Source organism: Caloenas nicobarica, chromosome 6, assembly GCF_036013445.1.
Source record: "Caloenas nicobarica isolate bCalNic1 chromosome 6, bCalNic1.hap1, whole genome shotgun sequence".
NCBI lineage: Eukaryota > Metazoa > Chordata > Aves > Columbiformes > Columbidae > Caloenas > Caloenas nicobarica.
Genome location: NC_088250.1, coordinates 6,857,860 through 6,929,760, shown reverse-complemented (window position 1 = coordinate 6,929,760; position 71,901 = coordinate 6,857,860). Strand labels below are relative to the sequence as shown.

The 71,901-nt window shown below is 46.1% G+C and overlaps 2 protein-coding genes across 2 annotated transcripts in view; both read left to right on the top strand.

Moving 5' to 3' along the window:
- The window catches only part of LOC135990574 (helix-loop-helix protein 13-like), a 1,966-nt gene extending 1,743 nt beyond the window's left edge, over positions 1-223 (top strand). The window contains exon 2 of the mRNA XM_065638357.1: positions 186-223. Coding sequence (XP_065494429.1) covers positions 186-223 — 38 coding nt within the window. The remainder of the gene's footprint in view (positions 1-185) is intronic.
- A 34,194-nt stretch (positions 224-34,417) lies between these two features.
- On the top strand, positions 34,418-71,278 carry TWIST2 (twist family bHLH transcription factor 2). The gene is made up of 2 exons (XM_065638043.1): positions 34,418-35,016; positions 70,571-71,278. The coding sequence occupies exon 1, from the start codon at positions 34,505-34,507 to the stop codon at positions 34,985-34,987; it is 483 nt and encodes a 160-aa protein (XP_065494115.1). The 5' UTR covers positions 34,418-34,504; the 3' UTR covers positions 34,988-35,016; positions 70,571-71,278.
- The last annotated feature ends 623 nt before the right edge of the window (positions 71,279-71,901 follow it).

Genomic DNA, 71,901 nt, shown 5'->3' with positions numbered 1-71,901 from the left:
CCTCTTTTGTCAGGCTTCTAGTTAACTAATATTTCTGAAGAGCTCCACTTGGAAAGATCTAAACAAATGAGGCTGATTTTCTGGAGAGGCTGAATAGTTGACTTGTTAAATGCTAATTTAAATGTTTTTAAATGAATGTGGTATGTCTTTACTCTGTTCTCCTTTCTCTCTTCTGTTCTGCACAGATCTGACAGCCCGCCTGTCTTGGGTAAAATGGGATTAAGCGGTACCCAAAAGAAAGATCTTGAAAGGCAGCGTGTTGCAAAACCTGATGACCTCACTGCTGGGTACCAGCTGTTAAATTCTCAGTACTGCAAGCAAAAGCATGGCACTCACTATTTTACTTATTGTCATAGATCGCTTTCTCACTGCATGTCCAATATCCAGCCCCTTTTGGTGTTAATTCATTGCTGCATAGGGCCTTCTGTTTCTCTTTCTTCTACTTTCTCACACACTCACAGACTGCTCTTGCATGAAACCAACAAAACAGATTAAAAATAAGTGTCATTACAAGCACTGCAACAACATTTTGTCTTTCATTGGATGAGAGCTACGTCCAAATCACATTTCCAGCATGTAGGAAAACCTACCCCAGATCACAAGAAAAAAATAAGCACCACCTGTTGCAACCTATTGCTTGGCTTCAGATGTCCAGGGCCATAACTGTTAAAGTCACCAGTAATTTACAGCACAGAGACCACAAAAGGCCCAGCTTTCAGGAGATGAGACACCAAGTCTTTGCGTTTCTCAAAAACTTTTCATGCTTTCTTCCCAATGTGACAACTTTGGGAGGCTGGAGTCCCAGGCGTTTCGGTACAAAAAAGTCACCGACTGCTAGCACTGGGGCACCATCTCCCCCTCGCATGTGAATGCTCATGCAAAGACAGCAGCTGGCTTTTGACATTTTTACAATAATGTTTCTCATTTGTTATTTTTTTGACCAAATGTTAGTGACCTGACGCTGCTCCAGCAACCATCGGGAAGGCTCTGATTAACTTCTCCGACATGAAACGTCACCCACATTCCCCCTGCAACAAAACAGAGGGGCAAAGCAGTATACTCACACTTGGCAAATGATTCTAAAGAAGAGTTTCCACAGAATAGTCGTCCTGTTCTACAGCCCATGGTATCAATGATTGTTTTAATATTAGCAAAAATGAAATCATGAAGAAAAGCCTACAGCTGTTTCTGGTATAATTATCTCATACTACCTGAGTGTACCCTAAGGCTAACATTGTGTTTGTCTGTTGAATGCATTATTTTTCCCTGTCAGACCTATACTCTAAAGGCTCTGAATCAGTTGTTTGGTAAAGAAGAGCCATCGTACATCTTTCACACCTCTGTAACACCTCGTGCAGTTGGAGATCTGAAACCCTTCTGCCTTAATGTACTTTATTATGGTATTTCTTAGCGGGTAGGATGCTAGATTTAGATAAAAGAGAATGCATTTATTTTAACATACTGGTTAGTTCTCCTCTAAGCAAAACCACGTTAGTATTTGTTGTTTTGCTCTGGTTGAATTCTGATCGTTTTGGGGGGAATTAAAAATGAAGAGAAGCCCTTGAGGAGAAAAATGAAAAGAACCTTTTACCCTTTTCATTTTTTCTGTCGAAACAAAAGAAGGAATTTCATCTCAGATGCAACAATGTATTTCAGTTGACTTAGAATAAAATGTTTCATTGCAAACTTTTGACTCTCTTTGCTTTTTCACCCACTCAAGACATTTGGATAAATTTTTTACAGTAAACAGTGCCTGAAAGGGTAAAACCTTAAAAAAATGCTTGGAAATGCAATTTTCCACTTTTACCTTCTTGTCTACTCATTTTGATTTAAAAAAACCCCAAACAAAACCAACAAAACAAACAAAAAACCCCCCACAAACAAAAAACCTAAACAAAACAAAAATACAACCCAAACCAACCAAACCAAACTACACCACAAAAGTACCTATTGGATTTTAGTTGAATAATAATACAAATCTGCACAATCTCTAAAATATGAAATAATTGATTTTTCCAAATCTGTCACTCTCCTTTGCTAGAAACACAGCAGGTCCTGTAGACAGAGACCTGGCTGCAAAATCAGGGCATGCAGCTGAGGTTCTTGTTTCTACCTTGTCTGCACAACTTGGAGCACGTCGCTGATATGCTGATCGTCTCCCCTCTGGCTCCTTTGTTCACCCAACAGTCCCTGCAAGCCCCAAACGCTTTGCTGTGTGCTCCTGGGCAATGCCTCGCACACAGGAACCCAGCTGGGACCTCCACTTGGGCTGCAACGTTAGTAATACTGAAGCCACCTCTATTTTTCCTGCAATCGTAAGGCACTCCAGATGGGGCCACACAACACGTGCAGCAAATCAATGCAGCAGTCCTGATGCTTTAAATCCCTAGTGACTCCCTGCTTATACAAAAGCAGTATGAGGAGATGAACAGGACCCAGAAGCCTTGAGAGGCCCCTGTGCAAGACCAGCAGGACAAGCGTGATGGGCATGGAGGTTCTCCACACTATCCTCCTCCTGACTCACAACTACTCACCAGTGGCCTCTGTAATCATGAAAGGGTGGGAAAATAATATGATCCAGGTTTGCCTAGCAGGGAGACAGAAGCAGGAGGCTGGGTTTGGTTTGGTGTTTTTTTCTAGGAACACATGTGTGATGACACCCAGAAGAGGACTGCTCTGAGGGAGATGCACTTTAACCTTTACCTCAAAGAGTAGGGCTTATACAACCACCAATTCAAACTCTTCACTCTTAAATAGCAAGACAGAGACAAATAAGAGGAGAATATCTCCACTTCTTTCCAGAGGGACTACTTGACCCTTTATAAAAGAGGACAGCACACTAACCAAGAAAAAGCCACCTTGGCACAACTGGGAGGTGTGATGACATTACCACCTTCCTGCCTAGATTAAGGCAGGATCAGTCTCCTCAATGGGACCACAGCCATCCTCCCAGGGCTGAGAGACCTCCACACTTACCTCAGAGTTACACTCAGTAACCCAGGACCCATGCTCTCACCGAGGAACCCAAGGACAGGAAGAGCCATGTGCCCTTTTTCTGAAGACGGACAAGTCTTTCCACAGCACGCCAAGGGTAGCACGCTGTCCCAGCTCCACAGCTCCCAGCACATTTGGCCAGAGAAAGCCCTTTCAGCAGCCTAAGGTGTGATGCTCAGCCACCTATTTCTGTTTCTTCATCAGTTTGGTTGCCATCCTGCATCTCTGCACCAAGGAGAAATACAAAGGTCTGTATCTCCCCATCTTCTGAGTTAACACTACGATCCCATGACTGCAAAAATGGCACCATCTCTGTCAACACCGGAAGGGGAGGGCTGAATCAAGCTGGCTATTTAGGAAGTGCCCAAACAGACCCAACAGGGCTTTCTACAAGTTTTCATCAGGTTGTATTTCTTCAAGAGCTTTAGTTATCGCAACAGGAACCTGTGACTCACCCCTCCAAGATGCTCTCAGACAGATCCCACACGTCACGCACCATAGTCATGATGAAGCAATAATGCCTCTGTAGTGCTGTCATGGCTAATTTTGGATGTCCAGAATCTCTGGCTCCAGATATTCCCTGTTTCAACAGTATCAGAGACTGGACAATCTGCCTTGATTTACTTTGCACTGCAGCACTCGGAGGTCTGTGCTGGATACAAGACAATAATGCCACACTATGAAACAAATAAACACCTGCTGCAGGTACCTGGTAGCAAGCAGAAATCTCTTTGCCCTTTGGTCCAGCCTAGAAATCCTACGTAATGTCTTCTGAAGCAGGCTGGGTATGTGCAGTAGCAGCAGGAAAGCACACTCTCATAAACGTAATATTGGGCAATCTCTCAGGTTCATGAATTACTTGCAGTGGACCATCCACTAATCTGGAGATGACATTAGGACCAAAAGCATCCTAATGACAAAAGCAGGAAGAATTGCCCTGGAACAAAAGAGATGTTCTTCAACATGGTGACTCCAGCTAAGGAAGGAAGCTAACGCTGCAGTTCTCCTCTGAGATGCAGACACCCACCACTGATACTCCGTGCTCAAACAGTGATGCTAGGAAAGACACAAATATCTGCTGAGCCTTCTCCAGCCCAGTTCCACCAACACGACTGTGGAGCTCCTGTGGGACTTGCCAGTTGTTTGAGCACTGCAGGTTGGCGAGCTCTGCAAAATGCCTGGCTGCGGAGGCAATCCCACCTATCCCTGATGCTGTCAAGGAATCATTGCACAAGGCATGACTTTGAGGAACAGGCTGCTGGAATTCGATGATGACTCTAAGCTTGGAAAAAACGTAGCAAATAAATCCTGCAGCAGGATACGTAAGGATTGGGGTTTGGGTTGAAGTCAAAACCAGAAATAAAAATGTTCCTTTCGGGAGTTAAAACTCTAATCCTGGGCTCTTGAGTCAGTAAGTAGGAGTCAATACATTTATTGCCACCATTAAACCTGATGAAGCTGTTTCTCCTCACGCACACTCTGCTTTGACACCAGTATCGTTCCGTCGCCTTCAGTGGAGCCACGTTTGATTTATACTGGCCGGAGGGGACAGTCCACCTCTGCCTGCCCTCCCCAAGCTATCTGGAGTCTGACAGGCTGTTACAGCTGACACACCAGCCAAAGGTGCTGGATCAAAGGATGCTTCTTGGATGATGTCTTGTTAAATCATTTGGATGCAACTGGCTGCTAAAATGGTGAACGTGTCATGCCATCAGATCAGTCTCTGTTTCACCCTCTCTGATGACCCCATTCATTTGGGATGAATAAAAGCAAATGAAGAGGCTATCAGCTCCCTCTGGCCAAAAGACACCAAGCCAGCACTATGGCCCACTTCCTACTGAAAGGTGCAAAGGCAAATTAACTCTTCAAGGATTTTTTTTTTTTTTCCCTGGGATAGCCGTTCCTGAATAGGTCCAGATCTGGGCATATTTGCTGTTAAATAAGCCTGCCTTTTTCTGACTGAACTTCAGCTCCTGGAAGCTGACTATAAGGCAGAAAGACCCTGGGGGGAAATGATTTCTGTGCACTACATTTACACTCCACGTCAGACCAGGGTCACTGCTGCGTGCAGACGTGCTCCATGTCCACCCACCTTCTCTCCTGCCAGTTCTGGCTCATTCCCTGTGTCACGTTTGATAGCTGTTCGCCCAGTTTTCTGGTCTCCTGTCAACAGGCTTGATTGGCAGCACAGTGTGATTCTCTGCCATGGAACTACTTCTAATATTTACCCTCATTTTTCTGTTTCTTCATCTCACCTCCTGAATCCTGAAATTTTATTCCAGGAGCAACAACTACAGAGTTCCCATAAATCATACAGAGTCTGTTATACACACACACACAACCTAATTGTATAGCAGTCCATACACAGTAGATTACACCCTAGCACAGATCAGGATTTTAGATGGAGAAGATGGAGACCCATGCGAGGCTCCTCAGTTGCATCAGAAGGTTCTCAAAGGAGCACACTGACTTTCAAAGCAGGTTTCAATGACCTCCCTGGTTTGAGAGCCAGGCTCCCCCTTCCTGGTCTTTTCATCTCTGTTCCCTTTGCAACACAGCACGGATCACCTCTGCCTTTTCCTTGTCCTCTTACAAAGCAGCAGGATCCTTTCACCAGAAATTCAATGGCCAAACCTCCTCTGGAAGGAAGCCAGGTGCTGAAGAATGGTACCCTCATATTGCAACCTCTGAGGACCAGCTTAGGGGCCCATCAACAGCAAAAGAATTGTTCACTTGAAACACGGTCCTGCTTCCAGCTCGCCACAGTCCTTGCCAAGAAAAGTGAGAATGATTTGTTACACCTTCCTTCTTCCAGAACTAAACTACTGACCCTTTCTGAAACAATGTACCATGGTTCTCCATCAACTTGGAAACTCTGGAACAAAAGAAATCACATCTCCATTGTAAAGAAAGAAGTTGTTCTTTTGAGAAGGCATTAATAGTTTCTTTAAAGGACAGACCTGGGCATGAAGGGACAATTTGCTTTTCCTTTTTTTTGCCGCAGACCCGCAGTAGCAAGGTTCATTTCCAACAGCCCTGCTATGTCAATAAGGAAAAAAGACTGGACAAGTAATCGGACAACTTCATACTGCTTCTTTAGTGTTGCCAGAGCTTGGTCACTGAAGATCTTGTGATGCGCAAGCTACCTGACCTGTGGTGTTCAAGACTTGAAAATTAAAGAGGGGCAAGCCTGCCTTCCAGTAACCCACAGCCCTGATTTAAAGAGAACTCTCTTAGGGTCACTCCCATTCTGCCTGTACAAAAGTTGGACATTTTGCAAGGTGCTCTTCATGTGTCTGTTTGACTGTGCTGAAATTTTCAGAAGAGGGACTTCAGATAGGAGGCGTGAGCAAAGCATTGTAGCACCACGACATTTTATTATGAAGACAGACATGGTCCTAATAGACAGAGATATCTCTGCATGAAGTAATAGCTCAACTGCACAATGATATTTTTAATCACATTTCAGTAGCCAGTCACCGTTTCACGCAGAAGAGACTCCACAGCGTTAGCTGCATCCTGCAAAGTTGTCTGAAGAGCACAGCCGCTATTACAGCCTCATTCCTGGTGGATGAGAGGAGATGGCCTTACACTGGCTTTGTATACAGCCCTGCTGCACTTCACGTCTGTCTTTCCAAATCTCACTCCAGCAAGGCAAGATCAGCCATAGTGGCTGGTTCCAGTTTGCACATGGATAACGATCTCTGAAAGTCAGACATGGCTCCACAACTGTCGTCATGATGATGGATTACCCCAGTCTGTTGCTGTCTCTGCTCACACAACCACACACATCCTGCTAGATGCGTTTAGGAGGAGAAGGCTGAACTGCAGGGAACGGATGTGTTAAAACTCTGCCCTGAGCCAAACACCAAGCACCATGTCTTTACACCCGTACCTTCTTGGATGCTGAGCATCAGTTGGTCAGGAAACACAATGTTTTCCCTCAAATAATGGCAACATCTAGGACCTTGGGAGCAGGAAGTCAAAGGAGGTCTTTTCTTCACTGCCTTCCTGTTGCAGAGAAAAATAAAATTTATCTGTACCTCCCATGCTGAAACCCCTTAGCCTTGAGAGTGCTACCACCATGGTCTGCCCTGGACCTATTTGCAGGTGGGATGGCAGCCAGAGCTGGTGCTGTATGGCAGCTGGTGGCAGTTCCTACATCGTGCTTGTGTATCTTTGCAGGTGTCTGCACATGAATCTCGGGCCATGTAAAACCAGCTGGTGAAGCAGAAGCAGCAGCAGGTCTGTTATTAGCAATTTGTATTTCTTACCTGGCTTTACTGGCCTCTTTCTTGACCCAAGAGCTGATACGTTATTGACAAGACTGGGACTTCATCACAGCCTTCGTTTACCTTCAAAATCAATTATCTTCATTTTGTGCAGGATTTCCTGGGCATTTCTTATAGGTAGTGTTGTCTTGTGGGACCCTGGGATCTGCAGGAGAAGTTGTTTTCTCCTAGGTCAGACTTTGGGAAGGAGACAAGAAGCCTGTTCCCTTTGCATGGTCATAGAACAGCCTGGCCAGGGCCAACTCTTTGGCCAAAGCTGGACCTTGGACTTTCCCTGCAGATACTACTTGGAGCAAGATGGTCGGTTTACACACGTAGGGAGGCAAACAGGCAGTCTGTGTTAGCTTTCAAGAGGAAGTTAAAAATATATAGTAAACATCCTAAATGCCTTGTGGAATTCCCCTTACAACAATCCAACACATTGCCCTCCTTTCCCAACTGGACACACTCAATAAATTAAAAAAACCCATGGAATATTGCCATAGGGGTTACCAGCAAGCCCTGACCTTTGGGAAGAGCTTCTCAAGCCACATCAGCTCCTTTTGTGGGAATAACGTGCAATTACAACCACTGTGCCCAATTTTACATGACTCCCGCTCAGTCCATTTGCCTAAGTCCAAGTGCATTTGAACAGGGAAACACTAGAGCCAAAGCGATTCCAATCTCGAAGGTAATTTCTTGCCAGGAGAGAGGAAAAGGCAGGCGGGGGAGGGAATAAAATCAGATATTTATTTGCACTAACAATCAAAGCCCGCGTACCAGGAGGACGTTTGAGCGGAGGGAAATCCAGCTGCAGGCACTGCCCTCTCGTGGTGCAGGATTAAAATCTCGCCCCGCCAGAAGCACGGGACGACTCCTGCGAGCATCCCTGCTTCAGCTCAGCACCAGCAAAGCAGATCACCTCGGGGAACACAGCAAACAGAAATAGCTGCCAAAAAATGCAGAAAAAATGTATGCATAGCTATCTATCTCTGCAATTAGATAATGTTCGATGCCTCTTCACCTAAAATCCTTATGTTTTATCTTTCTGAAGCCACTTTTATGCATCTTTCTGCTCTCTCTCCAAGTCCTAGTTTGCACACTTTGCATACAGAAAGAGCCTGAAATATTATTTAGCCTGACAATGCTCCCATATGCAGTGTCTGAGTGCTCAGAAATATCAGTATAGTACTTGCGCAGCACCTGTTGGAGCCAAGATGACACGAGCTGGCACACAAAGCCTACAGGCAGAGCATCTGCTGATCTTGGACATCCCCAGGCAGCCGTGCACCATTCCCGGCTCTTGTTCTGGAGGCTGCCAGTGCTGTGGCGAGACACCTCTTTCTCTCATCGCAGTCTTGCAAATGGCTAAGCCATCTCCTCTGAAAGCGCTTTCCAAAAATAACCAAGCTGAGGCAGACACCGGGTGTGGAAAATTTTAGCCTGAGCCGTTCCCATTAGACACTGCTGTACAGAGATGAAAATGGAGCGAAGCAACGGGAAGGGTAGTCACAGGTTTGGCTATTTGGAGTGCACTCAAGCACTGGTGCGTGTGTCCCTTTCTCTGGGAAACGTGAGACAGGACAAGAGGGAATAATAAAACTTCCCATACAGAGATCAGCAATTATTATCAGCCACGAAGTGACACCAGCCCAGAGGACCTTACCTTGCAGCAAGCGTTTCGACAGCATTTAGACGCCCAGCAGGTTTCCCTCTCACCTGCCCCTCCAGCTACGAGCCGCACTCACAGATGAGGCTTATCAAAAACCCATTGATCTGTCACAGGGTGAGATTTAAATTGGGATCCCCAGAGGACACTTTTGCTAAACAGTCACAAAGCTCCTCAGAACTGAACCTGATGCCGATAGCTCCGATGCTGAAGCACGCACAGGCGTGCACACACACACGCATCCTGCTCGAGCGGGCAGGAGAGATTTCCCAAGTTAACATTTACACAGTTCTCCAGAGGACAATAAAGTTATATGAACTGTAGCAACCATTATTGGATGTTATAGCACTAGACCGAGCCAGTGAGCTAATCTGAGACCTGGTTTTCAACAAACATCAAATCCTCTCGTTACTCAGATAACCTGCATTTCAGACCTGCAATTCCCAAGGTTTTCGACTCGCACACCCCCTGCTGCAAGCGCCTCTCTCCTCATGTAGTTTAAATTGCAGCAGATACTTCTATTACTGTACTCGTTTCCCCCAATCCTACATTCTTCTCCTCCTGTGGAGGTACACACCAACACACCCAAAGTCACCACTGCATTTAAGAATGTTGGGAGACGCAGCAAGACAAGTTTGCAAGAGCGAGGCAGACTTTCTCAGCGAGCACAAACCTTTGCACAGATTTTTACCCACCTAACAGGCTGGTTTGCAGCATTTCTGCACTTTAATCCCACTTTAGCAGTCCATGAAAGTGACAAAGCACATTCTTAAATGTGCTTATGCTGAGCTGGCTTCAGTGGGGGTGCAATCAGTACCAAGGGTAGACTCCTATGGTTTGATGGATCAACACCTTACATTAAGCACCTTATCAGTATTGCTTTCTGCTATTGAAATATGTGCTGCATTCTTAAACCCGTTCCAGGAAGATAATTCCATATTATCAGTAAGTTTCCAATAGACACTATCCAACTCTCCTTCTGACACCATGTGCTAGGATTTCTACAGTATCGTGACAATACAAAAACTTCAGGCTTAGAAACATTACACTGCCCCAGCAGAATGAAGGATCTGCTTCCAGAGTGCGAAAAATTCTCAAGCCAAACAAAAAACAGAAAGGGTCTTTCAATAACTTGCTTTTCTTTTTCCACGTTATTTTCTTCTACCAACTCTTACATCCTCATGAACCGATCCCAGGGCAGCTCTTCGACAGCCAAACTATTCTCCGTGGGGTAAAACATCAGCAAAACACACGACTCGGAGCCAGCGCTGAAACTGAATTGCTTCGCAAAACGAAAGTAATACGCAGTTGGTATCTTCCCAGTGAATGAAATTAATAATGTTAAAAATCAATAGTAATTTAACAATCCCATAAAACTGCAAAATTAAATCAGAGAAAGAAGGTGGCAAACCCTTTAAAGTCTTGCTGATTAAAAAAAAATATATATTAGAAATTACCAACTTTCAAGGTATCTTAAATGCCGGGAGGAAGAATTGCACCCTATCAAAATAACTTGTTCTTGGAACATTCAAGTGAAATCTGTAGCAATCTTAACCTTGGTTATTTCCATGTTAAAATGTGCTGCTCTTATCTTTTGAAAGAGTTCATAAAACTAAACATTATCTAAGGAAGAGCAAAGCACCCTCTCTTCTGAAGGTGTTTAGCACAAACAGTTAGGAGCGATACCAAATTCCTAGCTAATATAAAGACTGATCTTTTCAAAGCAATAAAAAATAGTTAGAAAACTGCATTGAATAAGTATTCATGGAATTTAATTCTTCACTAACATGTGAACGCAAAACAAGTACTCTTTAAAAAACCCTCTCACTGCTTAAATAAATTTGAGACCCTGAATAAACAGCAATGGAAGTGATTTTTGGCTTACTCCTCTACATATATATATATTTTTTTTTTAACCTCTCTTCTTTTTCTTTGCAATTTCTGTTACCTTGCTACTTATTGCTAGCTCAATTTCACAGCTGCAGGGAGGGGTTTTTTGGGGGTGTGTGGGGGGGGTTGGTTTTTTGTTTTTTATTTCCCCCCCCCGGCTTTGTGAGCCGATCAGCTTGAATCCGGAAAGGAATTTCACGGTTGTGGCTGTCTTCCTACCTCCAAAATTGAGGAGAAAGCTGTCTAGCCTCCTTTTGATAAAAACGGTGGTGGAGCAAATCAGCACACTTAAAAAAAAATAAATAAAAACAACCAAAAAAAAAAATCCTAAATTTCATAAACTCAACCAGATGCCTTAGAAGGGCAAATATCTTGTTCCTCTTTAATTAAAAGGTATAGCAAATAAAAATCTGGTTTTAATTAAACAGCAGGAATATGTTATCTCCTGTAACCACTCTGCCATGGTGAATTAACTTTTGCTAGTATTTTTTTTTAAGTCTACTCCGTATCAATCTAAACCGAGCACACAGAAGGAGAAGTTAGCTTCTGTGAGAATATTTATGTGCTCCAAGAGAACAAGGCAGCAGCTCCCGAGTGGGTATAATCTGGCAGGGCCAATGGTTTGTACTGGTTTAGGCTGACACCAAAACAGGTCCTTTAGGGTCGGGTTGATGTTGACCACCACACTCAGCACAGATGCTAATGTAAGAACAGACATGCTCGCATATAAGCACGCTTAGCCTTTGCTTTACACACCGAGAGATGCAGCGGATTTAATTGCAGCGTTTAATCAATTTTTTTCAATTTTCAGTCAAGACCAAACAAGCCGCTTACCCCGTTCCCTCCAGGACTGTCCTCGTCCCGCAACCAGCGCTCTCGGGGATCAGCGTGCCCACAAATTTGCGGCTCTGGGATCGCAAGGGAAAAACCGCTTTGGACAGAGGCGTCCGCAAGCAGGGTTAAACCCCGGCTTTTCCCAGCAGCGTGGTATCCCAAGCCAGGACTGAGTCTGCTTGTAAAATAGTGCAGGTGTGTTTGTTGTAATCATCTCTCACTAAAAAGAAACAGGTTCATGGGGTTTCAATATAATTAGCATGAGCTACAGGCCTGCCTTTAATCACTACCTTGCTGGTTAATATAATCAAGAAAGAAAACAAACAAAGATTAACTCCATTAAATTAAAAAAAATATATATTCTACTGAAAAGCTTGCAAAGAAACTTTGTTTTGTTATGCTGCTACAGAGTATCATTTTATTCCCGCTTTACAAATTATTTTTAACATAAAAATACTCTCCTCTCGTAAAAACCAAAATACACCCCCCTTTATTTCTGTTTCACATTCAATATAACCACACTTTGCACTTCCACAACATCTTTCGCTAGAAGACATCCAAGCACTTAAAAATGTTTTATCATACGTCAGCTATAAGATAGCAGTAGATAACACACCTGCTGCTCTTACAATTTATCCAAAATGATATGCCAGACATAAATACAGGTTTCAGTACATTTTAGTGTCCCCAAACGTTTGGGTCAGTATATTGCTGTAATCACTGTGGCTGAACCCGCTCGTTTGGCATAGGAGAAAACACCTGAATCTGGAACGGATTGGACAGGGGATGGTATATTTTGCAAGTGAGCTTTATCATAACATAGAAATCACACCCCTACAAAATAATACTGTATTTCACATGGAAAGCTCAGTTTAAACTGCCTAAATACAGGAAATGCTCTTATCAGCAGAGATAGACGCCGTAACGCTTTAACGCAAGGCTGCTGCGATCCTGAAGTTTCACATTTGCAAGAGGAAGCCCAGATAAATCCAGGCACAGAGATGAGAGCCTGTTTGGATGTGTATATACTATATTATCTCATTGCAGAGACAACAAACAGCTAATATGCTCTCCCTGCTTTCCAGGTCTCGGGATTGTCCGTAGATTTATTTAAAATAACCCTCCAGCTCTCCCTGAGAAGGGAAAGTCAGATCTACAGGCATGTTTATTGATACAGGAACTTAAGTACCTGACTGACCAGCTTTTGCTTATAATAAAGACACTTTTTGTGCAAATTTTATGGAATGCAGTGTGCCAGAGTTGAGAAGAAAATGGACAATTGTCATGCTAACGACACATGGGGGCTGCAGGTCCCTCTGGGTACCACAACACCAGCAGAATTTTAAGGATTTGCGACTTTGTTTTTTTTTAATTACTTCATAGCTGTGCCCAAAAAACATCTAGGGAGAGGTGGGGAAAAAAAAAGAAGAGGAAAATACCACAGTATTCTTGACCTGTTTGCAAATAAACATCTCTCCTTTCCACTTTGAAACAGCCAGGTAGAGAAAAACATTAGAAGAAAATATTCCTCCTGAAATACCGTGTTTTAGAAGCAATGCTGCCAATACCGCAGGAGTTAAAACAGGTTAAAAGATGCTGGGCGGATTGCTGCAGCTGGCTGAGGCCAGGAGCCTGGAAAGGATTAGTGCTTACGACAGTGCTTTACGCACGGCGAGACCGATCCTGCAGAGATTTATTTGATGTGCTCTGTTTTACCCGCCCTGATCTCAGGGAAACTCCTTGCGGTGAGTAGCTGGAGATAAAAACGCCGGCAAGGTCCCTGCCACCCCAGTAACGGGGTCTTAACATGTTCCGTGCCCAGTGCGGGCTTAAGTGGGACGGTAAATAAAGCCAGGCTTAAACGCATCCCTTCGCTAGGTCGAAGATGAAGCAACAGCTTCAAAAATGAGCCAACCCGCTTGAAAATGGCAGTTTTTGCAAGGGAAATGTCAATCAGTTTCCTATTTTAACTGCGGGTGCCAGACAATTCACAGAAAAACAGAATAAAATGGACCTGCCATAAAAATAAATGCAGTGTTTTCCTTCACAATACTTGTATTTACAGAAGCCACTCAGTGATTTTACAGCAAACTGAAAATGTTTAATAAAAACTGAGATTATTCTTGTTTGTGGCAGACTATGTTTTCTGATTTTACATTCCTAATTTTGGGATCAAAACCCAGCCTTTTCCCATGGAAAATTTCATTTTGTTAAAAAAAAATATTTAAAAATTGATCAACCATTTCTAACAGCAACTGGGACAGGATACGAGGTTGAATAATGTAGAAACACAGGTCCCAGATTTCTGCATTTCTTGCATTGCCTGGGGAAGTCACGGCCTCCCGAAGCCCATCTGCTCCAGCAGACAGAAAGGTGACTTTAATAACATCCGTCCAGAGGCAAATTCTACCAGAGGAAATTTTGTTTCACAGCCACGGCCATACGTGCTGTGTATATTTTTCATTGTAAATTTATAGCATCAGGGACAACTTACAGAGACTTAAGTCACGAGATGCAAGCGAAGCTCTGCGTTGCGGACAAATATTCACGCACTGCGTTTTTTATTTTGAAGTGAAAAGACATTCAAAATTCAAATAATGTTCAAATCATAGGCTGATCACTTGAGATAAATTACAGATATCGCTGTGCCACAGTAATGCACCAGGTTACATCTCTGCCCTTTGAAAATGACTTCGGGGTTTATGAGCTGCTTCTGCATTTCGCACGGGTTTTTTTGCTCATTCCTGGGGCGCTTTGGCGAGGAGGCAGCGCTGGCGGGGCCAGGGGGGGTCAGAGCTTCTTGAGTCGCATCCATCCCCACGGCTCATCCCAGCACAGGGCTGGCGGCACCGTGTGCTGAGCCAGAGCCCCGTCCGCCGGGAACCGGCGGCGACCAACGTGCCACCCGCTCGTCGTCTCGCAAAGCAAGCACGAGATGCAACTCGGCTGCAAAAAGGGACCTTTTCTGCTCTTTTTTTTTTTTTTTTTTGAGCGCAACCTGCATTTGTTGAAACTCGAGTGGAAGCCTGGCGATGTTAGCACCGGCGATTTCAACAGGAGCAGAGACAGAGTGAAAAATACTTAGAAACTCCTGTTGTCCTAACACCTGCAAAGTCTCGGGGCTTTTCCACCAAAACCAGCAGGGACTTCAATAGGGGATGGGCATAAAAATAGAAAGCAACTCTATGTTACATTAGATCCTTCTTTCAGCAATGTCCTTGAGTCTCAAGAGCACACAAATCCCCTTCCCACAGCTCCCTGCAACACCCCATCACACAAAAACTGCTGGTGCACTGGAAACCAGGAGATCCCTCCACAACGTGACATGGGTGATGCTAAAGGCACAAAGAACAGCAGCAGAGCCAGAGGTGGCTTGGGGCATAATGCAGCAAGAGAAGAGCAGGGTTGCTTTGGAAATGGGGATCGCAGGGTTGGTGTCACCACTGGACCACAGTGGGGACCAAAACGCCCATTGGTGAGTTTTGGAGCACCTCCAATGCATTTAGCAAGCAGCTAGAGTCGGGTGGAAGAATATGGCAACTAACAGTAATTTCTGGAGCTCTTAAAATTCATGGAAAATGGAATAAATTAAGAGTTAGAGGAGGTGGTATGGTCATGCCACTTACATGCTTACAAGAAAGCATCATCAGCAAAAACATCACTGCAAGGAACTGAAAAAAAACCCCTTTATGTCCATCAAGACCAAGTGAAAGCACATGGATGCATTCTTGTTGAGGCTGAGATAAACAACTGCTATTTTTCCACATCTTTCCCCCTGCTTCCAGAATAAGTTCATTTTCTGAAATATTTTTTTAAATTTTTGAAAGTATCCTTCTACTGTTGCTGATCCATCACCCTCGTCTGTGCTCCAAAGAAAACAAAAAAAAGCGAGTGAAAACATGATAAAAGGCATTTAAATATAGAAAAAAAATTTGATCAAATTAATTAAAATTCTGCTTTCAAAAGCTGTATTGTGAGAAAATAAAACGTATAACCTATTTTGGTAGACTACAAAGCGGGAAATCAACAGGAGCAAAGGCAAATTCCTCTCCTATGCTCTTCTAGGTGCTTCAGCAAGAGCTTCGTAAAGCATCTGGTTTGGAGGTCAGTGGTTGACCCCACCTCTTTCTTCCTCTCTAAGAAAAATCCAAGAAAACATAAATATTGTTTGAGTCAACTCAAACATTTGTTTTGTTTTCTTTTCTTTTATCCCTTAAACCAGAAAACAGTCGGGAAAGAAGTGTTCAGTTCAAACACAACATTTCATTGTATCTGAAACAAAATGCTTCAGTTTTGGCTTGGGGTGAATTTTGCACTATTTAAAACCACAACATTTAACCAAATTTAGTCTCTGTATCTTGCTGAAATAAAACCATTTTCCTTCTAAATTTCAGCAAAAGACTCGTTTTAATTAGGGAAAAAACCCACCCTTTTCAGTTAAGTCTACCTTATATTCAGCACCAACTTACAAATAGTTTTTGCCAAATCAAAAAATGCATATTTTGGACACATCATCTAAACATCTTCTGAGCTTTGGTCTGTGTAGAAGCTGGTACTCTGGGCCCTGACACGCACTTTGGGTACTTGACTATTGCCACAGGTTGAACATCAGTGTCATATCTGCCCTGCAGTCGAGAACAAGGTTGTTTAGTGGTAGGTGCTGTAGGAAGACTGTAAGAAAAATACAAGTATCTGCATTATTATTATTGGTGCTATTATCATTATTATTATTCTAGAAGCCTGGGTGCTGCTGGCTTGGACATTCGACCATCAGAAAATGAGCAGGGCACAAAACGCACCCCATCATTTCTTTTTATCTTTGGATTAAGCTATCATTTCTTTGGCATTCCCATTCCCCGTCATGTTAGCAGCTCTTGCTACACTTGAAAGGTTTGACTTTGCTCAATACGATCAATAGCTAAGAACAGCAGAAAGAGAAGATCATCAACACAAGACTATAATATCTGCTTTGGCTCTTCAGTGGCTCTGAAAACGTGCAAGTATGGTTGGGGAGATGGAAAATAATATGAAACACTCACTAACAGCATGTAGCATAGAAACTTAGAAAACCACTGCAGTCATTGACTCGCAGATGGTCAAATGAACAACATGTTTCTATTCCTGTATTTAATTAAATCTTAATTATGCCACCAACAGGGTTCAAAACAGCATTATGAAACAGCTTGCATGAATACCAAAATATGATTGGCTGACGAGACTTTGAACTCGTGTAATTATCTTCCCCAAAAAGCACACACGTTTGGTCTATAAAGCCTCTTCGCCAAGCAGCCCACTGCACCACAGCACATGATTAAAAATAAGTTCATGTAGGATATACTCAGTTCAAGATATGGAGCTGACAAATGGAGAGGCAGATTTCGAATTACCAATGAGACCAGTTGAAAGATACTGGGAGTCAGGGGGAGCCCTTCCAGTCCTCCAGTATACTCTGGATTGGGCCCCTCCATGGAGGCTTTGCCTCCTACCTTTGTCAGTCTGTAGATAAAATGGACCCATAAAATTATAAAATCAAGCAACTGTAATTTAATTCTTCCACCAGCCAATCACGTGAGCTAATTAAAAACAGCTGCCTAAGATATTCCTTTGAATTGTCTTTTTTTTGTTGCTGAAAGACAGCCCTTTATTCAAAAGAAATATTTTGAAGGATCTTTCTCTTTCATTTTTAATATGGCAGCTAAAAACCAACAACTTGTAAGAGCATTTTCCCAAGGAGTTTAGCTTTTACAGTGCTTCCTAAAGCAGGGTGCTGGGAAGGCCCCTGGATGGGAGCTCCATCCTAAATTCATCTCCCAGGCTCTTCTTCCACCTTTTAAAGCTATTTCAAGCTGCTTTTCAACTTGCTATTCAGAGCAGGGATCACCTGCCCCTTTCCCACTAATAAGCAATACGGGGAAAAGAAGGAAGGCAAATGCCATTGCATCATTGCATTTTTTTCTCCAATTGAGGTAATAAAATTTAAGCCTTTTTGTTGAAAAAACCATTAGGAGAAAAAAAAAATTATGCATTTCATGACTGGGTATACAAACTATATATTTTTTTTTTTTTATAGAGGCAGTCAGCGCAAATAAGTCAGAGGACAAGGTTCTGTGTGAATTCACAATTTAAAATAAAAATAGAAGTGCCCCAGGCAAAATTTTGCACCCAAGATCCATAGTTTGTTGAGGGTTAGATTTTCAGTGAAAATTATAGGTTTGCAATGGCTTTAAATTTTAAAATCTTTACTTCCTCCCTGCTGTGACAGATGCACTCCTTCTAACATATGTATAGTAAGCTTAAGCAATAATCTTTGTACCCCACACTAACTTTAAGTATAGTAAATAGTATTGACAGCCAATCCACCTGTACTTATGAAATGTTTTACACACTTAAATTTACTGATTTGAACATGATAAACTAACTGCTATCTCTGATCTAAGTGATCTCCTGCTCTTCTCCTGTGACACCCCCACCATTGCAGATATTTTTAAAGATGAACTCAAATTTCTGAGGAAGGCAGACCCTTTCCTGTAAAACTTTTGTCAGTGTAAAAAAAGTCAGCTGGGTGGGGGGAAATAACTTCACTAGAACACTTTAACCTATTTGAACCTTTTGGTTGGATTTCTTGCATTCAGGGGAAAAAAAAAAAAAATCTCCATTGAAAATGCAAAGGTTCTTGAGGAAAATGGAGAATGGGAAACCCCCTGGATGGAAGAAATCCTGGTTGGGGACACCTTTAGGCCTGTCTCAGAGAGGAGGCAGGCCACAGGAGGTAGAATATAGAATTCCCCAAAGTGTCCTTGCACCCAGGGATGGAGGCTACCTCTGCCACCACCTTCCTAAGCCAACAAAAGCATGGGGAGAAGCGTGCATGGAAGCTTTTGCTCCCTTGAATTTTCATTTTGAAATGAAATACGACACAGACAGACGCTCCGTAGACGGCTGGCAGCACTCCCGCTTCCTACGAAAGCCCATCAGATCTGCTGAGAGAATGTTTTTTCACACCCATTACTTGCACTTCTTGACTTTGGACCTAATTTGATTACCAATTCATCTTAAAAGGAGAGCAGAGTTTTCCTCGGGCTTTCCTTTTTTTTTCCCCAGTGAGGCCTCACGCTCCCTGAAATACCCAAAATCGCTGACACAGTGCGCTCCTCCAGGAATCCAGAGCCTTTCCCACTGAGTTACAAGCTGCCAAGGAGGCTATATTACAACTAAAGAAGTTTTTATATCCTTCTGTAGGCAGAATAGCGGATACTACCATGAAATGCGCACTATCTGAAGGGTATTTGTTGATGGTTAGAATCAGCTTATTTAGGAAATTTCCAGCTGATGTGTAAACAAGCCACGGAGAAGGACAGAGACAGCAACAGCGATGCAGGCAGGGTCTGAACCCTCTTGGCCTCGGTCCTGAGACTTAAGATCTTAATAGTTTGTCCTTATGAGTCACCGCAGTGAGGGAGCCAGAATTGCCCTTGTCACAATTAGTAAGTGGACTGAAATGCAGTCACGGACCATGCAGTGGCTCAAGATGGGGTTGGGTCAAACATCTCCACCATGGCAGGATTGCCATTGTTTGCTAGGGACCGTGCAGAGGAGTATTCAAAGGATTAAAACGAAAAATAACACAGGGAGCAAGACGGGTAAAGAAGTAAAAGAGAAAGATGGGGAGCGACAAATTTTAGGCAAACGTGTCAGTGGACTCAAGACGGGTGTCAGTGGCCAACATGCTCCAAGCCTGCCATAAACAGGAGCTCAATGTGATCAGACAGTCCCTTTTGGCATCACACTAACCTGTGAAATGAAAAGCAAGCAGTGACAGCAAAGAGGACCAGCAGCAAATGTTGTTACTGACCAGCCCAACCGATCAATCCGGAACCTAAAAATCTGGGAACGTGGATGCCCTTCTCTCTTTCCCTGTGCTGCATCACTGGGAACGCAGGTTTTGCAGACTGAGTTAAAGTCTCATCACTGCTGTCTAAATCCACCGCGAGCACCGCTTCGCACTGATTCCCCTGAGCAGAAGCTGATGAGAAAACAAAACATGCAGGGAGCTAGCAAATCTTCACGTCTCTCGAGAGCGTTAGACTTCGACGACAAGCTAATTCTGCATTTACCGATGGCACCAGAGAAAAGCAAATCTGAATGCAAACAGATTTCTCTTGGGGAAAGGCAGCATGTTACATGCGGGTTTTGCAGGGTAAAACCAAACTCTTGGAGTGACTTTGTACTCAGCAAAGTGTCTGTAAAAACAGCACCTTCTGAGTCATCAGCTGTGATCCTTGCGCACGCATCTGCCAACTCCAGCAGCAAAACCAGATTTCGTGCTCTTGGGCTTGTTGGAGCTGCAGATTCAGGCCGGCTCTGCGAGAAGGAGCTCCATCCCCCTCCGGCTCCCGGCTCCCCAGGACACATTATCCAAAATCCTCCCGCAGAGCCCGATTCCTGGCACGGACGTGGGAACAGGAAGGAGCCCTGCGAGATGTTCAGGTCCCATCCCACGTCCTGCAAAGAATCACCAGGGCTGCCCAGACAAGGGAGCAGATTTTTCCCACCCCCCAAAAAGCCCCTATCGTGGTGTTTTCATTTGAAACTCTCAGTAAATCCAATTTCCTGGCCAGCATTGGGGGGTAAGATGGGAGAGGATCTGCAAGCACGGGTGCTCCCCATTACCTCTCTCACCAATTCCTTCATCCTTCTTGTTCTCAAAAGGAGAAAAAAAACCCCAAAATAAAACCACCACACACACACAAAAGAGAAAGAAACAGAAATTGCTCAAATATAGAATAATAATTTAAAAAAATTATTCTCCGCATTCTTATTTTCTCTGCTCTATCCCCTTTCTGCTGACAGGGAGACCCTTGCAAAGGAAAAGTGAAAAGGAGTAAAGGAGTGAAAAAAAAAAACTTGTCCCCAAAAAATATTTCCCTGGTTTTCTTATAAACTTAGGAGGCTTATGCGAGTATTTCAAAAGTGAGGGTTTGGGTGGGGTTTCCCTATATTTAAGAGGTAAGAAATAAAAATACAGGAAGGTTTCTTCCACATTTAACATTTAATTGTTCCCTGAAAAAAGTGGGGAATCTGAAAGAAAGTGGAAGTTTTACATTAATTTCCAAATTAAAAACATAGACGTATCAACACTTCATTACTTCCTCTTTGCTTTGGAATACTGATGTAAAAATATTGAAAACTTCAGCTTCCAAAAAATTATGATCATGATTTTTGTCTGAGGTGCTTTTTCCAGCAAAAACAAAAAAGAAGGAAAACAAATCTTATCAGTGACATGTTTTGGTCCCTGCTATCTAACAGCCTCTTTATTTTTAACCCAAGAGATTTATATCTGGGTCAAGTGTACAACCAATTGCCCTCCTCCCACAGTGCAAGATTTAGCCTATCATTTCTCAGGTTTGAAATGTGCATTTTGCAAAACTCTCTTTGGGTCAGCGATTAGACTGACTTCAAGGCCAACTCATATTCCATATAAATCGGTTAGTCCAGTCCTAGCAACAACAGCCAGAATATCAAATATACAACAAAACCGGCCTACTTAATGATATTTAAAACATATGGCACAACAATATATGACGCATTTCCATAGCTTCACGTGTGTCTGTTACTGATACACCCTGCATTATAATGAAAATATTAGTACATGTTGGATTGTCCGCCCCCTCCACATGGAAGGATTTCGTCATTTGTCTGCTCCAGTCTGATTTTGTTATTCATCTGCGCTGAGTGCCTGACAGATGTTTGCTTGAAATTTTCCAAATCGGTCTGCACTGGCTTCACGTTGCTCCCCCTGCATTCACCGGGCATTTTACCCCATTGCGCAGGGGAAGCAACGCTGTCTGCCCGCTCCCACCTCCTTCCCATGCGGGGAGATAAACCCGTGCAGCAGCCAAGAGATAAAACGTTGGAAACGTGCACCAAGAGAAGAAAAACCCACCCCATCTCATTCTTCTATGTTCATGGTCTCCTGCCACGCAGCAGAATGAAGATGGCGATGCAGAGAGGCGTCCATGCTGGAACGTTCCTGCATGAAGCCCACGTCTGGGGACCGGGGGCTGGGAGGAAGGGTCTGGGGGCACCGGTGGCCCTTCAGCATCGACAGACTGAGCATATCTGACTTGACTGACCCAAAAGTGCCACCGAAAGAGCCCACTCTGCTGCTAGCAGGCTCCCCTCATCACAATCAAGCACACAAAAGCCATTTCCTCCAGCATCCCATGCATCTCCTCAATTGCATGTTATGTTTCCATGCTCTTTCGCCAAGCAACACCCACCTTGCAAAGATTTCAGGTTAAAACCTCCCTCCATCCTTGTCCACAGAAGTAACTTTGGGCAGAGAAAAAAAGGCTACATTAGAACGGCAGTCACACTTTGGGGCTTTCAGAATTGTTTTATCAGTGAGGTCAGGCTGAAGATTCATCTTTTGTAATACTTGCAATAAGCACTACTGTATATACCTTCTGCTTTCCCTCAAAACTTTTAATGCCTCTGAAAACTTCTGTTAGGACGTTCACAACTTCCTTGAAAACAAGTTATTTTCAACCAACTAATTTTTTTTTTTGCTTTCTGAATCATTTTTTTAACATGTGTTCCCATCAAAAAAATCTGATCCCATCGAAAAGAGCAACTCTAATTACAAAATATCACTGAGCTCTGGTTGCACAACATGCCGTGAGACGCTGACATTTCTAGCATTTAATTTAGGCTTTGCCTCGTAAGCGAGAAGGTATGTGCCCCATCAGCCCCGCCAAAGGTTCAGAAAGCGCTCATTGTGCTTATGTGGAGTTTAACTGGAGATCTTGGCTCTTTCTCAGCCACCCAAATCTCACAGTTCCCAAGGTGAGGCTGACCCATGGCAAATCAAAGTCAATGGAAGTCTGCCCAGGGCTGCTCTTCTCTCGTTTTTGGTGCCACTAAGCTCTTTGTTCTCCTTGGACTTCTTGCCCTACTTAGGCAAAGAGAAGACCTTTCCAATAGAGAATGTAGTTTTACAGAGGTGAGGTCTGAATAAATGGCTGTTCATGTGTCCGCGAGTAGCTCGATGCTTGCAAAGGACTCTGCATGGAAATCAGGTGGCTTTACTGGAATTTATCATAAATGTCCCACCTGCCTCCTGGTGTGACCCCAGAAAATAGAGTGACTTGAAGTTTTTCCCCAGTTTCACTGTGGATCTGTGCTTTCTCCAGGACATCACTCTTGAGCAGAAGCTCTTTTATGTGAGCCGAATGGTAAAAGGACCTCATAACTTGGGGATCCCCTCCCTAGTCCTTCCAACATTTAACAGATCGTTTGTCCTACTGCTTGGATGTGAGAGTGTTTCCATGTTTCTACCCAAAAATGGTTGCATCTCCCACTCTATTCTTTATCATCCTCCAGAAGACATTTGTCGGTTGGTTGGTTTTGGTTGTTGTCTTGTTTGTGGTGGTGGTGTTTGTTTGGTTTTTTGTTGTTTGGGTTTTTTTGTCCTTTGTTTGTTTGGTTTTTTTCTTTTTTTTCCCCCCACTGCTTTACCCTTCCCTTTTAATCAGCTGAGCAATTCTGGGGGCCTTCAATAGCATCCTTATCCCAATCCTGAAATAACTACCTCCCAACAACAGTAGGACTACAGAAGAGCTGCACTAAAATCCCACCAGACACATCTATTGTCAGAGACCATGGCAACTTCTACAGCTAGGTGCCTCCAATCTTAATTCTTTCTAAATGAAGGGCTGCCTAGCGGCATACTGAAAATTGAGCCTTTGAAGCCAGCGTACAGCTCCCCCACCTATTATTGCTTTTTCAGATATACTCCACTATATCAAAATTATACAGATGGTTCTGTCAGGAGTGCAAAAGCAATGGCTTCAGTGTCTTCCCCACATAAAAAATGTAAGCCAGCTTATACAAAGGATCTTCCAGTTATATTTCCTCCATGTGTTATTTTTATGTATCTTCCAGGAAAATGCAACTGGAGAATTTGAATTTAATAAGTGCGGGATATGGAGCACTATTAAGTCTTCAAAGCACAATCAAGCAACAGTGATGGATCAAAGGCCTACAAAAATATTGCAAGAAATTATTGGCCCTTTAGGAGACTGAGACACGACAAATGCCTACTGGATTCGAACTTCGGCCCCCTTGGGAGGACAGAATTATTAAAGGTCGCTGTAAAGCCTGCTGAGAGCAACATAACATTTTCTGCTGACTTTGCAAGTTGAGGATCAGACTCTGGGTCACCTGATAGAGTATATAGTAGAACCGACAGTAAACTTCATCTTTGCCAAAAGCACAAAAGAGAAGGAAATGAAACATCACAGTAGTATTGATGCCAGGAAAAAAAAAAAAAAAAAAGAACGAACATTGCAAAGCTCAACTGATAATGAAAAAGCTGGGGGAGGTTCAGGCTGAGGACAGGTATGCTTTATAGCTCTCCTCCTTCAACAATTAAATGCAAGTTAAAAGATTTCTTAAGCTAAAATACACAGAAAACGTAATACTTTGCAATCCACCACAGGTTGTGGTTTTCGCCCTTGTAGCAAAGCGAGTTATCACTGTTCTAATTCAAGGACTGGATAATATGGAAGCTACATCTTTAGGCTGTCGCTGCTGCCCATGTTATGATACCTCGTGACCTGGGATGCTCATGGGGAGGTTTTGAACACATGCATCACCCCCTTAACTTCAATGCATTGACTTATATGTTTGAAGTTGACTGTACAGGACATCTTTCTCTCCCACAGAGACCAAAACATGCCCTACCATGTACAGCGGCACATCCATCACTTTAACACACTTTATACTTTCACCAAAAGGAATATTTCTCAAATCAACTTCTCATCTGTGATGCTAAAGGTAGGATGTTGGCAGCTGGGACAGACAAGTTAGAGCCCAGGTTCTCGGAGCACTGCTTCTTACCATCCAGTCCCAACACAGCAAGGCTCAGGATAATATCGAGCAAGGCGCCCTTGCCCAGTGAAGAACACCAGGGATGCAATGGAGAAAGGCATCAGTGGAAGGGGGAAGGATACCCTGACTCCTGGATGCAGAGGGTCTGGGAGGTTAAAATACCTGAACATGCATCTTATCTTCCCTGACACTACACGTGCAAATCCACAGATGCTTTGCAGGAATGCTCTTCCCATGCCTTTGAGGGGTGCAGCTGTTTCCCTGAAAATTTCATTTCCAGTGCTTCAGCTACTATACATTCCTTTACACCAGCTTTGGTGTCCATACAGGGGTGTGTTTACAATCAGATCTACGTTTTGGTGTCCATACAGGGGTGTGTTTACAATCAGATCTACGTCAAGAAGACTTGTGCTATGGTCTCTGATGTTCCAACAGACAATATGGGCTACACAAGTAAATGTTGTTACTCTTGAGAAAACAGCCAGTTCACTTAATATTTCTGGAATAACGATTCAAAACCAATGATAGTAATTTAGGAATTTTTATGGTTGCTTCTTTTAAATTCAGCCAACTTAAACTTTTGAGAATTTGTTTTGTTTGCTTGGGGCTTTTTCACCTAATTGTTTTTGAAAGAAATGATGGGCTTTTCCTGCTCTTTCTCCCCAGATCTCACTAAGAATGTCAAGCCTGGTTTCCCCTGGATTTGCTGAGGGTCCCAGAAGTAGAACATGATCTTCCGGGGTCCATTGGAGTCTTTAACAAAGCTATCTTTTCTCCTCAAAGTTTATTCAGGTGCTTGAGTTAAACAGGTGTTGGTAAAGACACAAGAAAATAGCAGAAGTTTCAATCAGTCTAAGAAAAATAATTTCCTCTCTCAGCTGCGCAAATCTGGCTGACTATCCCTTCTGAAGGTCTAAGTGTAGACGCTCAGCAACTTTTATTTTTTTTTTTTAAATGGAAGATTTCAACCTTTCAGCATCAAATTAAATACTAAAGTGAAACCAAACCAGCTGATAACCAAACAATTTGATCAGAAGGTACAGCCCATTCCTGCAGCAGAATTCAAAGGGCTTTCTATGTCCATTCCACTCCTGGCCAGGCAGCCTGGGACATGGTGAACCCGTTTGTGCTCAGCTGCCATGGTCTATGAGGGATGCCCAAAGCAGGGAGCAGGGGCAGCAGGCAGCTAAAATACCTCGACACACAAGTAAACCTAAACTGCAACACACTGAAGTAACGCAGTCAGAGTCAGGGTGCCTGGTTTTCCAAAATAAATCATTTTCCTAGGAGCATTCGCATGTTTCACAAAACATTGTTCTATTTAGAAAACAAATATTTTTCCCCTCAGTATCTAATTCTGGCAGGTCTGTCTTTATCTACGTTGCAAGAATTTCACCAGTCACCCAGGGGGTTCTACAAGGCAATACGCCTTCCCTCTTTTAGGCCATTTAAATACATAAAAGCAAGACACAAAGGACCAAAACCAGCTCACTTCTTGGTTGATATCCAAAGGACCTTCACCAGGTCCCACCCTTCTGCTAAGACACTCAACCACTTAAGGCATTAAACAGCACCATCCACCTTCACAGAGTGTGATCCATAGCTCTCCTGAGGCTTTGGGTTAGTCTCATATTCTCCAAACAAAAAGCAATAAGCAGGCTAGGATACTGTCATTTGTCCTTCTGCTGTGGGAACATCAGTAATGTCTAAAGGTACACAGTATGGAGAAGCACTGTTGGGAAAGAACTTAATAAAAAGTTAAAATGTGGTTTAAAAAGATGGATAAGAAAGGAGGAGCAGCTATGATTTTTGTGCACTGTTTCCAAGGAAGGGAAAACAAATGATAAGCATTTGCTTTTTCCATCAAGGTATGGGAGAACAGCTGCAATTTGGCTCATAACTAGCTCCATAGCCTTTGAGGTAGAAGATTTTGCTCCCTGTTTTACACAGGTGAATATTAAGGAAAGTTTAGCCCAATTGCTTGAGTTGGCTGAACAGCGGCAATGACCCAACCCATAGAGCTCTTCCTTTCTGGTACAGGAAACCAAGGTCCCACCTCCAGGATCCCACCGCCATGCTGATGGGGAGTGGGAACACTTCAAAGGCAGCACTTTTCACCACTGAGAAACATGATGAATGACCTGTCACCCAGCGGCGACCCATTCAGCCCTTCAACAAGTGCTGCTAATGAGCAGTTTCCCTTAACCAGAAGACATATGCAACATGATACATGACCTCAACTACGGCTTAAACCCGGGAAGAACTGATTGGAGAATTATAGTGCTGTGGGATGAGAAAGGAGGACAGATGTTGCCCATTTCTTCTGGGCAAAGGAGGGCTCCAGGGTTTACAAACTAGCTCAGGTATCAGCCAAAGCCAAGGTAAAGTTCAGAGCTGGCCAGCGAGACTGCAAATAGTTTAAATGACCCCATCCTCTTCTCCTTGAAAAAATCAAGTTTTCCTCACTTGAGAAACATTAATAGTTTTCCCCTTGTTTTGCCCTGGCATTCAAAATTGTGTTTTTTCCAAGTTTTGACAATTCTAAAAACCCCAGTGGGCTCTAGCACAGCCATTCCTGGGGTTATGCCGGGGTCACCAGCACATGCACTCAGTTCCTAGGAGGTGTTTGCCTTCCCCTGGCAGAGCTATCTTATTGCTATCTGGGTCCAACTTCATCATTTTGGCTTCCTCTCTACCCATCATCTGAACTGCAAGATGCTGTACCTTGGTGGTTATATTCTAGAGGTAGCCTCAACGGTTAAAACTCAGTTGGCCGAGGTTCAGGGTGATGAATCCCTCCTCTCTGTGTGCACATCTATCGAGCAACACACCCAGGCAAACAAAACTGCTTCTGGATCTGCCTTTGCACACATGATGCAATTTTTCGGGTTGTGTCTGTACAGTTGGGAGGCCCTTCTCTGGCCAGCAACAGGGAGAGATGTCACCAGTGCCATGTGTCCATCTGACAGAGCCTCCAAAGTGATTTGAGGGTAAATGGGGAAAGCTGATTTGTAACATGCTTTGAGAAAGATTATGTGGACCCAAGGGGAAAACCATTGTTTCAATAGCAGTATAACTGCCCAGGGCTTTGCTGTCCAGTACCTCGTTGCTATCTTTTCAGCTGACAAAATAGTTAACTACAAGGCTGATTTAACTCTCTAGGGTCCTGGTTAATCCTCAAAAATACTGAAATGCAGGAATACAAGGCAACAGTACTTTGGACTTCTTCTTGGTGGGCTTTCCAGCCACGTGAATTCAGAGTAACTATGGGCTTCAAGATGTGTAAAAAGAGTATCTGCAATCACAGATTTTCCACTGTCCTTAAGAATACAGCGCCAGAGTCCATGGCTGGATCCAAACGAGGGGGTAGACAAAGGGGCATGGTGTTTGCAAAGGCAACCTGTGCCCAGCAGGAACAGATTTCACCCTGGGATCCTGCTGATCCCTTCAGAAGGCAGCTAAGACAAGTGAGTTACAAGCCCTAAAGCAGATTTATGGATCAGTGCCTTCCTTGCATTGTTTCTGGGGGTTTGCAGATTAAACACAACAGCAAAGCACTGGCTAGATGCGGTCGACTTCTTCAGATCCATTTTGTAATGCACAGGGAGAGGATCCACCGCAGGGACCCAGAAAGGACGGTCCTCTCTCCATGGCCTGCACAGGGAGATGAGGTCTGTCTCCCTACACTGGCGTCAGGCTGGCCAAATCCTGCCCAGACCACAGTCTGCACTTGCACTGCTGAAGTCAACCAAAGTTTCATCACGGGACCAAGTCCTGGCTCCTCACTGGAAGCAGTTGTTCATCTTCTGAAGACAGAGAGGCTGTCAAGCAATGCTCAAAACTGGAAGTCAAACTTGATGTTATTTTGAATTTACCTGCCTTAAAGTGCATACTGCAAACTTAAAAATGAACAGAAGCCTGACCCTTCCCAGCAGTGCCCAAATGCTGTTGGAACAGCCAGGCTGGGTTTGGATTCTCCTTGATGTTGGTGGGAAGTCCTTCCTCCCCAGCTTGATGTGGCTGGAGATGGAGGAGGAAAAGGCAAGGAGAACAAAATACTTCACGTACTTTGATTTTCCAGCTCACGAAACAATATTTTCATTTTTCCTATCCCAGGTTTTAAGCTACATTTACTACTGCTGCAGCCACAATTAATATTGCGCCTTCCAAAAAGAGGCAAAAGATCTGTCTTCCCTGTGGATTCGCAGGGAGACATTCCGCTCCAGTCTGCAATTAGTGGTGGCCTTGGGTAAATGATCTAAAATAGAAATGTTATTTTTGGAATCATGATAGCTGCTACTTTTTACTCCCCCAAATGCCAGTCCTTTTAGCTTTGGACTACCATTAAAAATAGAATCCACAATTGCAATGCCGCTGCCTTTTGGTTTATTCCTACAGCAGGACACACACTATCTTCCCAACGCTACTGACATGAGAAGTTATGTTGACTTCTGATCTTGCCAGCAATCAATAATCATACCTGAAACGCAGCATTTGCACCCAGCATTTGAGGCAGAACTGTGTCTGGTCTGCATTATCTTTGTCCCATGACAAGGGAGCTTGGATGACCAGGAGATGTGAACTGGTCCTCCGACAGCTTCATGCTTGACACCCCAATGCAAAACCTGTCGCAGCCACTGACAATCTCCTTATTTCAGAAGGGGTTCAGGTCAGAAATTCAAGCCCATATTTAGCATATACGTAGCTTTAAACACTTGCCTATATCTCACAGAAGTTGGTGGGACTCAGGTGCATCTCTCTTCTCCAAGGCATCACAGAATCTAGGACTCTGTTAGAGAAACTGTGAATTACACTGCATTTTCATAATCTGACTCACCATAGTATTTTTTGAAAACTAATTATGATTCACATTTATCATGATTACACTGCAGATCACTCGTCCTGATGTTATACACAGCAAACAAAGCAAACTCTGGAAAAATGGCCCTTGCAAATCACACCTTGCTTGGTCAAAGCTGGGACGGAGCTGACGTGTTCTTAAAGGAGGTGAACAAAGGGCCTGTGTGGCTTTCCCAGGAGAAAGAGATGTCCACTGGGAAAACATCTAAGTCTTTCCCTTCTCTCTGTCATTCTCCTCTAAAGTCTTCCCTAAAAGCATCCATATTTCCCACCTCCTCAAACACAAAGCTGAGGAAGCCAGATGGAGCCATTAAACCACACACAGGGAGAAGCTGCCACCTTGCTCCCCATGGGACAGGCACACCAGCCGCCACAGCAACGCCTTTGCAAATCAAAAATCACACCTTCACCTTGACTGCATTTATTGGCAGGGTTAGCAAGCAGTAGGACTCGCTGTCCCCCGGGTCAGCCTCTCTTTTGCTCGTGTCAGCCGCTCTGAGGGTTTATAACTGAGGAAGCAGAAAGGACGAGCGGGCACATCAGCTGGTAACAGTTCAGAAACAGATGTACATTCCTGCACAAAACTCCGATGTTAGCATATCCAATTACTCTGAAACTGTGCTCCGCTCCAACTGTCTTATCCCTAAAGCCTCGCTCCCCTTACCTCCTGCCTCTTATCTGCCCTGCTCACTCGCCGCTCCTTTGCTTTTGATTATGAACTTGTCACTGCAGAGTCGATGCTTTGGGAAACATCCGCCTGCCACGTCTGGCCGCTGCTGCGGTGCAACACAAGGAATAGGGAAACAAAGCCCACAAAGCACAAGTGCAAGGCAAAACATGACTTTGCAGAGACAGCACGTGGAAGATGCACACACCAGAATCACAGAGTTGTACCAGATCGCACTAAGTGGCTGCTGCACAAAAGCATTAAGGAATCAGCCCCTAAATTGCACCAACGGGAAGCAAAAAAAATACACAGTTTAACTAGAGCTGGCTACAGTAGAGGCCATTCGACACTGATGCAATTTGCAACAGGTTAATTTCTGAAAGGAGAGATGATGCTGTTCTCTGTAGCAGTAGGTAGCAAGGAGGAGGAAGGCAATTAAGCACAGCAACATCTTATCTCAGTTTGCTCCAAAAATTTACATCCCTAGCAGCTCCTCCAACAGAGAGCAGCTGGAAGAGCTGTCTGAGCATGTTGAAACGCTATCGCCTGTACTGCCAGGGCACTCAGCTTTTCCCCACTTCCTACTGCGGGCAGAGGGAAGGGTAGCAAAGGGTGAAAATCCAAATGCTCTCCTCTGCAGTATAGAGGAACTGAAAGGCAATTTGCTGGCCAAGCCCTGCCAGGAGGTCAACCAGACCACAGGTTTCCTGCAGAGGATGAGTACTGCCCCCAAAGCCCAGTCTGCATTCATTGTTTCCCTCTAATTTAGAAATTTGAGGAGCCTGGTAATGGCAGCAGAACAGCAGCAGCACCATAGTAGATGTCACATTTAAATAGGGCATTAAAATTTCACCAGAATTATTTTTTTTATCATGGTTTTTATTTCATAACCTATTTATTTCCTACCCTGCTGTGGTAGCAGGAAGGATGATGCATCCCCAACCTCCTTGGCCAGCAGTACCTTCATACCACATGGCTCCCCCACAAACTTCTCAAACTCCCTCTTCCTCCAGGAGAGCCAGATCACATTTCACCGGGGTCCGCGCACATGTAGACCCTGCCTTTGGTCTGCTCCAAGGGAAGATATTTGCAGCATTGTCAACACTGTACTCAGCTCTGGCACTCAGCACTGCTAAGGGACTCGGCAGCCGTAAAGAGTACGCGCACACACACAGCAGCTCTGGAGCGACGCTCCTTGGAGCTGGCCTTATAGACTTCATAATTATGACACAGCCGGGTTTCACCATAAAATCCCCCTAATGAAGCCTGCCTGGTGGTAAAAAGCTTTGCGCATTTAGAGGTTATGCACAGGAACAGCCCCATAAGGGAGAAATCCCGCCTCGCTTTGTCATGCAAACACTCCTTTGGGCACCTTGGAAAAGCAACGCAGGGGGCTGTTGGTTTATTTATTTAATACAGCCATGGCATGCAGAGGAGTGAGGGGCTGCTCTACCGCGGGAGCCCGGCTCCTGCTCTGCACCGTGCAGCCCAGTGTAACTGTAATTCACAGTTTCTCTAACAGAGAAAGCCCGCTCGGCCAAGAGCGACAGGAGCAGCAGCCGCTCGGCTGGACCGGGACTGCACCACGTGGCCGCAACCTTTCACCAGCACGGCTCCAGCGTGATGCCCAGGAGCTGCACGTCTCCCGCTGCACTTGTATGGGATAGGCCTGGTGGCTATCACAAAGGCAAAAAGCCTGTGTCAGCTGAGAATCGGGCAATTTGAGATACACCCACGCAGTCTGCCCCCGAAACCCCTCTATCCCCGACCCGTGGAAAGAACAAGTCCCACTCCATTGAAACACCTCACGCCCCAGGAAATCAAGTCCTGCCTTTGGTGGTCACGGCAGGGCAAAACGAAGGTGCAGAATAAATATTACCATGCATATTGACACGGCTGCAGGAAAGGAGAGGCAGCAACGAGCAGCTCCGCTCGCTCTCACAAGCTCGGGTCTGCTCCCCTTGCTCCTGGTGCTCTCAAACAGCCCAAAACGCAGCCCTGCTCCCTCGCCGAGCAGCCTTTTGCAGGCACCCACAGCACCTTCGGGCGGCGTGCTCCAGGTGCTCAGCCCCGCAGCCCTCCCTTGCTCCAGGCATCCCGGCAAATCCACGGCACTTTACCACCGTGAATGCCACGTGAGCACGGAAAAGCAGTGCCATTAGCAGGGAACCTGTTTGCTGGGAAAACCGTGTTCTTTGCAGAGGTGCCCGTCCAGTCTTCGGCGATAGCTTCTCTTAATACTTGGAAATGATCCCACACGCTAAGAAGAGGAGACTTCTAAATAACTCAAGTATACACTAAACACCCCTTACAACGGGCGTTTTGCCCTCTGTGGCACAGTTTCACATCAGCACCACTATCGACAGCACTTTATTTCACTTATGGGATAGGCAAGGGGCCGTTACTCAGGTTTCTCCAGTGTAAATGTTGCTTGCCCTAACTCAGCCGAGGATGGTATCTGCCTTTGGGTCTGCAGGGCTGGCAGACACCCTCCCAGTATTTGGGGACCTCCAGGTCACCAATGCAGAGCAATTGCCCACCCTTGGCCCCAGCTGCTAGCCCTGAGCCCTCCTGGAAACCTGGCTTTGGGGCGCAAGCAGCAGAGGCACCCAGCCCGTCCGACTCGCCGGGGTCTTAAATTGGATTAAAAATCTATTTGCAGAACTGCCTCGCTTTCCGACTTCTGTGCTGCACCTGAAAACCTTTCCTTTTGAAAGCAAACACAGGCTCTCCCCAGGGGCTGCCCGGGGAAGTCTTTCCACTATAAACATTACCTACCAGTAGTGGAGTCAGCCCCAGGCAAGCCAAAATTCCTTCTCCTACCGAGGAACGCTTTCCAATGAAACCAGACATTATTTTTTCCATTAATGAGTGTTGATACCTACTGGAAAACTTTGCAAAGAAATCTACTCCAAACTAATTCTTCTGATACAACATCTACATTTTACAAGTTTCTTTTGTCTTATTTTTCTTCTTATTATTTTATTTCCCTGCTCCATATCGAAAACGTGATCTTTGCTGCTCAGGAATGCGTCTGTTCCTGCAATTTGGGCTGTAACTGAAATCAGAGGTCCAAATCCGATTTTGCTCTGCCTCAGCTCCACGGAAGCAAGCAGAGTTTTCCCACATTTTCCCTGTTGTGATGGAGAGGAAAAATAGATCCATCGTCTTCTGTTTGATACATCAGAAACCCTGGAGCTGCTACCGTGATTTTTATGCCCTGGGATACCACGATTGCAACGGCAGGACAGACTGAAGAAAAAAAATACGTCCTCCTACCTACCCTCAGCTCATGCTTCCCCCAAAAGTGTTATTTAGTATTTAACAGGGGAGGAAAAAAGCATGGAGAAAAATGGCAGGCAGATGGGCTGCGGGGCCAGCATCACCTCTCCGGGGCACTCTCCGTGGGGTTTTGTACAAACTATCAGCTGCTTTCTGGATGACCCATATTTTGGGCTCCACAGGGTTAGTCCAAGGGGGTTTTTCCATGCCCCTCACAAGTAAGGGGCTTGAAGAGGCTTCCCCCAGCTGCTCCCAAACCTCCATCCTCCCCAGGGCTCAGTGTGCCCCAGGGAGCTCCTGCCACCCCGAGGTCACCCCATGGGACCGGGAGGCATGTCCCCATCCCATCTCCGCAGGGCTGGGGTTTGGGGAACAGGGCACTGCGAGGAGCAGCAGGGCGTTTGCAAGACCCCCAGCACCGAGGGCTGCAAAACAGGGCACCGCTTTGCAAAAACGGGGCACGTTCTTGGGCGTGCAAGGGCTCATGTGGCCCCACACCCCAATTCAGGCAAGGGACGGCTGCAGCCCGGCCATGGAGCTGGGAGTTGTCCCCTCGGCAGCCTGGGCTGGGAAGCAGCCTGCAAGGGCTCAGCAAGCAGCCCAGCACCCCAAAAATCCCTGGTGGGGATGTGTGTGTGGCGGTCACCCCAGAAGGGTGCTGCAAATTCAGCATCTATAGGGATGGGGGTGGCAGGGGGTGGTCACCAGCTATCTTTTATTCGAGGTGCATTCCCAAGATTTTAGTTAAGTGTAACATAAAACTGTGAAAGTTTAGCAGGGGAAAAGCTTTCCTCCCACTGACCTGGCCGGCCAATCAGAAGGGAGCCCCGCACCTCCCTCACTTCTGACAACTATTTAGCAACTGAGCTCAGCTAAAGTTTCCAAAAAGTTAGAATAACTTCCTCTCTCCAAGACCTCAATTTTTTGCACAACCCCGATCCTTGAAATAAGAGCCCTTCAAGCAACCTGGAAAACGTTTGGTCAGCAAAAAAAAAAAAGAAAAAAAAGAAAAAAAAAAAAAAAAAAGCCCTCCTGTTTTTCCAAAGGATCTGTCTCAGGAATTTAAAGCACATTTAAGACACACACACACTCACATAACATAAGGAGGGGGGGAAAGTCTCTTCCCCTCCCCTTCTTGCAGAAAGCATGGAAGAAAGCTCCAGTTCTCCTGTTTCCCCTGTGGATAGCTTGGGGACCAGTGAAGAGGAGCTGGAACGGCAGCCAAAGAGATTTGGCAGGAAGAGAAGATACAGTAAGAAGTCCAGCGAAGATGGCAGCCCCAACCCAGGAAAGAGGGGGAAAAAGTCCAGTCCCAGCTCCCAATCTTATGAAGAACTACAGAGCCAAAGGATCCTGGCCAACGTCAGAGAGAGGCAGAGGACTCAGTCGCTCAATGAAGCTTTTGCCGCCTTGAGGAAAATCATCCCCACCTTGCCCTCTGACAAACTCAGTAAAATCCAGACCCTCAAGCTGGCGGCGCGGTATATAGACTTCCTCTACCAGGTGCTACAGAGCGACGAGATGGACAGTAAGATGACGAGCTGCAGTTACGTGGCTCACGAGAGGCTGAGTTATGCCTTCTCCGTATGGAGGATGGAGGGAGCGTGGTCCATGTCAGCCTCCCACTAGCCACCGCCCGGGCCCGGCGAGCCCAGCTGGTAGGTACCAATTTCTCTTCTCCCAGATGATGCTCTGTGTCTGCCTGGCCACGGGATGGGGTGCCCGCGGTTCCCTGCGCCAGCCCGGCTCCGCTGCAGGGCTCGGTCCTGCCCGGGGAGATGTGCCACGGCTTGGTGGGGTGCGGGGATGCTGCTGGGCAAGGGGTTTGGGGCCAGTGACCTGGAGGTGAGATGGGCAGTGTGGATGTGTCCAGTCCCCTCTCCCGCTCCCCAGGGCCTGAAAAAACTTATTATTAAAAAAAAAAACCACACACCACCACCGAAAAAAACCACCACCAAACTTCCAGGCAGGCAAAAATCAAATATACCCTATTTTTGAGGAAAAAAAAAAAAAAAAAAAAAAATCAGTATGTTTCTGCTTTGCAGAGATGGGGGAGCTGAGAGACGACCAGTGTTGAGATCTGGCTGACGAGGGACAAGGCGGGGGGGAGGTAAAATACCCATCTCTGCATGAGATTTGCCAGAAAGCGCTGCTTCAGGGAAGGGTTTTAAGGGAGGAAAAGGCGATCTGTAAAACACACTGACAAGGGGATCTGAAACAGCTGCCGCCCCACTTCATGGGCAGCTGTGCCCAAAAAACCCGGTGCTGAACCAGTGGTCCCAGGGCTGCTGCAGCCTCTCCTGGCCGGGGGTACCAGCGGGTCCGTGGGACCCAAGCGGGGTTCAGCCACGAGTTTGCGTTTGTCTTAAAAGAAACGAGCAGCAGATGTCGGCTGCAACCCCGGGCTGTGCCCCTTCCTCTTCACACAATAAAAAAACAAACATAGATAGAAGAAACTTTGCCAAATTTTTGTATTTGTTCGGTTTCCTTTCCTCAAATTGTTGGTAAAGCAAAGGCTGGTGTTAGACTTTTCTAGGCTGGGACTTAGTTTCTTATTTACTCTAAGCACTAAATCCTTCCTTTATTGTTTTCCATTAGCGGAAAACTACTTCCTCTCATGTTGCCTTTCTAATATTCGGGGAGGGAGGAATAAATAGTAAGAAAGTGGGGGGGGGAAAAGCGCCCTTAGTAACACCCTCATCTCCAGCTAATTAAGCAGAGCAGCTCTGTGTTGTGTCAGCCAGAGTTTGCAAACGGCCAGGCGCTCTCTGGGGCTTGGTACATAAAGCAGAGCTCATGAACCCATTTCACCCAGCAAACACTCAAACGGGAAATTCCCCCCCACCCCCTTGTAACACCGTGCATGATGCAAAATGAAATAATTTCATCATGCAGAGAATCACCTCCTTAAAGAGGAAAATAAAGTCTATCCCAGCCCATTGGCCAAGTTTTTTGAAAGACGAATCTATCTTTGCTTTAACAGCAATAAATGTCTCATTTTAAAAAACGCTTCGTGCAACTACAGTATTTTGGCTTTTTCAAACAAAAAGTGTTCAACCACGACTTATTAGTGCTGTAAAATGTTGGGTTAAAACCATTTTAGAAACCACTTCAAGTAAATGTTTTACTTGTGTCTTGAAATGGTTTGCATTTTGGTGCTGCAATTAGGGTTTCCGTGCGCTCTTCTAGGGAGCTCCAAAAATGTTATGCTGCTCAAAAATTGGTTACTCTATCCATTGCACAAGCTGCCTGTTGTTTTAGTTTCGTTTAAATAGGTAGTGCTGCTGTGGTGGATTTTATGGCTATTGCTGGTGTTACTATTTTTTGCATGCTGTGCCCTAATTTCAATGCAAAAAGCCCAAGTCGAGTCACTTTTTAAAAGGATAAACTCTCAGTTTATAAAATAGAGTGCGTTTTCCCATGCTAATCTGACTAAAAAGGCTGCAGCAAATAGATTAAACTAATACACACGCAAAAAGCCAGGCTTCTTGTCAAAAACAGATGTAGAATGTCTCAAACACGTATTTCTTCAGCGGTTTAGATTGGCTGAATAGTAAAGTGCTGGGATGGAACAATGCATTTATTCTGTTGTCTCCCAAATGATGTGCTGCCATTAGCCAATGATGTTTTAAAAACTGTTATCTAATACACAACCATTCCCCTCTATCACACGGTACTTTAGCAGCAAAACCTGCTCTTTTTTTTTTTTAACCGTATTTAAAAATCACTGTTGGTTGAATTATTATTATTAGCATTGCTCCAATGAGGCGGATTTTATTTGTGGATGCTCAGATTGTCCCTAAAAGAAAGCGTCCCAAAAAGAAAAGGTTTCGGACCGCGTGAAAAACCATACGTAGGGCCAAATCTCGATGTGTTTTCAGTTCGCTTCGGAGCGAATCGGTATTCGCAGTCTTTGCCACAGCCCCATGGTTAGAGGTGGCTTTTTCCTCGGTGTTTGCGTGCCCTATATAGGAAGGTGGCCTCTCCCCAAGCCCTCGGACTTTCCCCTTTCGCCTCTCCATTCTGCGCCTGTGTCTGCACGCACACGTGCGTGCGGTTGAACTGTTGAAAATGCTGTTGACAAATGGCCTGGTGTGGTGCGGTGTCAAATTCTATCGTTTACGGCAACAAAATTTACATCTGCCAGCATTAAAAAATAAATATATATGCGTACGTGTATATATATCTCCACATACAACAAGATTCTCAAGAAACTCTCTAAAACGGGCAAACTGAGCTGGGTGGCGTGTCGTGGACTTCTGCGTGGGTCTGTCACGGCCAGAGGAGTTTTTATGTATAACAGGGGAGCAGCCTGTGCAGTCTCAATGGCAAAAAAAAAACCCCAAAGCATTAAGAAATAGCTATCCGAACTTGGGATCAGCTTATGCCTTTCCTAGAGAGTAGCGAGCCCTGCAAACATTGGGTGAGCATGAAGGGGTGAGCTCTGCTTGGGCTGGATTGCCGCAGCTATCCTCCCTTTTCCCTGGGAGAGATAGGCAAGGAAAGGTTTTCTCGTTAAAAGAACAACTGCTCCCACTCGGCTGCAAAAAAAAGGAAGAAAAAAAAAAAAAAATTCAGAGGAGCTTTTTGATTAGAAAAATCAGAGCCTTGGGAACTGGTAAAATGCCACCCGGCCTTTGCGAACGCCAGCAGGTCACTGCTGCTCGCTCCTCTGGCCACGAGAGCTTTTCCTGTTCTGCGCCGTGTAATTACAGACAACTCACTCCGGTAGTTTCCAGAGAAGCAGGCGCAGCTTTGCATTTCCATTAGTGTAATAGGATGTTTCAAAAGAGATGCGAAGCTGAGCCTTCCTACCCCAAATGTCCCCATCCTCATCCTCGGCACCTGTGCCCCTTCCCTTGCAGCCACTTTTCTCTTTTTCCTTGAACAAGTTCAAGATGCTCTAAACTAAAAAAAAAAAAAAAAAGGCAGAAAAAATATGTTTCTTGCTATTCCATTTAGCAGGAAAAAATACTGTCCAACCGGGATACCAGGAGCATCAGCAAAGCGTAAAGGCCAATATAGCCCTAACCCTCAGCCCAGTAAGACCAGTCCGCCAGCAACCCCGTTCTTCCCGCTCACCGCAGCAGGGTTTGGGATGAACCCTTTGCCTCCCCTGGGCTGGCACTGACACTAATAACACCTTTCTCATCTTTTTGTGCTGGAGAAGCCGCATGCAACGCGTGCATGTGATACACAACCCTCTCGCCATTGCCCCTTCAGACTTCTAAGGGCTGTTTCCAGTATAAAAAGCTAGCATCCTATTTCATTTTGTCCTTAAAGAAGCAAACAGATGTTATCTCTGTTGGCCCTGGGAACAACCTAATTCTATAGTTTATGAGAGCAGTACGGTTAACTGGGGGTGTTGTGACACTGGAACTAAGCCCTTTTTGTCCCAAAAGCCCTATTTTTTTAATACGCATCCTTAGAAAAATGTAAATATGTTTCCTTGACAGGAAGGATTGTAAAGTTTGGTATTTACATTAATAGGCTTGTAGAGGGGGGGTTTCATCTTGGTACATTTAAAAGCCCAGCAAAAAGCATTTTGGATCTTCTGTTTATGTTTGTGTCTTTTCTTGGGAAAGAAGAAATCTGTTACACAGCGGACACCAAATACATTGCGATCAGCCAGAAAACGCTCAGGCTCAGAGACCTTTGAAAGAGAGGGTGCAAGGGAAAGGGTCCAGGGAAGGAGACATGCAAAAGACAAATCTGCCATGGACTAGACATACATAAACTAATTACTGATTGTAAAGAGTTAGAGACAGGCATGGTGGAGGATAAACGTTGGATCAAAACCGAGGGACCGCTTAGAAGAGCGGCAAAAGCATGTTATTACTTAATCCATCAGAGCCTGGGCTGCGGCACAAGTCCTATCGAGAGATGTGCATTGAAGGGTCATTAAGGGAGCAGTCAAGACATACATTTCAGCAAAGCAGACTAATTAGTCTCCAAATTAGTCATCCTCACACCAGTCATCTGTGCAAGAGCAGCTCTAATTTTAAAGAGCATACAAAGCATCCTCATTAAAACAAAGGGGAAGACGGCAATGCTGCTCCTTCACAACCTCCCTTCACATTCCCTCCTTCAGTACTTTTTGGGACATATTTCATAGAGTTATAGGTAGCAGTGATAAATTAGCCTTGGAGATCACAGCAGCCTCTTACAGAGCTGGGACAGATCCTGTAACCGCTGCTGAAATCTCTTTTGGGGACATTTCTTGTCACTCTTTCCCCCTAGCAATATAATTATTTTTATAGCTGTAGCTCTGAGAATCATTTCCATGTGGTACAGCACAACTTTGAAATCTCCAAGCCTGAAATCTCCAGAATTTATGTCCTGCTGCCGAGCTGTAGGAATAAGTCTGATGAAGCCATGAACGTTTAAGGGAACGCCACCACAACCCCGAGCGCAAACAAACCTCGACGTGTAATCAGGGAATTACAGCTGCTGGTCGGGGAAAGTACACATTTTGGGTAGTTTTTTTTTCTTCCCCCTGTCTCCAGGCTTTGCAGAAGATAAGTGTGGGGGGAAAGCTGATTAAAATAAAGTGCTGTGCCATTAAAAACTTCCTCAGCTGGCTCCGAGCAACCTTGCTGCTCCTTGCTAGCTGACAATCCCATCAGACATCTCAGTGTGTTGCTCTAAGTGACTTGGAGAGTACTACACACCATCACTTATGATTTACTTCTTCGACAACTTTGGAAGCAAGAAAAAACAAGAAGTCCTCCAGCTGGATACTAGCAGCCTCATGCTAATTAATGATTAGTTCTCAAGAATTAAAACAGCAGAAATATTTGTCACGGAGAAAAAAAGAGAAAAAAAAAACCTCTGGGCACCCCAGCATTTAATTAGATTTGTAGTTAGAGAAGATGACCACTCAGCAACAACAACTAATCATACACAAATAACAAATTAACTCAGCTAGCCAATAAATCAAAGCAAGGCAGCCCTTACCCTCATACCCGTCTCTTTAACCACTTCTACACCAGCGTCCTCTGGCCCCATAGCCAGACCTGGCCACCAGCAGCTGGCCCACCCAGCCCATGTCAAGACACAGCAACTGTGCCACCACAGCCAGCTTTTGCAACGCCCTTGTCCTTCTCCTGGCAAGATGAGCCAGTTAAACACCAAAGAGGCTCGTTTCTAGCAAGTCCCCCTTCAGCTGGGCTCTGTATGCACGTGGATGGGTGTACAAGGTGAGGATCAGGACTCTGATAGCCCTTCAGGACGTGCTTCTCCACATGCATTACCAGAGGGCTTTCTTTAGGGGGCTGACTGGTAAAACAGAGGATATGCTTTTGAATTTTTTCTGTTATCTGTCACCCATAGAGTTTGAGACTTTTGGCATTTAGCGGTAAAGAGGGTTTTCCCTTAGACAGGAGGGGAAAAAAAAAAAAAAAGGAAAAAAAGTCTTTTTCCTCTGCAAAATAAGCCATCACATCACAGGAAGCAGCATCAGGAACCTGGAGACATGAGCACCTTGCTGGAGGAGGGTGCAAACGGGACAGGGAGGCTACTGGCACCACTCCTGCACAAATGTTAAATAAGCAACAACAACTGTTAAGCCCTATTGCTAACAGAGGGTTTCAAAGAGGCCATTAGACCCCTGATCTCTCTGGAAGGTCTTCCTCGGGGTCTGAGCCTTTTATAGGGGGGAAAACAGTGTTTTGATCTAATTCTCTGGACCCCAGACAGGCAGCACGAACGCTCTCCCACACCAGCAGCCAGCGGGTGTTTGTCCATGCACGGACTTTCATCCTGCCCATATCTCCATGAAAAGGGGGCAGCCGGGCACCTCCAGACCTCTCCCAGCGGCTTCGTTTGTGAGCCTTCATGCGATTCGGGATTATTTTTTTGGGATAGGAGTTAGGCAGACTCAGTCTCGCACAGCTTGCAAAAGCAATCAGACATCAAAAAGAAAATAACCCTTGTGCTGTACTATGAACTGAAAGTGAGCTACAGTCCCTCATCTTCCTCCTGTGTTCTCCTCTCCATCTTTTAACTACAGCTTGGAAAACAGAAAGAGAGACCGGGGGGGAAAGAGGCAGATGTCTACTGGTTCAGCTTGATATATAATTACTGGAAGATGTCCAGTAAGCCTGTACTAGCTTTAATTGAATGCCTAATAAGATAATTTTGCCTTGTTAACTGCATCCCCAAGAAGCAGCTTTTACTGTTTCCTTAAGAGATATTAGATCAGCCAAACACACACTTTAAAAATGTATGAATTAGGTTTCAGATTAATTTAGCCACCAAAAATCCTCATGCAGTAACTTAAGCAATTATACCTTTAGTTTAAGCTGTTCGGGCCTCCTTTAAAAATCATACATTTGTGCTTAAATGTAAATAAACTTAATTGCTTAGCTAGGAGACATGTGGAGGGATCACGGCTGTACTGACGCTCCTGTTAAAATAATCAGCTGATCCAGCTTGGAAAATTTGGGAGGGCGGGATGGAGCCAGAGAGAGGCTTTCACGCAGAAAGTTGCATTTTGCGTCGTCGGGGGATTCCCCGACGCATTCAAATCCTGCGTCCCCGACACCAAGCTCCGTAATAAAATTAAGCTGCCGGAGGGATCCCGCACAGCCACAAACACGCACGTTTAAGACTGACCCTTATGGCATGTTTCATGCGCACCGTGATGAAATCTTGCTGCGTAATATGGCTTGTTAGAAGAAATTCCTGGCTGGGAGGTGAGGCTCAGAAAACCAGAGGGATGTTAGGAGTCAAAAAAAAAAAAAAAAAGTAGTAGACTCAGAAGAATGGCAAACAGGCATATGCTCCCCAGCATATGATTTGCTGTTGGTAATATAGTGGTTTATCTTTAGTTAAGAACAAGAAAGGACTTTAATCCCTTTGCGGAAAGCACACCTGGGGAGCCCTGCAGCACCCCAGTACCATCACCCCATGGATGCTGTCGGGATCACGCTCACCCCACAGCACAAACAACTCGCCCTTACTGCGCTCGGGACAGAGGAGCAAAGCAGCGGCATTTCATTGTTGAAAGGAAAGGGCGAAGCGCGGAGGACCGGCACCGAAACGCTGTTTTGTTACATCCAAACAGCCCCAGCCCGCTGTGCGCTTCTGCAAAGGGGGATGTAAACACACATGGCACTTCTATAGAAGCGCTGCTCACTTAAGGAAAAGCTGTAAGCTCCCGTTTGGGTGTTCAGAGCAAAGACCCCGGGAAAAGCAGTGCTGCAGGCTGAGTTATACAGGCAGCACGGCCCAGGAGGAGCCCCAGCATCCGCAGGTGCTCAGCGATGCCACCCACCCCAAACACGGGGGGAGACCCACGGGGTGTTGTCCTCCCCGAAAGCACACCCTCATACCAGCATCACCATGGGCACAGCGGGTTGCCCATGAGAAAAGCATCTGGGGCACGATCAAACTGTTAATCAAAGGAGTTAGGATAGAGAAAATAGCTTTTCTGCGTGTCAAAACTGAGCGCCTCTCTCCTCGCCCCCCTCGCACGCTTCCCACCGGCATGCCCAGCACCACCTCCACACACCAAATTGCATCCCGTAGGTACATTCTGCCAATTCTTGTGAGCTTTTAAGTCTTTCTTCCCACAAAATGCCCAGGCCAGCTTGTCCTACGGGCTGTGGCAACCCAGACATCAGGGGGTGCCACAGCATGGGGTGGCTGACAGGGATTTAGCCCGTGCAAGAGAATCTGCATGGAACCAGAGAGTTTTCAGCTATGGCAGCATTTTTGGGAACACCAGGGAAACACCACCATGAAAACTTCCCAATAAGACAGTGGCGCATAAAGTTACATGATAAAGGCAGACTAGATTAAATATTTTCTTAAAAAATAGTCTATGCATGCAACATTAATATGTATTTTTACACATTAGACGAGATAGCTATTCTGCATCTCTTAAGGAAGTTTATTATTTTGCTCAGGAAACTTCTAACATCACCGAGCTCTTTTTGCTGCCTCTAATTGCATGTATAATGCTTCAGGCACGGCCCTGCAATCTCTGCATTCAAAGCTCTCTTACAGCTCAGTGGGGTTCTATGCACTGAACAACCAGGTATTTTGCAAAAGGTTTTTCATCCTTTGCCATGAGAAGGGCTGGTTTAATAGATTGCTGTTATTACCGGCCCTAAATAATCTTTATTTTATACCATATGGGTCTGAAATGTTCATTGTTGGAGGGGAGCTGGAGCACGGCTGAGCATCTGGTTTCTCACCATCTTCCCTGTAGAGAAGTGGAGAGCTTGGACTTGGGTTTTGGTGCAGAGATGTGGATCAAAGCACTGGGTTTTGCTCAGTTTGCGTCTCAAGAGCAAGGGAGATCAGGGCATCCCTTTCCAGCGATTCCTTCGGAAATTTTAAAAAACACACAACGTAGCGATCAGTATTTCTTGTGATAACTTAGCGTGCGTGAAGGAGTAACTCGCCACTGTTTTACGTGCCACAGAAAGACCCCATCATCTCAAAATAAAATTATGGGTACCCCCAGCCAATTAATGCCATGTGCCCAGGGGGATGAGGATACAGGGTAGCACTTTCAGCCATAAATTTGGAGCTCAAAATACACCAATTTTCAATAAGACTGAGTTAATGTGGAAATTTTATTTCTAAGCACTGTTATTTTGTGAACCAGGCAATACTTTCACTCTCAGTGGGTGGCAAAAGGTAAATATTTTAAAGTGGTTGAACAGTCGAAGGGAAACAGACATGGCTTTGAAAATTGTAGTTATGTCTTAGCTGTGAATTATGTCAGAATGAAAGAGAAATACCTGGCTTAAAAAGTGAGAGCCTTCAAATATATTTCCCTTTTTGATACCGGTTTATTGTTCTCAAATATATCATTATTGGCCCATTTTCTGCTGCAATTGGAAAGGTTTTTATAAGTACCTCGTAACGCCTGAGCAGGTAGACACACAAGTCCTGAGAACGTTTATTATTAATAGATCTCCCCATTCATCCCTGCTCCTACAGAAAATAAACCTCCTGTTTATAGCACATTCTGTGCTATTTCCTAATGCCATAATTTTACCAGCTGCGCAAATCGCTCGCGCTGAGTTTTTTGTTCCCCAGCGCTGCTTTTTCTTAATCTTCTATTTAAATGCTACTACACGAGTTATCACACAGCTTTAGCAACATTTAAAATTACAAAACCTCTTTCTAGATAGGAAATCCATAGGCTCCCCCTTGAATTCCTCTTCAGATCAGTCTGCCCTTCAGCTCTTATTTATTTCAGGCACATCCTTAAAATTGCACAGGCAGCCAAAATATTTCAAAACGAGAGGCCTTTCAATCATTTCTCCTATGCCACGCCAGCAGACTCAATGCCTAAAGCTTTGCATGGGATTTGGTTACCGGGACTCTTCGGGGCACGGGTGAATTTGGAGCTGCTCCATCGCGCTTTGTAGGCACAAACACAGCCGGTGAGGCACCTGCAGCTCCGCAGACGTGGCACCATCAGGCAGGGGACTTGGGAAAGTTGTCCCAGTGGTGCAACATGCGACAGGGCTCTTGCCCCCAGGCAAGCTCAGCATTTCCAGCTGGTTGCCTTCTTGCATGTGAGCTGGCAGTGACATGGGGATGTTTGCCCCAGGGAAGGGAAAGCAGCCGTGAGCCCAAGCGCTCAGCCCTTTTCAGGCAGTGCGGGGACCCCAGCCTTTAATTCTGGTCCCTTCCAGCCCCAGCATCTCACAGAAGGACAGGAGCCCTTCCAAATTTGGGCTCTCCATCTCCCTGTCTGACAACGCAGGGATGCAGCACCATCAGGCTTTACTCCAGCAGGTCCAGGGAACATCAGATACAGCTGAGAGGCAGATGAGGCTGTTCCTCCCATTACCATTTTCTTAAGAAACTAAGATTTTTTTTTTTTTTTAAAAAAAAAAAAAGGAAAACAGGATTTGGCAGCAGGCAGAGGGTGGGGACCCCTGCCAAGGCCTGGACAGCTGTACCTTCTTCACTAGCAAGTTGTGCGATCAGCCAGGGCTGTGCTGAAAGCCAAGAGGAGTTACCATAGCTGCCACATTGCATTTTGCTGATCCTCCCTCTGGGAGACACCTTAAAGAAACAAACCCACCCTAACAGCTACGCCAGCACTCACGCTCCACCGTGCATCAGAGGAAAACTATGGGTGACCTCTCAGGGTTTGTGTGTTGCATTTTTTCCCCCCCTCAATCTCCAGCGTTTTCTGATCCAAGACAAGGGGACAGGGAAGGAGGAGAGCAGTTTATACAAAAAAATGTTCTTCCGTTTTCTGCAGCATCGCTCACGCACAGAGGCCACCCACCCCTCCCATTCATGGCCCCAGCAGCGCTCCCTATGGCTGGACCTTCCCAATGCCTTGAAACAACGCAGAAAACTGTGCAAAAGCCCCGGCAGGTCCAATCCTGCCTGGATGCACGCACGGCCCTGCCTCCAAAACAACCCACCCCAGCCTGTGCCATCGCGTTGCAAATCTTGAAGCTTCTGTCTGGTGGGGTCTTAAAAACAGCAGAAGGGAAGGGACGCATCAGGAGGAGGGAGTGAGAAGGGATGAGCGCAGGGGAGGTTTGAGGAGCGCTGATGGGCTGTGCCCAGCTGGCAGCAGATGACCTGCTGGGAGAATTCCTGCAAGTCCCAGGCAACGGCTGGGGGAAACCTCCACTCCCTTCCCAGCAGAGCTGGTAACAAAACGAAAGGCTCTCAAATTTCTTTTTAAACAGAAAATTATTCTTCCTTTTCTTTAGGAGAAAAGCAAGAGACCTATTCCCAGGTGTTATCCCTGCTCTGTCCCCTACATGACAGCCAGGCACTCACCAGGCTTCGAGATTTATTTTTAAGCTCATCAGTGAAACAATCTTCAGACCTCCAAAGCTGTCTTTCACATAACCTGCCACTTATCTTCTTGTTTCCATTATAAAGCTCATTTCCCTTGAAAACAACTCCAAAATATACCACCAAGGAGTTGTGCTTGCTCCAGAGCCATACTGAGGTATCCCGTCACCAAACTGTTGCACAAACATACCTACCTGCTCTCCATAACCTAGCAAACCCATATTTAACAGTTCCCCAGGCTCAAAGCCATCTGTTGGATGGAAAAAGGCAGAAAGTCACAGGTGCCCAGCACAGCTTGCTCCTGGGCTCTTGCTGACTCAGCATCTGCAGGCACTAGAGGGCAGGATACTCTATATTAAAGACTAAGGTGGGTTTGAGGTTCCATCCAAGGGGTGCATCTCACATCTAACAGGGGAGCATGCAGGATATCTGGGAGCAGCCAGGAGCTGCCTCGCTGCGCAAACCAAGGAGAACCTGAATTTTGCACCGAGCACATCCCAGAGTGTTGATCATCAGGACAATCGTCTCCCAGGTTATTTAGTTTAGGGTCAGAATACCAAATGGCACCAGCAGCACTTCCACCACAGTGCAGTCACAGCTGCCTGCTGCTCTGCCAGCCAAGTAATTCAAGGTAAAATGTTTTGCCTTGCAAGGGGGATGCTCCGAGCCATATTCACTGACACTATGCAGCACTTTCTGCTGAAAAGCATTGGGCAAATTCATGCAGCAGGCACAGACAAGCTACACTGCAAGTGCGGCAGCTCAGATTCTTGGAAATTACCTTTTTCATGCACATCAACCAGCTGATGCTCAGCCAGTTGTCAACATATAGAAAAACTGTTTGGATTTTTTTAAAATATAATCTCATTAGTTTCTATGTATATGATTAAAGCTGTACTGTCCTCATCTTAATAGGATATTTTAGACCAATTCCAAACAAAACAAAACAAGCACAAGTTTACTCCATTCCCTTATTGACAGCCACTTCAATAAACAACCAAACTTTTAAAAGATTACTCCAAGCAGGTCATGCAGCACAGCCCTTTCATTAGCAAAAAACCTCATAGAATTGGCAGGCTTCAAGAGGAAGGTAATTTGTGGTCTAAACACAGGAAAAAACCTCTCTCAAGCCTCCCAGACCTCTTTGCAGGGAGGGCCTAATCCCACTTAGCAGCACACTGTACTCGACTGCAGAAAATATTGTGGGCTGACAGCCAGGAGCAGCAGGTTGCACCCTGCATAAGTGATGATTTTTTTTTTTTTTTTTTGACATCACAACTTGTAATACGCGATAGTAACTAAAGAGATTAGATTGTGCAACAGCAAACCCCTTCCAGGACGCGGCCTCTTCCTACCGGCAGCTCAGCAAACGTGGTGCAGGCATCGGGTGTGATGAGCATCACTCCCAGCTTCTGGTACCCACAGGTCTGCCAGAAAGCATCTGCCCTTCACTAAGGGACCGAACTCCTTTAAAATGTAAAGGTTGGGGTGCTCACAACCTGCATTTAAAGCTGAGCCACCTAGAAACAGCACAGGAGGGCTTTCAGGACCATAATAAGAATATTGTGTTAGGGAGATGAGTGGGACAAAAACCCAAAATATGGCTGCTCCATAAACTTCTTAGAAGAAAATCAAGAGATGCTGAATAGAAAAAAAATGGAAGTTTTGGTTGCAGTTTAGGAGTTGAGATGTCTCACTCCCGCTTTGTGGCTCGGGAAAAAAAAAAGAGGGTGTCTGCAACCATATACTTAGCTGCTGGGAAAGAGGATGTTTTGCAGGGCAGCGAATTAGGAGCCCCTGCAGAGATGGTTGTCGAGGAAGGATCACAGAATCACAGAATGTTGGGGACTGAAAGGGACCTCGAAAGCTCATCCAGTCCAATCCCCCCACCAGAGCAGGAACACCCAGATGAGGTTACACAGGAAGGTGTCCAGGCGGGCTGGAATGTCTGCAGGGAAGGAGGCTCCACAACCTCCCTGAGCAGCCTGTTCCAGGCTCTGGCACCCTCACTGAGAAGAAGTTTCTTCTCAAATTTAAGTGGAACCTCCTGTGTTCCAGTTTGTATCCATTGCCCCTTGTCCTATCACTGGTTGTCACCGAGAAGAGCCTGGCTCCATCCTCCTGACACTCACCCTCTACATATTTATAAACATCAATGAGGTCGCTCCTCAGTCTCCTCCAAGCTCAAGAGCCCCAGCTCCTCAGCCTTTCCTCACACGGGAGATGCTCCACTCCCTTCAGCATCTTCGTTGCCCTGCGCTGGACTCTTTCCAGCAGTTCCCTGTCCTTCTGGAACTGAGAGGCCCAGAACTGGACACCATATTCCAGATGAGGTCTCGCCAGGGCAGAGTAGAGGGAAAGCAGAACCTCTCTCAACCAGCTAACCACCCCCCTTCTAATACACCCCAGGATGCCATTGGCCTTCTTGGCCACAAGGGCACAGTGCTGGCTCATGGTCATCCTGCTGTCCACCAGGACCCCCAGGTCCCTTTCCCCTACACTGCTCTCTAACAGGTCATTCCCCAACCTATACTGGAACCTGGGGTTGTTCCTGCCCAGATGCAAGACTCTACATTTTCCCTTGTTATATTTCATGAAATTTTTCCCCGCCCAACTCTCCAGCCTGTCCAGATCTTGCTGGATGGCAGCACAGCCCTCTGGCGTGTCAGCCGCTCCTCCCAGCTTGGTGTCGTCAGCAAACTTGCTGACACTCAATTCCCTTATCCAAGTCATTGATGAATATATTGAATAATACTGGTCCCAGTACTGACCCTTGAGGCACTCCACTAGATACAGGCATCCAACTAGAATTTGCCCCATTGACCCCCCACATTGCTCCCACCTGCTCTCTGTTCATCTCCAGCCTGTTTCCCACTGCTGCTTTGGGTTGGAGCTGTGCATGCCCCTGCCCCACACGCCATGGGATGTTTGGGCTGGTCCCCTGCTTGGGCAGTTTATACCAGAGCCCCTAGGGCAGCAGCTCTTTGGTTACCACGTGCCATTTGATGTGCTGGAGCCAGCAGGCACAGCAGGCTCTGCTCTCCTTGCACCCATAGCCCATCCTGGGGACACTTATCTCCACCATGCCCTGAATGAAGGGGCCAGGCTGAACCTACTCCTGCTTCAAACCCACAGAGTTTTGGTTGAATCGTACCTCAGTTTCCCCCTCTGAAAAGCAAATGCTAATACTTTGAGTGCCTATTGCCTGTCTCTCATGTAACCAGCCCACAAGACAGGACCTTCCTACAAACAGTGCATGTGGAAAAGGGATCCACATGCAACCAGACTGTTTTTTTCCTGTGCCCAGCCCTGTGCCTCCCAGCCAGCCCATCCTCCTTGCTGGTTGTACCCGCACAGCACAGAAAACACCCTCTTGGTACCCTGTATTTTTAGGTGCTTTTTGCATCCCAGCGGGATCCGACTGCTGCCAAATGGACACGGGCTCTGCACTGGGGCCAGGCTGAGCAGCCTATCTACAGCAATTTATATGCATTTCACAGCTTTTCATTTCAGCAATGTAAATTGCAGATGTGCGCTTCAGATTTGGAAAGAGACAAAATGGAAGGAAAAAGGTTAAGCGGCTCTGTGAGTCACTCCAATACACAACCTACTGTTGATTTAGAAACTTACCTCAGCAGTAAATACAGAATGAAGTTCTCTAAACTGTTTAACCTTTTGTATTCTGGCCAGCAAAACAAATAAATGAGAACAAAACACCCTTCCAGAGTCAGAAAAGCAACAAATCTGGAAAACTGTGCAGTGGAGCTAGTACCAAGAAAACAAAAAACAAAAACCAAAAAACAAAAAACCAACCCAAAACAAGTGACCTAGAGGGGAAAAAAAAAAGAAAAGGGGAAAAAAAAAAAAAGAAAAAAGGAAAAAAAAAAAAAGAGCAGCAGACATGAAAGGCAAAGAGGCAGGCACACACATTAGCAAGCAGATAATGAAGAGGAGAGTGCAGAGCAGGCTGTGCTGCTCCCTGGGAACTGCTCCAGGCAGCACAACATGAGCAACAACTTCCCGAATAAGAAAAAGAAGATAGAGCCCAAAGCCTGCTCCTGCTGAAGTCCATAGTGAGGCTCTGGTTCAAGAGGAACCAGCAGCCACTTTGTGCAGGAAAGTGGTTTGCACCCAGGCTCTCCCTGGAGCTGCCAAGACTCATCATGTCCATTATAATCCCAAATTGTTTGCCCACAGGCGGTTTGGTTGCTGCTTTTTTTTTTGGTGCTAGAAGCAGCAGACTGAAGGTAAAACACACCTCAGCCACGTAACTCAGAAAGAACTCTGTGTGTAATTGCAAACGGGCATCACATACAGGCAGACAGGAGCATTAGCTTCACTGCAGGCAGACAGGCAAGTCCTCCTGTGTGTGCATCAGCATCAAGAAGCTCTGCAGAAGGCTGGCACTGAAGACACAGACCAGGCTGTGCATGCAGGTCCCCTTATTTCTGCTTTTCAGAAACCCCTGCAAATTTCTGAAGGCAGCTGAACCGTACAAACCCCGCAAGATCTTGTTGAATCACTTCTGTCATTAAAACACAGGGTGTAGCAGCGGAAGGAGAGCTTTCCCTGGGATTTGAGGCACTGAGTGGGAGTTGAGAGAAAGGCCAGCATCTGCTGATCTCAGGGTACCACCAGGAGAATACCGCACAAGGATCTCGAGGAGTTCACTTGGGCCAGAGCCATCCCGAGGTCTCCAGTTAAAGCAGAATTGCTAAAAAGTCATGCAAAGTAACCAGGGGAGCCAAAGGGGCTTTAGAGTCCCAGCAGTTGCAATGATTAAAGGGAAAGCTGATGAACCAGCATTTATAGCATAAATCAGATTTTCCTTAAATATTTAGGCATGCTTTAAATCAGCAATTCTGCGGTTCACAAACCACCAGAGATTTTGCAGAGATGGGGATGCATTAAAAAAAAAAAAAAGCCACTAAGGTCAGCACAGAGATGCAAAACTCAGGGCAGAGACATGACTGCCTGCATAGCGCTGATGGATAATAATCCAGACCCAAACACCTCTTGGACTAGTTTTCTCCCCTGACTTCCTAGACCAGGGATGCAACCCTCCCCGCTTCCATTTGTACAACAGTGATAACGCTGCTGCTGAATGCGAGACTGAATTTCTTTGTTAAAAATCCCGCTGACACCTAGAGCATTTCTCTCCACCTTGCTGTGAAAACCCTCTTGTGTTTCCACAGTTTTGAACAGCCTCCGCTCCTGGTTCACCCCGATTCCAAGGCAGGTGCCAGCCCCCCATATCAGCTGTGAACTTGGACAGGATTTCAGAGACCACACTTCAACTCTTTTTGCTAGTTTTGAACTCAAAGATCATGTGTTCAAGCTTTTCCACCTAAAGTCTGAAGACTAAAACCACACCCTATTAGAAATACTACAGTAAGACATGACATGCTTTGTTAATAACGTAACTTTAAAAATTACATGGGACTTTAATAAAATACTGATAAAGTAGGGCTAAGTCTAGGCAACACAGCAGCAAAAAAGGTTTCTGGTGCATAAAGGAAAGCAGAAAACACCAATATTTTTGCATTACAGATGTTGAGCTAGCAGTGTTGCCAAGTTGTGGACATTTTCAGATGCGTTTCTGTCCCTTCATCTTTTCCTTTTTCCTCTTTTGCTGCAGATCCTAACACACCAGCATTCACTTGCTATAGATAGACATGAAACTGCAGGATTCTCCTCCATGCTGCAGCCCCTCCTGAGAAGCAGGAGGGGATCTGGGGGAAGATGTCCCATTTTGCAGCATAACTAGCAGATGATGCCCAGTGGTGGGAGGGAGCCCCTGGGAAGCAGAGGAGATTTAAGCATCAGTTTCTTCTGAGACAGGACAAACCCCCACTGATTACATGGGAGGAGAATTTCACGCTGCTTTTGAAACCCTAAGAAGTGAGATTAGTGATATTATAGAGAGCTGTCGGGAGCACATGTGCTCACAAACATCTCCCTATTCTTTGCTGGGATTGAGTTGAGCCTGACAGACAGTGAGGAGTCCAAAACTGGGAGAAGGCACAACACAAAGCTCAGGGAATCTGAACCAAAAGCTGGGATCATCTCTTGTGCTCTCAGCGGAGACAAGCGATGGAGCAAAGCACAGAGGGAGCAAAGGGAGTCGAGGGGGGTGGGGAAGGTGGAGCAGACCAGGAGAAGGAGCCCAACAGCAGAGGAAACAAAGGGCCTTGGAGACAAGGGAAGGGGCAACATGCAAAATGAGCAGCTTGGGCTGGGATTTATCACAAAAGGAGGCTGAGCCCACAGCAGCTCAGGGCTCCCCACAGAACACTGCATCCCATGGATGTTACAGGCACGACGACCGAGATGAAGTGGGAGCAACCAGACCTACCGTGAGTGTCAAGATCAAGAAAAAGAGATAGGCTGGAGGCAGAAAGGACCTCAGGGATAGGGCCAAGCTCATCCTTTTCACACTTACATGAATTTCTTTGATCCTTTTGAAAATGCCAGCCTACGTTCATGGCTTAGTCTTTATCATTTAATTGCTCTTTGAATCTCTTGGAAAAACTTTAATCCATGACATACAATACCAACATAAGTAAGCATAAAGCAACATTGCCAGGTTTGAAGCATACAGCTGGAAGTCCAGGAAAAGACATAATCTGGTTCAGAGCAGCCCCAACACATTCTGCTAGTGCAGTGGTCTCCATAGACATTTCTGGTCCCTGGACTAGATTACAGCTCCCTTTTCTAGAAAGGCAGCCCACAAGCATCTCCTTAGCTCTCTTGCCTAGGAGCAAACCTCAGCCAACAAAATGACTTGGCTGGGTCTCATCAGAGGCGATTCCCCTGGCTGGGCAGCAATTCTCCAAAAGCTAAGCATCTCATCCATAGCACATGTACACGGGAGCAAAGAAAGATCTTTGCAGACATGGAAAAGGGGAGCAGATTCCCCAGAACAGATACAAACTGCCAATCTCTGCAGCCAGAGCCTAGCTTGTGAAACCAGGCACAGCTAAATGGAATAAACTCTGCTCCTTTCATTACCAGTGCATAGATGGAAATAGTTTGGATGGTTTATACTGGAGAAAGCTAACAGCCTGGATTTCAGTGCATCCCACAACCAGAGATGAAACAGCCAAGTGAGGCGATGGAAGCAGATCAGGGACATCTCTGGAAGGAAAAGCAATGCCAACAGCTCTCCTTAGTCTCTGAAGCTGCTGTGATATTGCACACTTCAGCCAGCTTTCTCATCCCAGCCTTACCTAGTGTGGGGGCAGCATGCAAACACTTGGAGTGCAGGCCCTTCCTCCATGCACATCAGGATGCTTTTGCAGCATGCCCTACTCTGCTGCAGTGGAATAACCCTGCAGTGTTTGCCAAAGGGCAACTGAGGGGAGGGAAGGAAAGGAAGAAGAAAGTATTTAATAACTCCCAAATCATTTTAAAAAATTCATTAGCTATTATTTCAGCTGTGTGACCTCCTGAAGGGGCTTTCTAGAGGGTCAGATTATGCAGTCAACTAAAAAGATAAATAACTATGGAAAGGGCAGAGGCAACTTTGTTTGGCCAAATTGTGTGGGATGTCAGGTTAAGTTTCCTGTAGGGTGCATCCGTGAACATCCAGGACACCAGTGTGGCCAAACAGCTCCCCCAGCCTGAGGATACCTCCCCAGCCAGCAGGCATGGCGCAAGAACTTCAGTTATTTTCATTTGGGGAGTGCCGACTTCCAAAGCCTTCCTGCCAATCCCACAGGGACAGAAGCACGTTGCATTGCTGCAAGGTTTGCAGCTGCAGCATCAGACACGTTGCAGAGACAAGTTCCCAGCCAGGCACGCTGCTCTGGGTAAAGGTCTTTATCCTTCCTAGCTGCAGCACTCGTATTTGGGTAGGAGAAACTTGTAAGTTCCTTTCCATTTCTTTTTTCCACCACCTTCAAGGAAAAAGTGGGTGCCACAAGAACCAGCCAGTCTCCCTGAGCCCATCCCCTAAAACTTCATTTCATTCACTCATTTATTGATGTTGACTTAAATAACTGCTGGTCTCAGGGAGCCTTTAAGTTGAGGAACTGATAATCTTTAGATAGCTGTTTATCTTTCAAGTGGGGATTCAGTAAGAAATACAGCTAATCACATTTGCCAAGAACCAAGGATCAGGTGGAAGACAAGGCTCTATCCACAAGGTGTGATGTCTAAAACCAGAACCACTTTGGTTGTCAGTAGTATCCTTATGGTTGTGCCTCCTAATAGCTGAACACCAGCTTTGCAGTATTACATGCTTAAATTAAGTCATTACAGACATCCTATGCTACTCCATACCTACAGTATTTTAAAGTCTAAACACAGTATTAGAGGTGACCTGTGTACTGCACGTATAAGCATGCACACACTTCTCTAAACAGCAACAGATCAATACTTCCACATACCCTACCTACATTCAATTTGATTTCTTAACGAGCCTTTAAATCTTCCACTTCAATTACCGGATGTAACATCCAGCCTTTCTCATTCTTCAAACATACATGTGCAATTTTAACCTGGGGAATAAGAAGTTTAAGGAGACATTTTGCCGTACTGCAAATGTAAGCCTCATGCAAAACTCAGTTGTATAGAGCAGAAAAGCTGTTCGGCGCCAGTCGCAAACCTGAGCGGTCAGATGAGAAGCCCACCAGCAGCAACATGAGAGCAAGTCCCTGATTCACAGGAGCACAAGCTTAGCACAGGTCTGCACATCTTAGGACAGCTTGCAAAATTCAGAGAGGAACAGCATTGCCAAAGCCAAAACACAAAGTCTTTGTTTTGAACAGATGCAGAGAGCTCCTCTTCCTCCTCCCCCTCCCCGAAAGGAGATTGTGTCGGTATTGCAATAATACAGGTTATTAGCTCAGTGGGAACCCAGTGGAGTTCAGACTCAAAGGTTCAAGCAAGTCCAGCTTGCAGCTGGCAAACCTAAACAAGACCAGCCAGCTGGCCTTGAGCTGAGTCATCCACACAGTAATTTGGCTGAAAATGTTGACTTAACCCATTCGTTTAATCACCAAATCCAAAAAAACCCCTGAAAACTGGAGGCAAGAAAACATACATCTGTCTTTTGCAGAGCAACAGACTGGAAAAGACCATGCAAACCAATTTTCCAGAGCTTTTTCTGGGCTTCTGTGTGCATGCCGTATGCAGTTCAAGTTCTTGGTAGTCATTTGCCAGTCTTGTTGTGATTCAGCAGAGCACATGGCACATCCTTAGTGCAGGTGCTAAATCACACTTAAGTCGGCATGGCTAACGGCACACATTTAGACATTAGGCATGTGATTAAATACTTCACTAAATAGAGACAAGCTAAGGACACACTGACTTTTTTTCCTCCTTTAGCAGAGAGATTTCATCTTTGCACGTTTCTTCCTCCTGGAGTTTGAGCTTGCTGGAGTGAGACTGTTTGTTCCCCTTTGAAAAACAGCAGGAAAGGAGCAATCAACTTTGTTTTACCTCTTGTGAGGCCATAAACTGCAGAAGCCTGATGAAAAACTGACATGAGAGCTCTAAGTGGATAGCTTATTTACAGGGAAGAGGCAGAAAACAGCAACACAGCATAAAGCAACAACATAGAAAGTTCGTAGACAGCAAGCAAATCGCACCACCTTTGGTGTCCACTACCAGAAGATGCATGTTAAAAAAATATATATCAATATCTAAATAATTACTTGTCACTGATTGGGGAGGAAACTGAAAGCCTGAGGACACTAGTTTACGCATGTGCAGACTCCTGGAGCAGAGCAGGGGGTTGAGCAGCTCTGGGCAGCATCCCAGCTCCAAATGTGTTGCTACAGAGGTCACGAGCAGCATCTGTCCCTCTCCCGCTTCCCACTAACCCAGCATCACCACGCAACAGTTTCAGGAAAGCCTGTAACACAGCCTGCCAGGCTCCAGCCCAGCTGTGAGCCATGATGCTAGCCTTACAAGTCTTGAAAAAAGAAAAAAAAAAAAAGTGATTCACAGTTGCTCAGACAGGGACCAGCGGGTTACTGTTATCTCCTCAGGAGACCGCACTTCCTAAGGAGAATAGCAACATCAGAAACCACAAAACTAGAGATAAAATGTGTCACCTGTGACCAGTCTCTAGGGAGACCCTCAGCTGCTGTGATATTGCCCAGCCATTGCCTTAACTAGGAGCCCCTCCAGCAGCTACCACAGCCCGAGGTGCACAAGCAGAGCTGAAAAACACCACAGACGTTCAAGGATTTGTTCAATCAGCCAGCCGACAGGTTCGAAGCAAAGCAAACAAGACCATGGTGAAACACGGCGTATTCAAACAAACAAACAAAAAAATAAACCAACAGCCTGCAGACTCCAAAACCTTACCTTCTGCCACTTGTCCTGCAAAGGACATCTGAGGTAAAGTTGTGCTGGGCACCCTCCGGCAGCAGAGCCAGCCTGGAAAAGCAGCTGGCAAGGAGATAGGAGAGAAGCGGGGGGGGGGGCAGGGCTGCTTATAAACACCGAGGCGGGGGAGGAAGAGGCTCATTAAGCTAAAGAGCAGCAGCTGAGTGAAAGGGCTCGGGCTGGAATCTGGAGGGCCGGTTTTAAGCACGGGCAATGCCACCCGCATGGAAGGCAGAAGCTGCAAAGTTTATGGAAAGGGTTGTACGGTGTGATACTTGCAGCAAAGTTTGGAAGAAGAGGCCCAGGAGAGATGCAGGACACAGGAGAGCTCGTGTCCATGTTAACGCAGCTGTCAGGCTGTGGAAGACAGAGAGAAAGAGCCTTACGGCACTATCAAATACCTAATGCAAACAAGCTGGGGTCTACCAGCACACCTATTTAAAGTCACTGATCCCAGAAGCACAGTGTTGGCATCAGCCGTGTACGGTGTGCCCAAAAGGTGAATGTAGCTGCTGTGGTGGGGGGGCAGGACTCCTGTCCCAAGATGTGCCCTCCCCAGCCTTGCACATCAGCCGGTGGCTTTCTCTAAAGCGCAGCGTGGTTTACAGCACGGGTACACGCCAGACTGCCTTTCTTGATGCCAAGTACTTCTTACCCCCACAGGATTGTTTGGCGTGTAAAAACATAACTCGCTCTTCATGAGGGCAACACTCTGTAACCCAGCATATTTTAAAGAGTTGGACTATTCTTGCCATAAAAAAAAAGATCAGAGTAGCTTTATTGACTGCAGTGGAGTTAAGCCGGTTTATTCCAAGTGAGAATTTGGCCCCTTGACTTCAATGAAGCTGTGTTGATTAATCCCAGATGGAGACCTGGCCTGGTACAATCCCCTCGGAAAGTCCTGGGAGGTTAGTAACACACAGACTGAATCGCGGCCGTAACTCGGAGTTTGGGTGGTTATCAAAAAACTGCACCTGCCGCCTTGGGAAACACCGCCGGGCTGGGACTGAGAAATTGCAATTGCTGACTTACGGGACCAGGGTGCGGTGGGTGAGGGCACATTCTTCAAACACTTTCTCATGCTCAGGGGAGATGACAAAGTAGCACCCTTTCTTCTGCAAGCGTCTGGGAATGTTACCCGGGATGTGAGTCCTGGCTCTGCCAAAACCCAAACGCGGTGACATTCAGCAATCTGGGCAAGGAAACAAGGGAATCGTGCTTCTTCGCATTAAGGGCTTTTTGTAATGCTCTGTAAAGATCCGTAAGTGTAAAAAAACTGAGGATTGTATCCCCAGAGCTTCGGGGAATCTGCCCCAGCATCTGTTTGCCAGTTTTGAAGGGCAAACACAGCTTCATACGGCAAAGGGAAATCTTCCCCGCTCCAAATGCAAAAAGGAAATCAGGGTCTCTTTTTCAGCAATCACGTCCAAGTCTCTGTAATGGCAGGCAAAGTTTTGCTTCCCAGTGTTAGAGGCACAAGTGCCCTACTTCTAGCCGGGAACGAATCCACCACAAATTAAAATCTCTTGACTTTCACAGAAGTTGCTTTACATATGCACAGACACACGTGTGCCTGTAGAGAGACGGTGAAGCTGTGCCCGTGTGTTGCAGTGTGCAGCAACGCCAGAATAAACCGATTCAAATGCAGGTGGTGATGGTTTTTTTGATCTCAGGCAGTAGAAATGCAGGATGGATGGTATGTAGCCCATATCCCCAGCACGTTACTCATGCAGAGGCATTATTCCTGGCTATAGGATGCCAATGTGTCTCCCCAAATGGCTGAAGTTTCCCCTCTTTTGCCTTGAGGTTGCATCGCGCAGGTCAAGGTGACAATAAAAGGACTCGGCGTTGCGTGCAGAGGAGGCACGACATCGCTGTCAGAAAGAAAGAAACACCTGAGCTCGCTGTTCGCTCACTTCAGCTCTGCCTTCCAAGCGTTTCTGAAGTCAGGCATCTGGAGCGTGATGTAATCTGAAGATTGATCATCAGCAGCACACGTACAGCTGTGCACATCTGGCCTATAGGCGTTTCAGCTGCTATTTGTCAGTGACTGTATCGAACATTAAAAAGCACCTCGAGTTCGTAAGGCAATCGTACCTGTCCTGTGGATTGTTCACAGAAGCCCCCGAAATGCCATCGATTTTCTGCAAACTGTCTCTGATTTTTAGTGGGTGGCCCCACGTTGTTGGGGTTTGGGGTTGGTTTGGTTGGTTTTTGTTTGGTTGGGTTTTGTTTTGTTTTTTAAGTAAAGAGTTTAAACCATATATGCTTTTAAAGCAGGTATTTTGTTGTTGTTATGAATTCCACTGGCATTAATCCATGCCAGTTGAGTCAGTCATAACAGATGGCTGCTATCATCCACTTGCTGATTTACTCTTTGGAGTCAACGTTATTATGGCGTCTTTGTGCTGCACTGATGAGAAAAAGCGGAGGCTCTTCCTCCTTGTGCTCAGCTGTGTATGGACGCAGCAAGACTTGCTCCCAAAGTACATAATCTGAACAGGGCAGGGACAGGTGAAGTGGGGAAATGGGTGAGAAAGGTCTCATCCATGGGGTAGGACCTACCAGTGCTCAGTCCCAGTCCTGGAGCCAGAGAACGATGCTTCCCGCAGAGATGCTGCCACTCCTGAGGTTTGCAAACTGCAGCTGAATATTTGCTGCACACAAGAAAAATAAGGAGAGCAGGGAAACTGCTGGCTGAGCAGGCCAGACCAAAGGAGTTCCCCTGGAAAAAGAATAAAGCTGCAGATGTATGTGTTTATTTTTAGAGAAGGTGTTTTTCCTATAATTTGTATTATTTTGGCTGGAGCGCAGCTGGGAGGAGAAAAGGTTTCCCTTCATCCAATACTCTTCGCTGTTCCAATACTCTTCGCTGTTCTCAGATGGGGTGGAGGCAGAAAGGTGTTTTTACAGCCTATTTCATATCTCAGTTGTGTTTATCCCTGTAGAGATGGACAGGGACCAGAGACACATTTCACGCTGACTGCCAGCATTGTCAGAGCATGCTGCGCACCATGCTGCGTGCAGCCCTCAGCTGCCCAAAGCCACCGTCTTCACATATTTCCAAGAGGAAGACAACCACATTCCTACTGATATTTTCCTCCCAGATAGTCTCAATCAGCCTACAGGAACACACACCAATAGATTTTAATTTGCTAACAGCTTAGTGCAGATATACAGTCAGTCATTGTGGCCCAGCTGATGGCATAAGTCAATAAGCCGTAACAACAGGTCATGCAACTCTCTCCTAAAATAAATTAAGCCTTAGCTTGCAAGCCGTGTTTGTGCAGGGTAAAATTTGCACATGGCCTTTGCTGTGAGCATCTCAGTAGAAGTGTACAGCCCACCCATAACAACTTTTCCCTCCTTACCTGATTTCTACATAACATATTGCTTTGGCTGGCCCGAGTGCACAGCGGGTGTGCATTTCAGGCAGGGAGAACCAAATGCCTGCCCAGAATTGCTTGTGGTCTGTCAGCTGGAGCTTGTATTGGTCTCTGAGATGTCCAGAGGATGGGGGACTCATGAGGCAGAGGAAGATGTGAAATGACTGCCCTTCATCCTTGGCACGAGCCTCATCAGCTTCAGAGCGACGCTCCCGGGACACGTGTGCGTCTGTGCTAGCTCTCCTCCCCAGCCCCATAGAGATCACTTGAGCTGTCCAAGAAGAACATCTCATTCCCTGCCTTTTTTCCCCGTCCCTGCTCCTTTATTCCATACTTCTCTTGTGCAAAGTCAGGCTCTTGTGTGAGTGCCTCTGCAGAAGGGAGATGAGACCAAGGGACAGTAATGGGCTTTCTTGGCTGCTCCATTAGCTGGGAGGGTGGCCAGCTCCCTCCTGTCCTTCTTTGCACCCTGCTGCTACCTTTCCCTGGCCACTTGCCCTTCCATGGGTCAGGAGATGCTGGTGGTATCCCCCAGAGCTTGTTCTTCTGAGCCACCCACGAGGCAGCTGGGCAGAGCCAAGGACAGAGTTTAGACGGCCCTTTCAAACCTCGAAGCAGCTCTGCTTTTTCCTGCTCCAACCGCTCATTAGCAGCTTCCGCCTCTCGGCAATTTCTAGCCCCGCGTTCAGTGATGTGCTGCCAAGATTTTAACAAGGGGCTCCCACAAACCTTCCTCCTCCTCCAGCTGCGACGAACCCCACTGCCCCGCAGAGGCCGATGCTCGGGCTGTGGAGGAGTACAGGGCTGGGGAAAACGGTCCTTTGGGGGGGGGGCTCCTTCCTGTTTAAAGCTTTTATTTTTTTTTCTTTTTTTTTGCTTTGATTTTCTGGTGAGGGAGGGACACAGCACCTTGGAGCAAACATGACTAACCGCCCGGAGGTTGCTGCGGAGCGGCAGGACATAACACAGAAACCCTGAGCGTCCCAGCAGCAAAATGCTTCCTTTGCAGAGCTCTCACTTCTCCTCCCTATGGTGAGGCCAGCCCCAGGTGACTGATTTCATCTGGGCTAGAGCAATCAGCCACAAGCCCAAACGCCAAAGAAGTGGCTTTCTCCGGGTGTTTCGGGGCAAGTTTTTCCATGGGAAGTGGTTGAGCCCGCAGGTTTCTGGGTATGAGGGAGGCCACCTCAGCTTTCTCATGTTGATGGGCACGGGTGGGCTGTGCCAGTTTGCGCTGGGGCAGAGCTGGCTTCTCAGAGGAGATCTGAGCTCGCAGGTCCAGGATGGGGATGCACCAGACCTTCAGCTCCTCTCTTTGGTGAGCATCTCTCTCTTCTCGAATGGAAAGGAACTGAAGCCCCACGGAAAGCCCCACAGCTTGGTTACCAGGAATGAATGAAAAATCAAGATGAGAGCGTGTAGAAATGTCAAACATTTTTGTGAGGGTCGCAGCCTCCTCTGGTACCAGAGGCACCTCTTTTGCTCCAGGTAGTTTAGCCTTGCGGAGGGACACCTGAAGCTGGAAGAATCCCATTCTTTCCCGAAGCTCATTTTCCACTTTTAAATAAGAGCTGGGTGCAAGAAGGCCAGCTGCATGATAGATATCAAATTAGACAAGCATGTGGCAGTCAAAAGCATTAAACTAACTGCTGATAATTATATTAACAGATAAACCCATATATTACATACTAATAAAGCAGTTTTAAATGCAGGCCATTCTGGTAAACATAGCAGTGTCACCTGCACTGGATGCATGCAAGCAAATGTTCTCTCATGCACTTCTAAAATGTCAGTTTTCTAATTTTTGTATTAAAAAGACATCTGCTGAAAAGGAATAAATAAACAGTGACAAATACATTGCAGCAGTGTTAAACTGGACTGAAGCACCTCACAGGTCTGGCAGCTCTTCAAGGACAGCAGACCTTAACATGCACTGCATAGATAATATCTATTTAGATGGGTGGCCATGAGCACAAACAAGCCTTTCTGCAACAGAGGAAAAAGAAAAGGATTTAAACCAAGATTATTCAGTCATATCAATCAATACTGGCTGCTTGCCAACATTGGATTTATTTTGAAAAAAAAATGGAATCAGTCCACTTCTCTCTTCTGTGGGTAGTTATTTATGAGATGAGCACTGACAAGTGTCCTGGATTTATTTCAGCTGTGGGTGAGGAACAGTTTTTGCTGGTGGGTGCCGCTCAGCTGGCCAGGACGAGACACGGGCAAGAGGGTCCAGGGCCACGGGCTCTCCCATTTGTTTCCTTTTTTTGGCCTTATCTTTATAGGATCTTTCGTCACCGCAGTTTTTCCCAGACAGTGTGGTGTAAACAAGCCGTCGACCTTTCTCGGTAGTGCTGGGGAGACAGAAACAGGCTTGGAGGAAGGAGAAAAGGCTTAAATCTCCTTTTTCTTATGCTACATCCCCATCAAGCATCTAGTTGTGCTCCCGATAACAAACTGGGGAGCTGCCGGATGCAGGGAGTATATTTTCCCTTGGACCAGCCACGGGTAGATAAATCCTCCAAGTTCTGAAAAGCCTGGGGTAAATTAGATTAGAGGCTTTCCTTTAGATGGCAAGGGGTACATTTGGTGATAGAGAGGGGGGGCCTGCGGCTCAGGAATGAACAACTGTGAGGGATATGTTTTTAAAAGGTTTCCCAGCTGTAAGATGCACATAATTGTGGCTTTCCTTCATCTGGGAGACTTCAAGAGCGGATGGTTGATAAGGGTTCATACCAGCAAAGGCAGAAAAACACAAGCCAGGGTATCTGGTTTCAGTCTGTCCGTACCCGCAGCATTAGATCTGATTTTGGCCCTCTCTCCCCCCGCGCATGTACACAATTATCTGAATTCCTTTCTCTGCTGCTTCCTCCCTTCTGAAGCCTTGCAGACCGGCCCTGCTGCCTTTTCCATTGCTTGAGGGGCGGCCGCACATTTGGGCTCTCTCCTTTCCCAGCCCACAGAGGGGTCTGTGCTGCGGCCACAGGGACCAGCATGCTCTAAATGGCAGAAAGCAACCCCGAGGATGGGAATTTATTCCCCATCCCCATCTTTTCAGCCTTCCGTGGTGGGAAACACCCTAAAAATGAGGGGATTTCTGCTATTCTAACCAGTCACCAGCACGGTTCCTTCGTGCCTCAGTTTCCCCTTTGTACCTCACCTCTGCTGCTCGCCCCTGGTTGCATTCAGAAAGCCCCTTGCGTTGCACCTGGGAATCCCCAGGGACCATGGCACACCTGCTCACAAAGGTTCTCCTGCTGATAAGCAATATGGTATTTTTCCTGAACAGTTGCATTTTTTTGCATCGTCCAAATCACAAAAATGTTTTAAATTTCAAATATATGCTACTGTCCATTCTGGCTCTGGTGACAGCTGACAACTGCATAAGATAATTTGAGAATATTGCTGCCAATGCCTGCAGCCAGTGTAGCTTTATGTGTGCTGTATGTATAACAGCATATCTCTTCTTCTTTTGACTTTGTTATAAAAATATTTGATCGTGTATTCAACTACACATAAACACGAATGCAACATGTGCAGTTAGAGTTTTCCCATCCTTAAACAAAACAGAGATTCGTGTTTTCATAAGCCCACCTATAGATTTGACGAATTCAGCTGAAATTTTCCATGTGTTTTGATTTAGGTTTTAGCCTTCTTGATAAAAGTTATCTGCGCAAATTTCAGCACAGGAATTCCAAAATAGAAAAACCTATGAAAATTCCTCTGGTGCCACTCTGACATCACTTTCTGACACCCCGTTTTGACTGGCAGAGGAAATGCTTATCTAGAAACTCTAGAAACACTTGGGGCTGCCTTCAGCTATGGAGCAATTGCTATTGTTTCGGGGTGAAGCAGGCAGGGGGAGGACAGCATTGGGTGAAGAGGATCCTTCTTAGGAGGGCTCAGGGTGTTTGTGGGCATGGCAGGAGAGAGGCAAGGCTGCACGCACAGCCTGTGCTTGGGCATAGCTTAACTTCAGCTGGCTACATGACACCGGGTGCTTCTTCATGCAAGAGGCATCCCACGTCGCAGGGTCGAGGAGCTGTGCTGGTTTGTTAAAGTTCGGCCAGGCGCTCAGCTGGGAACACATCTCACCTCATCCAGGTAGCAAATACTTGGTTTTCCTGTGTACATCCCAATGTGCTGGTCATGAATCCAGCTCCAAGCCAGCTCGTGGCAGCCACCACCTCACCTCCACCCCGGCACATCTCAGCTGCTTCATGGTGGCTGGAAGTTAAACGGTGCTGTGACAAAAGCCGAGCCAAAATATTAACTCCCCGTTGTTCCTGCCTTAGTTCTACCTCACACGGCTCGCAGAAACACTCAGCCCGTGCATAGTTGGAAGGTGGTTTTGGGAGGCTCCTCAAAACACCTCCAGGTCCAGGTGTGACACTGCTTTGCAAGCCGGGCGATTTACGTGCTGCCTTTCAGCTTTCCACCCGCTGCCGTCCCAGCCTCCAACACACAGTCACGGGAAAGCCTTCAGCATTCTGGCATGTGTCTGTTTTCCACTCTCCTTGTGCCCCGAAACAGCTGGACCGTTTTTTTGCCTAGGCTCCAGCAAACAAAAACAACAACGAGAAAGAGGAATTACTGTTGGGCATGGAAAATTTTCAGCTCAAGCAGCATAAATTTCAGAAAGTTACGAGCAGATTAAAAAACACGGGATGCTGGAAGGCAAACCTTATAAACCTGGCCATGGATATTAAGACTGATACTTGCCATATGCTTTTTTTTTAAAGCAGTCGTTCCGAGGGCAGTTGGGAGCGATGGTCCCTTGTTGACCATACCCAGGAATAAGCAAGGTTAAGGGGTGAATTGGTGAGCACATAAGCCCAAAGCACCTCGTCAAGGAAACCTGCCCATAATGATGACAACCCCTGCCAGGCTGGGTGATTTCTGTGCCCCCAGTAAGATCCTCCTGAGTATCTCAGACTTCAAGCTGCCATATCGGTCTTAATGGCAGTGAAATCTGAGATTGAGTTGGGCCATAGGTGTTGAGAGAGAGGGGATCACGGATGCTCTTAGGAGCCCAGGTCAACTGCCATGGGCCACATCCAGCTCACTGTCCTGGTAGCCAGGTGAGACAGGCTTCTTGTGGCCAGAAATAATTCAAATTCAGACTTTCTGGCTTGAGAGTCAAGGCGCTGCGACTTGTCCTCCCCTCCAGCTTGGCAGTCACTAATCTAAAAAAGAACAACCCAATTTCTGGTGCTGCTTGCTTTGGCATTTTGATATTCACGCCAGCCCATGCTGACCTTTTCTCTCCAAGGCACGGGGGCTGACACGTGCACCCCCAAGTCACATTTTGCATTGTTCGCTGTTGTTTTTCCCCATCCCCGTGCCTACAGGGCAGGACACATGCAGCGCTGATGCGGCGGGCAGGCGTACCGGGGGTATGACATAATGCAATAACCAAACTAGCCGCATTTATTTATTTTGAAAAAATATTAAGGGCAGCTGCGACTTACTGCCAACTGAAACATTTAATGGATTTTCTAAATCAGGAGCATCCCCTTTTGTGTTGTAACCCAGCGTTGCTTGAACCGGGTGGTTGGACTATTCCAGAATAACTCATCTACGTCACGTTTTCCTCGTCTCCATAAATATATAGAGGGTCTCCAGAATGTACATACCTGGGTAACAACCAGAGAGGTCACTGCCTGACATGCTTGCTCTGCTCTGTCCTGCTTAGGCGCTATCTCCAAGCAGATCCAACTCGACAGGGGACTTCTCCTTCCCCGTTCACCCTGTAAGATGACTGTAACTTCTTACCAGCTATTGTGCAGCACCTAAATAATAAAACATTAATTAACAGCTTAGACGAGGACCAGTGACAGCCGGAGTAGGCTTTTGTTGTATGTTTCCCTATATTAATCCTTTCTGGTTATTCTTACTTTGGAAGGAGGAGTTTGGAAGGATGAGTTTGGAAGGATGATGGTGGCAGTGGAGAAATGGGCTGGTTTAACATTTGTTTCCTTGGTGCAGGTTTGTTTCCCGGGGAGGAAGGTTGCAGAGCTCTTTTGCCACTCATGCCCAGCAATGCTGCCTGCTCTGCTTGCATCCTACCTCTTCACCCTAGGCAGCCCCACTGCTCTCCAGCCTGCCTTGCAGCAGCCCTGCTCCCCGCTCCAAACCTCCACAGCCTGCAAAAAAGCAGCCTTTGAAGTAAACATCCCATTTAAATGAATGCTGCGGGGATGCTTAAAGAGCAGGCACAGTCTGAGGAGGCAGACTTCAAAGAAGGCAAAACACAGTGGTGGGGACAGTGCCAAAGGCAGCAGAGATGCTGGGACAATGCTGACCAATGGGGAAGCTGGCCAGGACCGCGGGGGCAGCTGCACACAGAGTGGGTGAGGAGTGTGCCCGCTGGTGTCACTTACAAGAAATTTGTTATTGCAATTGAAACTCCTTTCTGCAACGATGCTCAGTCAGAAAGTGCATCCACTCTGGAGGTGCCCAAAGGCAACGTTCGCCCGTGCAGGTTTTTACTTCCCCAAACTGAAGAGGATGTGGGGAGGAAACAGTTTATAAACTTCTCAGTGGCTGCCAAAATCAGGACCAGGTGGTGTGGGGCAAGCAGCTGGTGTGTGCTGCACTGTGCTGCTGCTTGCACCCCTCATCCCCCTGCTCACTGCCTGACCCCAGCCCCAAACACAAGGCAAGAAGGTGGGCTGGCACCTTCCCGGCAGGGATTTTGGCTGGCTGAAGCCTGCATGGAGGGAGAGAGGCTGGGCACTGAGCACAGAAGCATTTTTTTTTTACATTCCCAACTTTTAAATAAGTTGAAAAAGCATCCTTAAAAGAAACACAAACAAACAAAAAACCCCCAAACAAACAAACCCCCACAACAACACGAAAAACCCCAACCAACCAACGACAACAACAAACCAAACCAAAACCAACTTTGATTGGTTTTGGTGCATTTCCTATTTCATTTGCACTCTTGGTCACATTATGGAAATGTTTTCAATCCCTTCGTAAACAACCCCACCCTAATCCTATATAAGCAAGGACTTTGGGGACCTGTTTCAAAACGCCCTGCAAACAGGGCTGTGTTCTTGCTGCCACCTCACATCAAGCCAGCAGCTCTTGGCTCTTGTGGTTTCCATGCTGTACTCTTGGGCTGGAGAATGCTCCTTATGGGGCTGGGAAATGTTCCTAAAGCAAAGAAAGAGTAGAGCAGCAAGCCCTCAATTCACTGTACAGTGGAAACTGTATTGGGTCTGTGATATAGAACTGCACGATAACTATATTCTGTGTTACAAGCTACAAGGGTGAGAGAAATGTTTGGAAACTATGGTCAGCAGAGAGCTTCATGGTATATCATCTCTCAGTCCAGATACTACAATCATGCATTGTTATAATATAGTATTATGCCTTTCAGCTATACCTTGGAGAATCACAAAGTGCCTTATGGGAACTGGTCGGTTAAATCCCACACGTCCTGTAAGAGAGGAACAGATGTACTGCAATTTCCCAACCAGGGAAACCAAGGCACATGCACAGACAACAAATACATAGCAAACCTGTGGTGAGCTGGGATTAAAACTGAGCTCTACAAAGTCCTGCTGTCCTACCACACCAGCTTAGTGCCAGGAACCAACACCGTCCCCTCCCCATGACATTCGCTATAGGCTTGGCTGCTTCTTTTCAGAATAAGTCCCACAGATCCATACCTCATCATCCAGCTGCCACAGGGAACCTGCAGCCACTCCTGCGGGATTGTGTTCGGAAGCCTCTGCGGGTCCGGCTCGCAGGAGCAGAGCTGGAAATGCCGCGGGAGCAGCCGCCAGCTGCGTGCCTTGGCAGGCTGTGACGAACGCCTTGCCGGGATTAAAGGATCATAAACATCAAGCTTGACCTTTGGAGGGTCCATTAAAGCATAAAATCATTGCGGAAAAGTTCTCTATAGTTTAGCAGGGGGACGGAGCCAGGAGGGATCTGGCGACTCAGTTTGTAGCTCCTGAAGGCAAGGGGGGCGGCGCTTCTCCTTTTGGTGTACGAGGAGTCGGGAGATCAGAGCCAGCCCTGCTGGGTGCCCAGGCGCATGGCACTGGGTTTAACTGGGACGCTTCCAGATGGGCTGTCCAGAAACGAGGGGCAGGAGGAGGCAGCCGCCACGAAGGCTCTGGCTGCAGTGGTGTGGCAGCACTGGGGAGGAGAGGAGGAAACACCACCTTGCAGATTTTTGGGGTATTTGCCACCTTCCTCAGCCAGGAGCTGATCCTCCCTCCCACTGCAAGACCCAAAGCACAGTGAGCAAGGGCTAGGTTTGTGACGTGAGGATCACAAGCCAGATTCAGGGTACAATTTCTCCAATATACCTAGCTCCTTTTTAAGGAAACTAAGCCGCTGAGGTCTTCTTACCTTATTAAGCTCCACATGGGATGCTATCAGGTTTTTAGCGTGGTACTCCTCTATTTGAGTGACCTGGAGGGGGGAACTGAGAAGGAAGAGGTTGGGTGCAGACATCTCATTACTTCTCTGCCTGCAGTGGAACGTTTCCACACGTCTCACCACCAAAGCATGTCCCTCATACAACATGCCCTCCTCCTCCTGTTACCATTCATCTGTTCTCAAAGTTGCTATTTGGAGTCCGATTTTCAAAAGCAGTCAGTGTCCAACGTCCCAAAGGCCCAGAGAAGAAGAAATGCAGGGAGTAGGTCCCAGAGTGGTGTTTCTCATCTTGTGTACTTCTTTCCTTCTCTCATGCTGACAGATTGGGTCTGTGAATGAGTGGGTTTTACCCTTTGTTTTGGTCTTACATAGACTACGTGGTAAGAACAACCAGCAAAATGTTACACAAGTGCATGTCAAGATGGGGAGAATAACCCCTTCATAGCCAGGTCTATCAGCTTCCTTTGGGTGACCTCTGTATCGGGTCATAACGTTGCTCCATCAGCTGAGGTCGACTGCTTTGATGTGCAGTGCATAATCAAGAAAATAGCAGTGGAAATAGCCTACCCGGTTATCTGCTTCTGCCAGAGGCGGTAACCAGGCATTAGGGAAGCGATGGCTGAACAGCAGGAACAAACGTCTGCCCACCGTCACCCAGGTCCTGGTGCCCTGTGTGGGGTGGGAAAACATGGGTTAAGCCCTGGGAACAGGAGAGGGAACCTGGCAGAGCCATGCCAGAGCCCTGGGGCATGGCAGCACCGCCATCCACTGTGCTCATTCATCTCGCCTTACTAGGGAAGCCAGAACACCCTGTTAGGACTGAGCGGCTGTGAAATTCCCATTTTTTCCAGGTGGCTGGCGCCAAAAGAGCTGCTGGAAACCAGAAAGGACCAGTGGAAACGAGATCTCGCAGTTCAGCAGCAGCCAGATCAGGGTGTTTCACCCGGGGTTAAAGGCGTTGGCTTGCAAATCACCGGCTTTGCTCTAAGAGCAGCTTTGTGCTGACCTCTCCCATCTTGGGTGGGATTTGAAAAATCAGTGGAAATGGATCAACTCAGTATTGCTTTCGACTTGGTTTCACCTTGTTTTACATGGCAGATGGATTCAGAGAAGAGCAGGGCACGGTGATTTGTTGCGTGGTTGGCGGTGAGCATTCTCTATCACTTGCTGGAGAAAATTTAAAAAAAAATAAAAAAAAAGAAAATAAGCTTAAAGTTTGCCCCAGGCTCAAGCAGAAAATTTCTTCCACAGTATCTTCCTCCTCCCTATATTTTATCTTTCTTTCCTGGGTCCTTCCCCGGCTAGGGCTGCGGCAATGCCAGCATTAGGAAAGGACCAGCCTGTCATCTGTCAGATGTGCATGTACACAAACCACCGCCAACTCGCACACACCAAGCAGTTAAGCTTTCCTAAGTGGTCCTGGGCAGCCTGTCAAGTCCCAAGCTCGTCTGCAGAATGTGGTTGTAATTAGATAATTAATAACTTTGAGAAGGAAAGGAAAGGAAATAAGCTAAATGGAAGCTTTCCTTAGTGGGAGGAAATAATTATATCTACTTTTTGATATATGAGCTGAGGTGGCTTTCTGAAGGCAGAAGCAGCATCTTGCCTACAAAACCGTCCCTCCCCCAAGTTAGACAGGATCTCCCATGGGCGCTGCTGGGTCACAGAGTTTGTCCCACCAGCCCACAAATGAGCAGCAGCAGGTTGCTCCAGATCAGAGCAAACCCTGCAAGTTAATGGGGCTCCCTGACATGTTGCTGCATCTTGTCTCATTCCGATAAATGGGGCAGAAAAGAGACGATATGCATGATTGGGTCACCAGGAACCGCACAGAAAACAGGGATTTAGCACAACATTTGTCAGGGCTGGAGAAGCTGCTGTCAGCATATGAACTTTTTGATGGATGCCTTGTTCCTGCCTTTGGATTTTCCGTTTCACACTACGATGCCAAAAAAGGCTGTATATTACCAGACTCAAAACTTAGGCTATACATCCAGAAGTCAAAAGAATTGTTAAGGTTAGGTTGACTTCTTGTTTTGTTGGTTTTGGATGTGCTTAGATATTGCATAAATGTATTACCCCAGGATGGAAAGAACACGTATTCATTTCCAGCAGGGTTTGTCTGATTTTGCAGGAGGAGCTGAGAGTCACTGCGGATGGGGTTTCTAAAGCCCATCCGGGGTGATCGGGTGTTCAGGAACCATATCCTTGACTTAGAATTGTACAAAGGAACATATCTCAGAAAGATGTCCTGTATTTGGTGTATTTATTTATTTTTTTTCTTTCTCTCTAGACTGTCCAGTGTCTGAGACTGAAGTGGAACTGGGATATATCCAAGTCTGTAGCTTCTGAAACCTTAACAACCTCAAGTAAACTGGTCCAAAAGACCCCTCTTGACCTCCCTCGCTCTGAACTCTTGTGGAGCACTTAAACTGAGCAGAAAACAGCACCAAAGCTAATGGTCTGAAACTTTGCAACATCTCTCCCCAACCAACTGACCAAAGAGAAAAGAGAAGCAACATTCCTGATTGTTTGTTATTGTTGGGTTTTGTGTCTGTTTGTCTGTGCGTTTGGTTTTATTTCTAATTTTTTTTTTTTTCAAAAAAAATCTTAATTCAGGAATACATTTATGAGAAATCTTTGGGTTCAGATTTTATTTCCCCTTAGCAGTATTCTTGAGGGGGGGGTTATTTTGTCTATTTTTTAAAATTCAAAACCTGATTTCTTGTACAGTAATGTCAAAACTGGACCAAGGCTCTCAGAAAAAAAAGAAAAAAAAGAAAAAAAAAAAAGAAAAAAAGCCCACCGTGTCCCCAGCTCCCTGCATGATTTGTTTCAAGTACAGCCTGGATTACAGACTGCCCTCCACACTCTACCGCCTCTTCCTTATTGCTCCATGATTTGCTAACGCTCACCCCATCCCTTTTTTTTTTTTCTCATTTTCTGTTCCAGTGTATATGTTGCTTATTTGTTTTATTTATTGAGATATTTTTAACGAGCTAAGAGACTGCAATGTCGCTGTGTATACTGCTTCTCTTGCCAATAAAAATAAAGATGTCATGCAGCTAGCGGGGGTATGGGATTTACATTCTTGACTGCACAGCGCCGAGCAGAAGCTGAGCCGCTTCTTCACACCCTGCAATGTTTCGACACTCACCGATTTGGCTAAAAGCCGTTTCCCAGGTAGCTGGTGATGGGGTGCAGAAGGTGTGAGAGTCACTTGTCCGGGCTGATGTCTGCCTGCATATACCAGGAGTAGTGGGTTTTTTACTTGCAGCCTGGCTAAGGAGGTTTGCTCAGGCACGCATCTCTGCAGCACCGTGGTCTCCAACACAGCGCTCGAGCGGCTTCTGCTCTCAGCCCAGCCCTTTACTAATTAAAATTTAAAAATTTAAGTATTAAGTAAAATTTTTTAAAAACTATCTTGGTACGTACCAGACCCACCAGGCTGCACGCTTGCCTTCAGCTAGAGTGAAAACAAGCTGATCTCCATCACGCCTGCTGGTGGAAATGCCAAGGGCTTTTCTCAAAGAGAAGAGGGGCTGCACGCTGCCGTGCAAGGTGCTGCATGAACACATGACAATGCACGCTGTGCCCATGACCCAGAAAAGAGTTCACGTATTG

Coding starts and splice junctions, on each gene's coding strand:
- TWIST2 (XM_065638043.1), top strand. CDS start 34,505: ATGGAAGAAAGCTCCAGTTCTCCTGTTTCCCCTGTGGATAGCTTGGGG.